Source organism: Castor canadensis, chromosome 1 (genome assembly GCF_047511655.1).
Source record: "Castor canadensis chromosome 1, mCasCan1.hap1v2, whole genome shotgun sequence".
Classification (NCBI taxonomy): domain Eukaryota; kingdom Metazoa; phylum Chordata; class Mammalia; order Rodentia; family Castoridae; genus Castor; species Castor canadensis.
The window spans coordinates 51,811,413-51,880,745 of record NC_133386.1 but is presented as its reverse complement, the minus strand read 5'-3'; the positions used below and the strand labels follow the sequence as shown (position 1 = coordinate 51,880,745).

Here is a 69,333-nt window from a genome sequence, read left to right as displayed (position 1 = left end):
AAAAAAAAGAAGGGCTAAGGCACTGCTCAAGGGGTGCCTGCCTAATAAGCAGTCTGAGTTCAAAGCACCCCAGTGCCACCAAAATAAATACAAAACAAAAGAAACAAACAAAATGAAAACAAGGGATAAATGAAAGTCATTTTCCAATTAAGTGTAAATCCAGAAAATTTGCCACCCAAAGATTCTCAAGACATTCTAGAGGATAAACTACACTAACAGAAACTACAAATAGATGTGAGATGCAAGCAGGAATAATGAACAAAGAAACTGCAAAATATGCATTAGCCAGACTTTTACTAAGCTATGCTACATACCAAACCATGCCAAGAATGCAATGGCTTACAGTAACAAGCATTTACTCTCTTGCTTTTTGGTCTGCAGGTCCTCTGTGGTTTAGCCGATCTAGCTTCAGGTTGCAGGATGGGTTCAAGTTTGTCTCAATTCAAGTACAAGGGCTGAAAAGGAAAAAGGTACTATTTACCTATACGTGTGTGTGTGTGTGTGTGTGTGTGTGTGTGTGTGTGTGACTAGACGGGAAACAGAAAAGAGCATACTTGATTCTCTATTGAATTTCTAGTAGCTACTACTTTGCCTAATAGTGGGAATTCAAGAAATAAGGACTGTGGCTTGTAGCTCAGTGCAAAAGTGAATGCCTAGCATGTGGAAGACCCTGGGTTCCATCCCCAGAACCCCACCCCAAAAGAAAGTGCTAGGTTCTTAGTAAGGGCTCACTGTTTTTAGCTGGCATTAAGAAAGGTAGGAAAGGGGAAGATGGTGAAAGTAGAAAAAAGGGAAGGAAAGAGCAAATAAATTTTAATAAACTTTTTTTTCTTTTTTGGTGGTAGTGGGGTTTGAACTCAGGGCCTCACACTTGCTAGGCAGGTTCTCTACCACTTGAGCCACTCTGCTAGCCCTTGATAGATTTTTTTTAAAGTAGATCTAAAATGAACTGTATTTCTTAAACCTTTCAATTCACTTGGCATGTGAATTACAGAATAATTATTTATTTTCATGACCTTGTGAAAATCGTTCTCCAAAATATAAGATGCATGTTTTTCATTCCTAAGTTATCCATCTTCTTTTATATTTAAATTCAAAATGTGTGTAGAAATTTTATGAGCTTGGTTTTACAATTTTGACATGTGACTATGCCTGACAGTTCTTTTGGCAGTAGTGGGGTTTGAACTCAGGGCCTTGTGCCTACTAGGCAGGCATACTACTTGAGCCACTCTTGCAGTCCCTGATAGAGAAAAACATTTGACAATCTTATTTTAATTTTCTTTAATTTGTTTTAAAGTTGATTTTATGGTGTCTAAATTAAAGCTACCTCATTCTTGTAGAATGAGGGGTAGAATGGTGCCTAGCAAGCGCTTGGCTCTGAGTTCAAACCCTGGTATTTTAAAAAAGTTACCTCATTCTCAAAGAATCACAGAACCTGAAGGTTTTCCCCTGTCTACTTCTGCACCCCAACCCCCAAGAAATCTACTACACTCCAAATTCCTTTTGAAAGTTGTTTCTTAGAAAACCCAATCTTCATAGACACTGACCAGATATTCCTTACTTGATAAACGGTTTCAAAAAGGGAGTGTGGGACTGAGGTTGCTTACCTAGTGAATGTGCCTATACCCACAGGGGCACAGGCAGTCCCCTTGGCAGATCCACACTGGAACCAAAATGGTGAGGAGGATGAATGGCGTCAATGCCACTTCATCTGTCTTATAGTGGAAGGGATAAAGAGGGCCAAAGTAAAACCTCTAAATTATTCCCAGGTGACTGTAATACAACAAGGCCCTGAAGAAAACCCCATTACCTTTCTATAGCATCTTAAGGATGCTATCAGAAAGCACACCACAGTGGACCCAGAGTCACAGGTGGGAGAGGTTCTCCTCAAAGATAAATTTCTAACTCAGTTAGCCTCAGATATCCATAGAAAACTCCAAAGTCTATGGCTGAAGGGGAAAAAAAAAAATCATTGGACCAACTAATGCAATTAGCCATGTCTGTATACTATAACTGGGACATTACTAAAAAGAAAGAAAAGGATAGAAGACACCCACCTGACTGGGGCCTACATCCCAAGCCTTCTACCATTGTGGACAGGAGGGGCACTTCCACAAAGAATGCCCTAAAGGGGGAACAGCCCGGGAGAAGGCAGGGTGCCACCTCCTATGGGTTGATGGGTTCCAGAGCCTCCTGTCCAGGCTCCACTTCTTAGCATCAATGTTGAGGTGCCTCATGTAGTCATAATGGTAGAGAAGTAAAAGGTCATTTTCCTCCTAGACAGTGGAGCCTGTTTCTCTGTCTCACCATTCTTTCCCGGTCCCTGGTCCAGTAACAAGGTTATTGTTCAGGCCATATCTGGCCAGCCCCTAGAGCACTATTTTGCCCAGCCTCTGGACTTCTCTTGGGGAGACCTCCACTTCTGTCACTCTTTCCTCATAATCCCTGAAACTCCAGTGCTCTTGCTGGGACAGGATTTACTATCTCAATTAAAGACTCAAATTCTACTCCCCCCAGGCGACTATCTTGCTGTCCGCTTCTTCAGGAACAAGTAGATCCCACAGTGTGGACTGATGGAATAACTGTAGGGTGAGCCAGAACAGCACCCCCAATTCAAATAAAACTCAAAGATCCCTCACAGTTTCCACATCAAAAACAGTATCCCCTCAAGCTTGAGGGAAGAAGAGGCCTCTTACCTATCATAAATTCCTTAAAAAAAACAAGGGCTACTAATTACTTGCTCTAGCCCCTATGATACTCCTATTCTTCCTGTCTGCAAGGGGCCAAACAAATGGAGGTTGGTTCAAGACTTCTGGCTCATTAATGAAGCAGTCATTTCCTTCCACCCAATTGTTCCCAATCCCTATACTCTATGGGCTCAAATACCCTCAAAAGCCCAATATTACTCTGTACTAGATCTAAAGGATGCTTTCTTTTCTATTCCTTTGCATCCTGACAGTCAGCTTCTGTTTGCCTTTGAAGACTCCACTAACCCTTCACAACAACTAACTTGGACAGTTCTGCTGCAAGGGTTTAAAGACAGCCCTCATCATTTTGAACAGGCCCTAACCAGAGACTTATTAGATTGGCACTACCCAGAAGCCACCCTTTTTCAACATGTGATGACTTACTTCTGTGTGGAGCCACAGAGCCCCTCATCTCCAGGGTAACTGAATCCCTTTTAACTTTCTGGCTTCCCAGGAATACAAAGTCTCTAAGGAAAAGGCTCAATTATGCCTCCCTCAAGTCACCTACCTAGGTGTGGGCTTAAAGGGACAGACTCGCTCCCTGAGTCATGAGCTAATCAACCCAATCCTCTGTTTCCCACTCCCACATATCATAAAGCAATTTAGCGCTTTCTTGGGAGTTACAGGATTTTGCAGAATCTGGATCCCTAGATATGCAGCCCTTGCCAGACCACTTTTTATGCTCCTACTAATATTCCTATTTGGGTCTTGCATAATAAATGCTCTCTCCAGATTCCTATCTCAACAGGTCCAATGAATCAAAGTCCAGCTCTTAGTCAAGGAATACTCACCTCTGGCTACACATGAGCCCTCTATCCCGTTCTATCTAGGGCCCCTGGAGAATACACAGGTCAACCCCTGAGACAAGTACCACCTTTCCTATTCCCCGTTGTCCCACTCTCAGCATGAAGCAGGTAGATGAGTCATCGCCCCTCTCCCCAACAGCAGTTGAGTGCTTGTCTCAGAGAGGGGACTTGTTGGGTCTGGAGACCTAAGGCAGATGAGTGAGAATCCCATCTCCCCCCATGGAGAGCACTATGATTCCTGCATCCTGAAGAGGAGATACAGGGTCTGATAGATCTGCCACAGGGCTGATGAGCAAAATGCTCTCAAGATTGTTTCCCCTCGCCCAATAAGGGGCAAACAGACCAGTTCACCTAAGAAAGCCGCGAATCCAAGGCCAATGAAAAGAGACCACAAAACCTACAGTTAAAATGTCTATAAAAGACCCAGCCTTCACCTGAGCAGCGAGCTACCGGTTTCCAGGCTCTGCTGCATGCTCTAGCTGTAGCCTTTCCTTTCTCTCTAATAAATCCTACTTTATATACCGGCTTTGGCTCATCAATCAGCTGCTTCACAAGTCAGTTCTCTGGCCTGTGAAGGCAAGGACTCTCGACACCGGCACGTAACACTTCACACCGGCATGTAACACTAGCATAGCGTACCCATGCTGAAATGAGCGTACTAGTAATCCATATGGTGATGACCTCACAGGCTTTCAGACTGAAGTATCTTAAGATTCATAACAAAGAATGGCACCTAGCTGGGTACTGGTGGCTCACACCTATAATCCTAGGTACTCAGGATGCAGAGATCAGGAAGATTATGGTTCGAGGCCATCCCAGGCAAATAGTTCAAGAGACTCTATCTTGAAAATACCCAACACAAAAAAGGGCTGGCAGAGTGGTTGAAATGGAAGAGTGTCTGCCTAGCAAACGTGAGGCCCTGAGATCAAACCTCAGTCCCACCAAAAAAAAAAAAGACTCCAGTCACTGGCTTAACTGACACCATTTTGCTCCTCTCCCTCTTTTTGCCTCTTTAACTTTTTTCCTCCTGAGTCTTTCTCTTCTGCAGTTATCTTAGACTTTAGGAATGGCAGGACTGATTGCTAAACACCTTTATAAAAGAGATGGAAACTGCCTCCAGCAACAGCAAGCCTCAAAGGACAGATCAGCTCCCAAATGAGAGCAATTACGCTTAATGGTGAGGCTACATGCTGGAGCAGGAGTAATCAACTCGCAGGAAGCAGATTGCTCTCCTCAAGTGATGACAGTGATAACAACTTTTCCAGAACCCCCTGCCGAACCAGAACTAAGATAATGATTTTTTTTTTTTTTTTGGTGGTGATACTGGGGTTTGAACTCAGGACCTTACACTTGCTAGGCAGGCGCTCTACCACTTGAGTCACTCTGCTAGCTCTGATTGATCTGACCATAGCTTAACCAAGATTACCTCCTCTGTCATCATCAATGCATACCTCAACTTCTTCCCTTGTTTCCCTTCTCTATAAATTCTTAAAATTCCTGTTAGTCCTTTTGAAGTCTGAACCTCTTTTTCATTCTTTCTGATATGGCCACATTGCTTAAATCTCCTTTCTCTGTCCTTCACCACTTTGTTTGGCAAATTGGGATGGGTGGCCCAGCATAGTGTTTGGAGACTCCTGGAGCTGGGACTTTTACCTTAAAACTCTGGTAACAATAACAATTTTATCTTTGAATTTGTGTTTTTTAGTGACTTCTGAAAGAACAAGCATGATTGTGAGCAGTAGAGATACACCAAAGAGAGGCAGCACGTGTGACGTTCAGACCCTTGGGCACGCAGGTAAGATGGCTACTGAGCAATTAGTCTGGTAGTCCAGCACACATGCCCAGTCTCAGATTGAAATTTGTGCTTATGGTAGCATCAGTAGACACTGCATAGGCCATGCCCATCAGCAAGAACAGGGGCTTTGCTTAGGGACAGCCTTGGACAGATGGAGGGAAACTAAGTTGCCATCTGTCAGTAGAGCCATCCCACAGCATCTGCAATGTACTGACACTCTGGCTAGAGTGCCTCACAAGGAGCTTCCAGCACTGTAGCAATAAACACTGTCCCTAAATTATTATCAAATAAAAATAGATACATGGGCATCGAAATAAAGCATATGAGATATTAAAATACTTTGCTGAGCTTAGATTCTACATTTTTGAAATAATGCTGCAGCAATGCAAAGCAAATATACACAGACTTACAAGTAAAAACTGAATTTAAAGATTTCTGAAAATGAAAAAATAAATAAAGATTGTCCCATTTGATAGAAAAGAACATTTTTTTTAGTCCCTTATAAAGGAAGGAACAAGAGATGGGAGGTGAGAGGAGAGGAGAAAAAGAAAAGAAAGGAGATAGGAAAGGAAGACCTTTTATAGGGGTGCTCGGGCTTGAACCCAGGGCTTCACACATGCTAATCATGTACCCTACCACTGAGCTACACTCCCAACTCTAAAAACACTATTTTCATGTGAAATTTCAGGTAAACAAATTACTAATGATTAAGACAATTCTAAAATAGCTGGGTGCCGATGGCTCACGCCAAAAACCCATCATAAAAAGGGCTGGTAGAATGGCTCAAGGTGTAGGCCCTGAGTTCAAACCCCAGTACTACAAAAAAAAAAAAAAAAAAAAAAAAAAGACAATTCTAAAATTGGAGTGGCTCAAGGTATAGGCCCTGAGTTCAAACCTAAAATCAATTTTTTGGGGCTGGTAGAGTGGCTCAAATAATAAGAGCACTTGCCTAGCAAGCGTGAGGCCCTGAATTCAAACCCCAGTGCCACCAAAAAAGAAAATCATGTTTAAAATCAATTTTTCTTTTAAACTGTATACACACAATGGAATATATAAACAGGCATCTTGAACTTTATATAAATCATGGAAGCACTTTCAATTTCTTATATGACCTCTACAAGTTACAGGAAATATCAGAGGTAACATTAAATGCCATTGTAAAAATTTACAATTAAATTCAAACTTACATGAAACCGATGGAAAAGTAGAATCAAACCTTTTAGAGAAATTATCCTTGGTGAATCATTAGCTCTAGATTTTATATATATAAATAAATACCAGAAATTTATCCTAATGTCAGTCTATAAAATACACTTGGTAGCTCCAGTAACAGTTCCATCAGCAGACAGATCCTTCTTAAAATTAAAAATTACCATTTGCAAGAATTGTTGATTTCAATTACATTGTTTGAAAATGAAGTTGCTAAAAGGACAATTTTGATGACCTCAGGAATGAACTTGCAGAAAAGCAAGCCAGAAAAATCTTGATTGAGGTAACACTAGTATATTATTGTTTTGTCATGTAAATTGATGTTACCAAAAATATTTTTGCAGTTAATGTTATTCCTCATGTGTCACTATTACCCCAATTATGTTTTATAAATATTAAATATTCTTAAAGGAAAGGCTTTATATTTTAGTACCTTTAGTAGTACTATTTCCTGCTTTTTTAAAGCAAGGATTTATTTTAGTGTAACAGGATAAAGTATGGGGGAGGGAGGAAGAAAAAGAGTGAAATGTTTCCTATTCCCCATGCAGGAAATGGGAGCAAAGACTTCCTATTTCCTGCATTTTTATTCTTCATTTTTTTTTTTTTTTTGAGAAAGGGTCTCCTTATGTAGCCCAGGCTGACCTAGAACTCAGGAGTCTCCTTGCTTCAACCTTCTAGGTACTGGGACTACTGGCGTGTACCCACAATGTCTTACAGGTCCCACATTTTCAGTTTGTGTTGTGCCAAGCAAATCTTGTAGCTCTTTCTGAATCCGTGGCATGTGTTATCAGTCAGAGTCATACTAGAGAAAAAGAACCATAATATATATATATATATTCCTCTACTTCCAGTGGGTCAACTTTTTTTTTTTTAGTGGTACTTGAATTTGAACTTGGAACCTTGTGCTTACTAGACAAGAGCTCTATCACTTGAACCACACCCCCAGCTCCTCAAGTTATGATTTTTTTCAACTTTATAATACTGCAAAAGTTGTATGCATTCAGTAAAAATGTACTGAGAATTTCTGAACTTTGAACTTTTCCTTGGCTAGAGATATGCAGTATGACAATTAGGTGTACAGTAAGTATTAAATGCATTTTATATGAGATGAAATAGCTATATATAAGTCCACCAGGATAATGGATGATAATATCCTTTATTTATTTTTTTATTGAGATAGGGATCTCTCTTATACCTCCCAGGCTGGTCTCAAACTCATGGGCTCAAGTGATTCTCCCACCTCAGTCTCCTGAGCAGCTGGGACTGCAGGGGTATGCAACTATACCAGCTCCTTTACTTTCAAAGTCAGTTTGGCAGAGCACCTACCTAGCAAGTGAGTTTAAAGTCTAGTACCACCCACATAAATCAATAGAATAAAAGTTAACTGATTAGATATGTTAATTGTATCTACAAAATTAATTCACAACACCTAGATTGGAGTTTGATTGAATAACTGGGTACTTAGCCCAGACAACAAAGAAAGTTAACCACTGCAGCAGGAAACAGCATCATGAGTCCTAAAAATATGATCTGTTTGTTTGGGATAGAGGGACTGAAAAAGGCAAGACTTTGAGAAATCAAGAACTTGCCTGGTATAATAATAAAAATGGTCAGAGGCGAGATGATTTCTAGAAGTACTAAAGAAGAGAATGTTTCAGTAAGAATAAGACTATGAATGCCAGGTGTGGCAGTACGTGCCTGTAATCCCCAGCACTCAGGAAGCTGAAGCAGGAGGATTGTGAATTCAAGGACTGCCTGAACTACAAAGTGAAAAAAGAGGGAGGGAGGAAGAAAGGAAGGAAGGAGGGAGTTAGAACTCCTTAGCTCAAAGACTAGGTAGAGACCCAGAGAAATGCTATGTCCTTAAAACCTTCCAAGAACCTCACATCATAATACATACAACTGTAAAAAGCCAATTTACAAAAAAATAAGGTATTTTAGTCAGGAGCCATTGGCTCACGCCTGTAATCCTAGCTACTCAGGAAGCAGAGATCAGGAGTTTCACGGTTTGAAGCCAGCCCAGGCAAATAGCTCATGAAACCCTATCTTGAAAAAACCCATCATAAAAAAGAGCTGGGATGTATCGTTCAATAGAGCCCTGGCCTGGCTGGCCTAGCATCAATAGGGTCCTGAGTTTGATCTTCAGCCAAGGGAGAAAAAAATAGGTGGGGAGGAGTGGGGACTGGCAGAGTGGCTTATAGACCGCCTGCCTACCAAGTGTGAGACCCTAAATTCAAACCCCAGCACTGCCAAAAAAAAAAAAAAAAAATTTGGTCTCTTCCAACTGTCTTTGCATACTTGCAGGCAAGGTCCCGAATTAATCTTTTTTTTTCAGATTACAGAGTTACAACAGAGCCTACAACCTTGCCAAGTCTTTTTTTTTTTTTCCCTCACACTCGTTAGGTAGGTGCTTTACCGCTTCAGCCACTCCTCCAGTCCCTGTCAAGTCTTTTATATTAAGATTAGGATATTGGTTTGAAAGGAGAGAAACTGAGACTTGAGTGAGGGATATTTGGGTGGTCTCAGAGAAAAGTGGAAATATTGTATCCCCAAACTCCCTTGCCAGCAAACAAAACAAAACAAAACCAAACCAACACCTCCTTCACTAAGATACTGAGTTCCCTGGTTTAAAGACGGCTGTAAACTCTAGTAAGTCAGCTATTTTGCAGGGAGGGCTATTCTCCTGAAGATCCACTCCCACCATTTCCTCCTATTTCCAAATACCAGTTGACTCCTAGTTTTGCCCTAGGGGGACAATTACTGCTGTGCTCCAAGGAACACAAGGAGCTATCGCATACCACAATAATTGCAGAATTTTTTTGCAAGTTAGTATTAGTAGGAACCAAGGAAAATTTAAGAATGGATTCTGGGAGTGTTCAATTAAGCAAAACTGAATTGGGCAAAATTTATCACTACAGAGCCTCTTGCTTGAGGTCCTGAATTTAATGTTCAACTTGGAGCGGCTGAAGATGGTTCTGGGAATTTGCTTGATTAGCTGACTGAAATCTGGACTAAGTGGTGGTGATTATTTGGAAGGAAAACAGCTTGGCTTTAGTTCTGTTTTGTAATTTAATGCTTTTTTTCGTGGCATTGTGATCAAACCAAAGACCGCAAAAATACTAAGTACACGCTTTACCACTGAGTTACACCCTGAACCCCTTGTAATTAATTTTTTAAATATTCAGAAGTAGTACAAGATCTCTGTAAAGTCATTTAACTAATAAAAGGCTATATATACAGAATTTAAATTCATCTCATCCCCCAGAAGTAACCACTGCTAACCATTATTAGATGTGTGTCAGCCAGATCTTTTTTGTATATGTATCTAAAAATAAAAACCATTACTTTTGAAAGTAAATTTTAATTAACAAAGAATATAAACATGAATGCTAAACATGTATTCTACCACTGTTACACCCTCAGCCCCCTGGTTTAATTTTTTTATTACTCAAAAAACTTTTTCTTTTAATGGTGCTGAGGATCGAACCCAGGGCCTATCATATGGTAGGCAAGGGCTCTACCACTGGAGCTACACCCCAGCAAAAAACTTCTATTTTTTAAATTTAGCTATGTGACTCTGTCCTTGTGCCTTCAACACTTTAACAAGGACTTTTGGTTCTGGCTGAGGAAAGCAGAATTGATCCTGACACAGACACCTACAGAATCATCACAGGCCCTGATGACATGTTTTTTCATTTTAGTCAGTACCTCCTAAGAACACGATGCTAGACCTACTAGAGCCAGGCTGGTTCAAGTCAACTTGGCCTCCATCTTGACAGCTGGTTGCTCTCCAGTTTCATTACATCTTGTAATGAATCCCCATAAGTAAATTTCCTGCCCGGCAACACCACTACAGTTTACAATTTTCTGTGATACCCTCCCCCTTTGGCAACTGGCCACACATGGTCAAGTGGGAAGGGGGAGTCAGAATGCTTAGAGATGTAGTGGTGCCTTTCTGGAAGAGACATAAATCTTATGCCCATTTATTAATCCACCTAGCCCTTCCCATCCTAAAACAGCATATAACCACACTTCTTTCACCTGATGGGGAACTGATTTGAGAGCTTCACATCTGTTTTTTTGTACTCCATTGGCCACTGGATAAAGTCTTATCTTTTCACTTAAAAGAGTTCTTGTGTGGCTCTGCTTCTGAGGGTTAAAGAACCAAGATTTGAATCAGCAACAATTGGGTAACACCCATGATAATAGGGAAGTTTGGGGAACCCTAGTGTTACCAGGCTTTAGGGAGGAGATGTCCAAAAGGCAGGAGACTTCTATCTGGCCCTTAAATAGCAGATTCATGGTGTTGTCACAAAAAAGAATTGTAGGACATATTGAGATAGAGACCAAGAGAGTTTATTAGTCAAGTAAAGCAAAGCAAGGGCAGTACACAACCCAGACATGGGTGAGGACACTTCTGATAATAGGCACAATTAGTTCTCTAACATCCGGGATATATATGGTGAGAAAGTAGATTAGGGATTTGGCTCAAATTTACCCTAGAATGAGTGCTCCCCTTTGTTCTGAACACCTGGTGGTATATTTAATCCTTCTTGCTGTTACACTGTTTTATCAACTAAACCCAGAGATATCAAGATTAGTCTGTTCATTAAATTTGGATCATTACCATACAGATGTTTGAGCATCCTTTTAAAAGAAGGATGGGTCCTGCCAGATGCTCCCTTCAACACAAGTGTCTATCCTTGAGATAAATATTCTCCTTTGCACACACTTACTGTGCTCTGAGGAGTCATCTTCCCTTTACCCAGGATAAATTATCTCTATTTAAGATATCCTTTCTCAGTTCCCAGTGTACACTAATTATTTGAGCAAGCAGGCAAGGTCAGAGGAAATAGCTGCCTTTTCTTTTTTTTTTTTTTCTTTTCCTTTACTTTTCACAATGTTGCAGCTCATTGAGGGAGTGTGAGGTTTAAAGCAAAGAAAATAATGCCTGTGTGTTTTTAGCCATGCTGTTCACTACAACAGTGTTTAATCTGTGAATTCCTGGCTATTTCCTGTGCCTTGTTTTCCCTAATCTACCCTGCCTTTCTAGCAGAGGGAAAATGTGCCCCTAAATCCCACTCACTCTTGGCTTTTCTTAAGATTCATGCTTTTTTCGGCTGGGGTGTAGCTCAGTGGTAGAGCACATATGCAAAAGGCACTAGGTTGAATTCTTAGCGCGCACACACACACACAAAGTTTCAACTCTTTTGATTATCCCTTTTCCAGAAATATGTAACCTTACCACTGCTTACAAATTTAAAACCTCTCAAGGTCCCGAGTTCATACTCCAGTACAGCCCCTTCCCCAATTTTTTAAAATCTCACCATTTTAATATGGTTTGTGGCAAAGAACTATTTAAACATAAAATGTTTTAGAAGCGACATTAAAAATATTAGATAATATACTGTTTAATATCAGTCAAACACATGTTCATGTTTGAAGGACCTCAATAAGTCTTACCCCTCTTCCCCAACTCAGTTCAGAACTAATTTTTAGAGATAAGAAAAAGAGTAGGTATACAAAGAACCAGGAGAGCTGGAGGCATGGCTCAAGCAGTTGAGTACCTGCCTCAAAATCCTGAAGCCCTGAGTTCAAACCCCAGTACCACCACAAATAAATAAAAAAAGCAAATAAGTAACTAGGCATGGTACCTTCTTTATTCATGACAAAAGCTACATTAAAGAACGTGGCTTACATCTGTAGGCCTGTGGGCTTCCAAAATCCACTCTGAAAGAAGGTATATTTGCCCACCTTGTCACAGGCTGGACTGGAACCCCACAAGCTTCCTGGGAAGGGACCGCAGGTTTCCTCAGAGGCAGTGTGGAGACCCTTCTGAGACAGTGGCTGCTCTCAGGAGGGAAGTGGATGGAACACACTAACCCAATTCCTTCCCCAACCCAGGTTCCTCCCCCAACCCACCCCAGAGTACTTGCCTTTGCTGGGAGGCACCAGAGAAGAGAGTTGGGATTGTTAGGTGGTCAAGTTTCTTTCACAAAAATAGAAACATTCCCTGTTTCACAAGAAACATATTCTGTTTAACTTACTTAAAATTCATTATGTTGGGGCCAAGGGAGCACCATTTCTTGTGTTATTAAAATCTTTGGAATGGTAGCTGGGGATGTAATTCAGTGGTTGAGTGTTTGCTTAGAATGCATGAAACTGTGGGTTCAAGCCCCAGTATCATTAAAAAATATATATTTGGTGAAGTTTTTTTTTTTTTAGGATAAAATGTATCCAAATTTGAATTGACACATTCAGGGCTTGCATCCCATGTCCTTCACACATGCAGAAGGACTCCATTCCAGGGCCCTAAAATCTTAACTCTTCCCAGCAACAACTCACAAGTCCAAAGTCCCGAGCCTCACTGAAATCGATATGAAATAAGTAAATGAATGAATAATCAATGATTGAATGAATGTATGAATGAATGAGATAGGGATGGAACTCAAAGCACTATTCACCTTGAGGCAAATTCCCTCCAACTGTGAGCCCGTGATATTAAACAAGTTCTCTACTTCCAAAATCCAATGGCTGGATACACATGGGTTAGACATTTCCTTTCAGAAAGGGAAAAATAGGAAAGAAGACAGGAATAACAGGTCCCAAGCAAGTTCTAAACCCAACAGGAGAAACAAAACTACATTCTAAGGCTCCAGAGTAATCTTTATGTCCATATCCCCACCCTGTGTGCACACTGGGATAAGGGGTTGGGTCCCTAAGACCTTGTGTGCCAGGCAAGCTATACACAATAGCTCTCATGGATTGAAGTGTCATATCTGCAGCTCTCCCAGGCTGGTATTGCATACAAGTAGAAGTCCTGAACTTCTGAAGTTTTGAGTGGCAGTCCTACCCCTGATACCCCGGTAGGTATTGCCTTACTGGGGACTCACTGTAGCAGCTCAATCCTGTGGCAGGCTTCTGCCCAGGCCCAGGCTATCTGATGCCTTTGAAATCTAGGTGGAGGTAGCTTTGTCTCAAGCTTCTGGACCCTGTGCAGATGCAGAATTATAACCACGTGGACACTGCAAAAGCTTAGGCCAGTGCCCTCCAGAGCAGTAGCCCAAGCCACACCTTGTGTCAGCCAAGGAGCACTGTGGTGGAATTCAGGGGCAGAATCTGAAGGTCCTAGGCAGCAAGTCCATGGAGGAATGCCCTAAGATATCCTATCTCCCTACAGCTCTGGTTTGTGCTAGGCTGGGAAACCTCAAAAGTCCCTTAAATGAGCCAGACATGGAAGTGAGTGCCTGTAGGTGTCCCAACTACATGGAAGGCTGAAACAGGAGGATCACTTGAGCCCAGGAGGACAACATAGCAAGACTCCGTCTCTGAAAAAGAAACAGACAGACAAGTAAAAAAACTCTGAAATGACTTTGGGGTCATTTTCCCATTGTCTGATGAGTAACACCTACCTGACTTTTCTCTTTATCAACTCCCTATTACTTGGCCACGAGCTTGGTTTTCTCTCCCAAAAATGTTCTCTAATTCTTTATCATCTGAGAGACATCAACTCCCTGAATTCTGGTTCCCTTTTAAATACGATTTCCATTGTTACATCATTTTTCTCTCTCTTACCTGTACAGTTTAAAGAATCATGCAGCCAAGTGTGGTGGTGCACACCTGTAATCCCAACACCCAGAAAGCAGAGACAAGAGAAGCACTAGTTGGAGATCAGCCTGGGCTACATGAAGGGTAACACTATTCCAACAAAACAAAAACAAACAAACAAATAATCCACATAGCTCCTTCAATATTTTGATTAGAAATGTCTCGTAAAATATCCTAGTTTATCACTCTTAAATTCTGCATGTCATAAAGCAGAATGGATATAATCCAGCCATGGATATAATTCAGACATATTTTTTGCTACTTTGTAGAAAGGATGGCCTTCATTCCAATTCCAACATCTTGTTCCGAATTTCTGTCTGAGACCTTATCAGAAGAGCCTTGACTGTCCATATGTCTACCATCATTCTGATCACAACCAAACACCTAAGAAGCGTCAGGCTTTCCCAAATTCTTCCCTTCCGAGTCCTCAACAGAATTGCCCTTCACCTGATCTAGGATTTTTCTAACCTGCTCCTCCAAATTCTTCCAACCTCTACCTATTTCTCAGTTCCAAAGGTGCTTCCACATTTTTCTGGTTTTGTTTTTTGTTTTTAACTAGTACTTGGATGGACAGACAAATTCAGGGTCTCACCGTTGCTAGGCAGGTGCTCTACTGCTTGAGCCATCCCCTAGCCCTTTCTCTGGATTTTTTTTAGAGCAAAACCCCACTCCTGCTATCAGTTTTCTATCCTACCCCATTTTGTACTACTATAACAAAATGCTATAGTCTGGGTAATTTATAATGAACAGAAATTTATTGGCTCATAATTTTGGAGGCTGGGCAGTTCAAGATTGAGGGGCTGGCATCTTGCCCCATCTCCTACAGTGAAAGGGAAGAGGGTGAAGAAAAGAGAGAACAGGGGGCTAAACTGTCCCTTCATAAGGAACCTCTTCCCACAATAATGCCATTGATCCACTCATGATGAAAACGCCCCCTTTACACAAACACCTTCCATTAGACCTCATGTCCTGACGTGGCCACACTGGGGACCAAGTTTCCATCACATGAACTTTGAGGGACACACTGAAAGCATATCTAAAATGTACACTGAAATTTAACTTAAAGTTGTGATGTATAAAATAGAATTTAAAACAGAGAGGGCTGGGATGTAGCTGAGTGTTAAGAATCCTTGCCTAGCATGAACAAGGCTCTAGGTTTGATTCCCAGCATTACAAAGAAAAAAAAGGGGAAGGGGTTGCTTGCTATTTTTTTTTTAAGTATTTATAGTGGCTAACACATTATAGAAATGGGTGGATTTTACTCCCAATAAGTAGAAAGTCAAACCATATTTATTTATTTAATTGTGTGTGTTTGTGTTGCTGACCAACAAACCCAGGGCCTTACTCATGTTAGGCCAGCACTCTATCACAAAGCTATATCCCATCCCCCCAACAATGTGTAAGTAGACACTATAGTTCTCTAGTTCTCTATTTTTAAGTGCCAGAGGCATCTTAGGGCATCATATCATCAGTGAATGCAACCATACACTTCCTGGGCCTCATGGAGAATAGTATAGCGTAGTGATTAATGGTGTAGTGTTCTGCAGTCACACTGCCCAACCTTGGTTCTACAGCTTCTAGCTGTACTATTTTGGCCAAGTTACTTAACCTCAGTTTTACTATCTGTAAATTGCAGATGACACTGTATTTCTGACAGCTTGAATGAGATAAAGCCTATAGTATTTGGTGGCTCATGCCTGTAATCCTAGATATTTGGGAGGCAGAGAGCAGGAGGACTGCAGTTTGAGGCCAGCCTGGGCAGATAATCTGTGGGACTCTATTTAAAAAAAAAAAAAAACATGAAAATAGGGCATGTAGTAGAGTGCCTGCCTAGCAAGCATGAAGCCCTGAGTTCAAACCCCAGTGCTGCCATAAAAAAAAAAAAAAAAGACTATAGCATTAACAACACCCCAAGATTGTATAAATTAAGTGTCTAATTAATGCAGTTCACTTTAGACAATAAAATTTTAAGGTATGTACAGGCTGGGAAGTATAGCAAGTGATAGAATGCTTGCCTAGCAGGCAGAAGGCACTGGGTTCAATCTCCAGTAATACAAAACAAGCAAGGAATAAATTTATAATTTGATTCTTTAAAGAAAAAAATCCAAGAACTTCTTAGGCTTCTCTTTTGTTTTTGAACTAGGGTTTCACTATGTAGCCCAGGCTGGCCTTGAACTCCCTTTCTGCCTCAGCCTGACAAGTGCTGGAATTACAGGCCTGTGCTACCATGCCTGGCTCAAAAAACCTAGTTCTTGTTGAAAAGAGAACTCTAACAAACTTTCCAACATAATGAATTTTCAATATATATTATGTTTAAACTTCTTTCCATCTCCTTCAACAATGGGAAAACATCTGTTTTGGAACCCATAGTTGTATCATATAAAGGTTCATTTTCTAGCCTTATCTTAAAAACAAACTGAAGCAATAAAAAATAATTCAAGCCAGGTGCCAGTGGCTCATGCCTGTAATCCTAGCCATTGGGGAGGCAGAGATCAGAAGGGATCTTAGTTTGAAGCCAGCCCAGGCAAAAGAGACCCTATCTTAAAAAAAAAAAAAAAAAATCACAAAAGGCTGGTGGAGTGGCTTGAGGTATAGACCCTGAGTTCAAACCCCAGTACCACAAAAAAAAAAAAAAAAAGAAAGAAAAAGAATTCAAACCAGGGGTGGTGGTTTGTAGCTATAATCCCAGCACTCAGAGGCTGAGGCAGGAGAAACAGGAGTTTGAGGCCAGCCTGGGCTTACATAGGGTAACCCTAAGGAAAAGAGGGAAGGACTGAGGGAGAAAGGAAAGAATTGGTGTTTTTTCTATATTTTTTCTGTTATTTTATTTTGTGTTCTTGTTTGTCTTGAAACAGGGTCTAAATACATAGCCGAAATTGAGATTCTTCTGCCTCAACCTCCTGAGTGCTGGGGTTACAGGATTGTGCCATCACACCATGCTGTGATGCTTTTTCTTTGTGTTTTTTGTTTTGGCAGTGGAGGGGTTTGAACTCAGAACTTTGCACTTGCTAAGCAGGTACTCTACCACTTGAGCCATGTCCCCAGTCCTTAAGACTTTGTATATTTTTTAGATATTTATGCCCAGTTGGCCTGGACTACATAGGTGGGATGACAGGCCCACAACACCAAGCCTACCTTTTATTGGTTGAGATGGAAGGGTCTCATAAACTTTTTGCCTAGGTTGGCTGCTAACCATGATCCTCCTGATCTGTGCCTCCCATGTAGCTAGGATTACAGGCATAAGCCACCACACCTGGCTTCATTTTTAAAATAAATTTCTTCCATCTTTTTTGGGGGGTACCTGGCTCATCTTTTGTGTGTGTGTGTGGTACTGGGCAGGCACTGTATTGGTTGAGTCATTCCCACCAGCTGCTTTAAGCAATTTTCTTATGGAAACAATTTTCAGTGTGCCTCTATTTATTTATCTACCTATCTATCCATCTATTGATCGATCACTTGTGGTGCTGGGGATCAAATCCAGGGCCTCAAGCATGCTTGCTAAGCAGTCCTACCTCTGAACTTCAGTCCTCACTGCAATGTCTCAATTTTAACACTTAGGATCTAACACAGTGCCATGTAAATACTTGATAAATAGTATCAATAGCAATCTCCCCCCAATTTTTTTCCCGTAAATAACAAACTTTTTTTTTTCCTGTGGTACTGGGGTTTGAATTCAGAACCTTGAACTTGCTAGACAGGCACCATACCACTTGCGCCACACCCCAGCCAATGAATGGTTAAATTAATTTGTGAATTAGTTAAACATGAATTCACTCATCAATTCATGAATTAGTTAGACATGAATTAACTTATTAATTCATGAACACATAAAAATTATCCCTAAGCATATTCTTGGGGTAGGGGTGAGGGGGTGAGGAAGACCGACATGAAAAGTTCAGAGTTACAAGTAACCATATCAGGGTGGTGTTTTTTATTTGTGTGTGTGTGTGTGTGTGTGTGTGTGTGAGACAGTGGGGTTTGAACTCAGGACCTACACCTTGAGCCACTCCACCAACCCTTTTCGTGTTAGGTATTTTAGAGAGAGGGTTTCGTGGCACTATTTGCCCGGGCAGGCTTTGAACTGTGATCCTCCTGATCTCTGCCTCCTGAGTAGCTAGGATTACAGCTGTGAGCCACGAGCACCCGGCTACCATATCAGTTTTAAACTTTCTAAAGTTTTGGAACTAACAACAGTGTGCCCTGTGGTGCCCACGGTCCTGCATCATACTGCAGCTCTTCCATTTTATGATGGAATGACTGTGAACAACACAAGGCTCACCATCAAGTTCATGGTGGGCCCACCACACAACTGTACTCAAGTTGTGCAGCAACATTTCCCTGCCTGGCTGTCACAGCTCCTGGTAGTTTCCTAAGAAAAATAATATTTTATATTATATTATTATATATTTTAATATTATTTTTATATAAATAATATATAAATATATCGTAAATTTATTTCTAGTAAATAATATTAAAAATAACACTTTGAGATTGCTCAAAGCCTGTTATGAGACTGTGGAACTTGGCAGAGACAAGGGAAAATCCAGGGACTGATATCTTATATTCTGCAATTTCTATCTACGACCTCTGGTTTTACATGGTGGCTTTTGTTTTACTTTCTTGCTTCCCTCCTTATTTAAAGATTAGAGCTTATATATTAGAGAGTTTACTGCACAGTGGAAGATGTGAACAGAAGCATGTTTGACTGGAATAATGTCCTTTTGCACTGGTGATACCACACCTTAATTGCTAAGGACACTCCTGCTGGGAAAAGTTGACAACTCCCGGTCTCACCCTTCAGGCTGCAGTCCTGTCAAGATAAGCAATACAGTGCTTTACACTGGAGACCTGGCTTTCAATGAGCTACTACTAACTTTATGTAGGTCAGCAAGGCGCATGGAAAGGAAGGTAAATGAGTTCAAGGTAAAAGGAATCACGCCTTTCTATGTACCTTCCTCAGGTACGACTGCAATTCTGAGCAAAGTAAATACATTAATACCAGGCCTTTGAGCTGAGCTAAAACTACTGCAACACTGTTCCTGTAATTGCTTTCCTTTAAAAAAAAAAGTAAGCTGAGCACCGGTGATTCACACGCTTAATCCCAGTTACTCAGGAGGCAGAGATCAGGAGGACTGAGGTTTGAAACCAGCCCAGACAAATAGTTCATGAGACCCTATCTTGAAAATACCCAAAACAAAAAAGGGCTGGTGGAGTGGCTTAAGCGGAAGAGAGCCTGCCCAGTAAGTGAGAGGCCCTGAGTTCAAACTCCAGTATCTCCAAAAAAAAAAAAAATTGAGTTCTGGAGAGGCTGCGGGTGTATCTCAGTACTACACTTCCCCAGCACATTTGAGTCCCTAGGTTCAATCCCCAGCACTGCCAAAGCAAACAAATCTACTGGTTAATTAATTACAGTAGTATTTAGACAAATTGAAGTGATTTCTTCTACCTTAAATATCATTTTTCTTCAGAAAAGTTCATATTCTTTTTAAGGTGAAGTGAAAATAATGTTAAATATGAAACAGCTTGTAGAAATACCAAAGTGAATGGAAAAAAGTTTTCACCTCTCAATCTGGGTGTGAAACTAAGTAAACAGTATTGTGACTTCACTATTCAGAGAAGATAAGAATTAGTCATACATAATTAAACTCATAAAATATTCTAATTTTTAATTACTCAAAGCAGAAATAGTTTATTTCCTGTCATACATAATGATGGTTTCAATTTGAATCTACCTATCTTTCATAAGTATTCAATAATTGCAACCAGTGTGACCAACATAATAAGCGTATGGTTTTTATGTCAAAATTCAATTGAAAGTCATTTAAAACAGAAGCCACCTTGGGGGCCAGATGTGGTGGCACACACCTTGATCCCAGCTTCTAGGGATGTCGAAATAGGAAGATCTGAGGCTGACCAGCCAAGAGAAGACCTTACCTGAAAAATAAAGTAAAGGAAAAAGGACTGGGGGTGTGGCTCAAGTGGTAGAACGCCTGCATAAGTGGTAGGTCCTAAGTTCAAACCTCAGTACCTCAAAAAAAAACAAAAAAGCTACTTTGAAAAGCATATTTGTTGTTAAAAGGCCAGATGCCAAAGTACATATAGTTATCTTTGTGCCGATAAGATTATCTACGAAACCCTAAGAATAGTATTGGTCTCTTCTTCATATGTTTGTAATTCTTACATTTTGTAGAAAAAAACTTGTTAGCCGAATTTATATTGAAATGTATAAATTCCTAGTTTCATACATTTTGTATGTGGACCTTTGAAAGGTCCTCTGCTGAGTTACTGGCTCAAAGTCTGGGTCTCTGGGTTCAAATTACCCAGCAAAAGAGTCTGATTGGGTGGTGGAGTGGCTCAAGCGTTAGAGGGCCTGCCTAGCAAGCATGAGACCCTTGAGTTATGGCCCAAATAAATAAATAAATAAATATGTGTGATTAAAAAAAAAAAGAATCTGACTGGAATAGGAGTCCTGGTATGATCCAATTAATTGGGGTTAGGGACATAAGAACTAAAAGTAGTAGGGCTTGCTCTCCCTTCCATGAACTTGGCAGAGAAGAAAATGTGGATTAGGATAAAACAACCAGTAACTCAATTTCCCAGAGAGGTTAAATTGCTTTTTTTTGATGATATTGGGGTTTGAACTCAGGGCCTCCCTCAGATTTGCTAGGCAGGGGTTCTACCAATTGAACAACTCCTCCAGCTCCTAAATTGGACTTTCTGAGTTGGATTTTCTCAGTCTTTCTTTTCCAAATTGGAAGATTAAGGATGTGAAGAAAGAAGGGTCTCCTTATCTTAAAAAAGAGAGGATTTGGGGTGGGCAAGTGTAGCTTGGTCTGTTAAAAAAATCGGAGTGCTAAGGCCATGAGTTCAAACCCCAGTACTGCCAAAAAAGAAAGAAAAAAAAAATGGATGCTAATCCCATTTGATCTCCAGTTACCAAGAACCCAATGTCTCTAGCTTCCAGAATGAGTGGGTTCTTCTCCTCCCTCCCCCACCCCCCACCTTGTGGTACTGGGGTTTGAACTCAGGGCTTTGCACTTAGGTGCTCTACCACTTCAGCCATACTTCCAGTTGAGTGGGAGTTTTGAATGATCAACTAAAACCTGTCTCCAGATGCCAGAATAGTTTTTGTTCTTTAGTCCTGAGTAAGGGTTTCTAACCCTATGAGAGATAGCATATTGATGGTAATAGTTTATGTTACAGGAAGTTTCGTTTGGTGTCTTTGGTTCTTGTGTTCCCACAAGAGAAGAGCTAGCAAGGATTTATTTTAGTAAAGCAGGATAAAGTAGGGAGAAATGGGGAGGGAAAAGAAGAAACATTTTCTGCTCCCCATGTAGGAAATGGAGCAGGTGGTCTCAGAAAGGAGATGGTTGGCATACCTCCCAGCTTTATTGGGATTTAAGGGAAAGTCTTTAGAGAACTTTTTATAAATTTATTAAGATAATATTTTTAATCAATTTTATCTTATCACACACCCTACTGTAATTATTTTATTCACATGCTTTTACCCTCCTGGTTTTGTCTTCATCTATTTCCATGTTGGAACAATCCTTTACTTTAAGACAAAGCTTTATTTTACCACCTAAAACCCTTTTAATACAGAGAATGTTTCTTATTTATAACTTTCTTATGTCTCCTCATGCCCTACCATATTCCATCAATCTCAACATAAACCCTAACACGGTCCTCCTGGGACGTGCTGTTTGCCTTCGAGTTTTGCCCCTATCTTCTGTTTCCATTTAGAACAACCCTTTCCTTTTAGGATAAAACCTTATTTATACACAAAATCCTTTCTATTTAAAAATGCCCTCCTTTTTATCACCTTTTTCATATCTCTTCATTTCCTCCTTGTTTCTTTTTACCTTAGTTTTTAATCTAAGCTGTATTTATAACAACATGAAACAAAATCATCTGTCCACACATGGCTGCAAGATGTGTAAACTTTGCTGCTGCTTGGATTTTTAACAGGGTGCCTTTACAGATTCCCAACCACTTAGGTCCTACCTGAATCTAAGAGTTACAGAATGTTGCATTCCATCTAGGGCTGGCTAAGATAACAAAACTTCCAAATGACCTTGAGCAGCAAAGTTACCCTCTTAGTACAAGCAGGAAAAAGGCATAGGAAGATAAAATACATGTTACTCATATAGCTACAGTTTAGGATACAAAAAGCAAATTGATGGGTAATTATTTGGTCTTTCCAGACACAGAGAGAGAAAGAGTAAATCTCATTGCTGTGCAAGTTTTGCAAGATAATTGTCCAGACTGAGAGTAAAACTGAAAAGACTGCCACCCCTTATCAGTAAGGAATCAAGTAGGCTTTTACCAAAATCAGAGGAGAATAAAGTCGCCTGCTCCTGAGAGGGGTCTCCTTGAGTTTCCTGGTTTGGCTTGATAAAATATGTCACAGGATTCAAGTTACTGGGTCTGAGGGCCAGAAGTTCTTAGTCTTCATCAGAGAAAGAATTCAAGGATTAATACAGAGATGACTTAAACACAAGCAGGTTAATTAATGCAAAACAAAGAGAAAGCAGAACAAACGTGCACTCTCCCAAGACAATTCCAAAATTCCAGTTGCTCATGCCTGAGCAAATAGTTTGTGATACCCTATTTCGAAAAAAATCCATCACAAAAAAGAGCTGCTGAAGTGATTCAAGGTGTAGGCCCTGAGTTCAAACCCCAGTCCCACAGTTTTTGTTTGTTTGTTTTTTGGGGGTCTTTTTTGGTGGCGCTAAGGTTTGAACTCAGGCCTTTGTGCTTGCAAAGCAGTTAACTCTATGACTTGAGCCACACCTCTAGTTCACTTTGCTCTGGTTACTTTTTTTTTTTTTTTTTTTTCTGGTTATTTTTAGATGAAGTCTCCCAAACTATTTGCCCAAGCTGACGTTGAATACAATCCTCCAGATCCCAGCCTCACAAATAGCTAGGATTACAGGTGTGAGCCACTGGCACCCAGCTGCTTTTAAGGTCCTTATGCAAAGCATTTTGTTTTGATAGATACTGTGTTTTCTCTTATCCCTGTGGAGGATGGATAATTATGCTGTTTTATTCTAGGAAGTTTACCTCTACTTCCTGTCTTATTTCTGTCCTCCAGTTTCCTTTTTGTTGTTGTTGTTGTTTACTTAATTTCTTTCTCTTTAATGTTGAAAGCTTTCTTCATATGTCTAAAACTTGTCTATTAGTGTTTAAGCTTGAAGCATTACAAAACAGATATAGCATCTGGGCCTGGGTTCTCACCCTAGGAAACCAAGGTTCTGTTCTGTTTGGTTTGGTTTGTTAATTAAAATAAGCCTCAAATGTAGATAGAGGTCTTTCACTTGAGCTACTCAGTTTCTGCGGAGTAGAGGTCTCTTAACTCTGATTCTACTTTTATAAATTAGATATTAGACTTTTGGGGTGAATAGGGCTGATTTTCTCTAGTAGTTTGTAGATTAAATCTTCTAAAGAACTTGCTTCCCATAATATTGTACTTTAAAATTTGCCATAAACAATACACATATTAACTGAATTTATAAATATTTATCCTCCCAAAACATGAGCTTTTAAATTTCAATTTGAAAACTTTTCTGAGACAGTGTTCCATGATTAAAAACCTCTACCAAAACTTCATGTCTACCAATATCGTAAGAAGACTAGAGAAGTGTTGGGAGTACTATACTTTAAACTACAGCTTAAAATAAAAACTGTTAGAAACTACAGTCAAGAAATAGCAACTTTGAAGCCGGGCACTGGTGGCTCACACCTGTAATCCTAGCTACTCAAGAGGCAGAGATCAGGAGGCTAGTGGTTGGAAGCCAGTCTGAGCAGATAGTTCTTGAGACCCTATCTGGAAATAACCCTTACAAAAAAAAAAAAGGGCTGGTAGAGTGTCTCAAGGTGTAGGCCCTGAGTTCAAACCCCAGTACCACCAAAATAATAAATAAATAAATAAATAAAAATAAAAAATAACCAGGCACCATGGCTCACACCTATAATCCTAGCTACTCAGGAAAATAGCCCAAGGCCTGAGGCCAGCCTGGGCAAAAGGTTCACAACACCCTATGGAAACCAATGGCTGGGTGCAGTGGCACACACCTGTCATCCCAGATGCATGGGGAAGCACAAATAGGAGGATGGAGATCAAGGCCTGCCAGGGCATAAAGTGATACTCTATCTCAAAAGTAACCAAAGCAAAAAGGGCTGGCAGAGTGGCTCAAGTGGCAGTGTGCCCACAGGCCTTGAGTTCAACCCCTATTCTGCCAAGAAGAATAAATAAATAAACAAAATTTAAAAATATAAAAAGCAAGGTAGCACATTTGGCATTTGGAATCCAGTACAGTTTTCTGACACAGCGTAACTTACAGATGTACATATCCACTTCTAGAAATCATACCAATTAAACCTCAGGGAAGCAATTCACATGTTGCCCCATGCCTTCCCAAAACAAAAGGCAACTGAATGCAAATTCCATAAACGTGGGTTTATGCTGTTGTTAAATTAAGAGAAAGATCTTGCTTTGGAATGTGAGGTTTTTGAATAGCAGGAACAGATAAGAGACAAGTAATTAACTTGTCAAATTCTTCCTCTCAGTCTGATTGCAGCAGATTTTGACCTTAATTATCTTTTTTTTTTAAAGTGGGAATGGGATCTGAGCTCAGGGCTTCATGCTTGCAAAGCAGGTGCTCTACTGCTTGAGCCACACCTCCAGCCCATTTTTTTTTTTTTTTTTTTTTTTGCGGTACTGGGGTTTGAACTCAGAGCCCACACTTTGAGCCACTCCACCAGCCCTTTTTTGTGTATGTGAAAGGTATTTTCAAGATAGGGTCTCTTGAACTATTTGTCCAGGCCTCAAACCATGAGCCTCCTGACCTCAGCCTCCCAAGTAGCTAGGATTATAGACGTCAGCCACCAGCAACCAGCTATGATGTATCTTTTCCTAGTATCAAGTATGCATTGTTTTTGTTTCTCTTAGGACACCAGAGATACTCATAAATTAGGGTAAATTTTGAAAAAGTTGAATACTTTATTCTCAAATACATGTATTTTTAAATCTTTGGCCTTATTAATTTTAATAGTTATTATTAATTATAGTTCATAAATTGATTGTTTTAAATTCTAATAGACAGTTGTAAATTTTGGGTGAAAAAATAGCTTTTTGAAGTATGTATTTGGAAATAATTTTCTCATTTTCTGTAAAATAATGTAAATGTACTTTCACTCATTTTATACACTTTCAAAACAATCATTTCTTTAATCTTTTAGATAGAATGAGTACAGTTTGAGATCATAGCAGAAAAATAATACAAGGACTGGTGGAGTGGCTCAAGTGGTAGAATGCCTGCCTGGCAAGCATGAGGTTGAGTTCAACCCCAGTACTGCCAAAAAGAAAAAATTAATAAATAAATACAAAAGTAAGGCTCAGGACCGGGGTTGCAGCTCAGTGGTAGAGCACTTGCATAACATATGCAAGGTCCTACGTCCAATCCCCAGTGCTGCAAAAACACCCCTAAAGCAAAATACAAACATAAAACAGTAAAACTCAAAAACAGTAAAAAAAAAAAAAAAAAAAGAAAGAAAGAAAGAAAATGCCAGGCAGGCAGGAGGATCAGGAGTGCTCAGCTAGCATGGATTATATAGTGAGACCTGATCTCAAAAAACAAAACAAAAAAACTTAAAAACCTCAAAAGAAAAAGTAAATTAAAAACCTACAAAGAGACTATCTGTTTAAATATTTTAAAACAGAAACAGTGAAAGTGTTCATGAATCATATAAAATTTGCAAAAAGTACATTAGAATTCTTTGCTGAATATTTGATTACTCATGGAAATGAATAAGAAAATTCTGTTAGCATATTTTGCCAGGCCTTGTCCATTTCCGTTAAATTGATTGTCTGGATTTTCTTTTGTTGTTGTTGTTTTTTTTTTAACTGGCTACTATAGCCCAGGCCGACCTTGAGCTCACGATCCTCCTGAGTGCTGGGATGAAAGGCGTGTGCCCCCGTTCTTATTTCTTGTATCTGCTGTTAAATATTTAATGCATCCTAGGAAATATTCTCCTTTGTTAGTTTCATTTTCTTGTGTTTCTTGCCTTTCTTCTGTGTCTGGTAAGTCGAAATACAATACAGAGCATTAAGGACAGTCATTCCAAAAGCATTCTCACTGAGGTAGCTGGGCTCCTGTGACTTTTGTCTGAATCCTAGCTACTCAGGAAGCAGACATCAGGATTGTGGCTTTGAAGCCAGCCTGGGCAAATAGTTCCTGAGACCCTAACTCCAAAATACCCAAAACAAATAAGGGCTGGTGGAATGTTCAAGTGGTAGAGTGCCTGCCTAGCAAGAGTGAGACCCTGAGTTCAAACCTCAGTGCCACAAAAGAAAGAAAAAGAAATCAAACAACTCTGGGGACAGATAATATCTGCAACTTTTATTTCTCAATTTTAAGTGAAATATCTCAGGCATGTCTGTATTGTTCCTTTCTTCATTAGTTTTCCTTCAGTTTCTTCTGTATTTTGCAGCAATACTACCAAATCTTATCTTTATATGGTGTTTTCACTATCCAAAAACACTTTTCTCTGTTGTGAAGCCCCACAAAAGCCCTTAATAGACGAATTCTCATTTGCAGTAGAGAAAACCATGTTTTCAATGCCATCAATGTAACAGATTTGTGACAAACAGCAGTATTCTAGTGAATGTTGAACAATTGCTTCACTGAGGATACCAAGAACTCTAATCACAGTTGGCAACTTCACTGAAGTAAATACTTCCACCATAGCCAGTTTTATGTTACCAATGTGATATCAACTGACTCCCAATTTTTCTGAAAATGTAGCACTTGGCTCTCACAAACAGGAAAAGGCCAGATCCAGCAATTGGTCACTTAAAATTCAATCTGAAAGTACTGTAAAGGGATAGGAGGAGAAGATCAATGGTAGAATACTTATTTCTAGCAATGGTTTTATTTCTAATAGTTTGAAAAATTAATAAAGTGTATGAAAATTTGTATGTGTGCCTTGTCTTGTGACAAGATTAAGCCAACAATGAAACTCTTAAATGTTAAACTTTCGGTATTTTTGTAAATACTTTCAGAGCTCCCAGAGGGTAGTGAGTGTGGTCAGTAGGTCCTAGGCTGGGTCTTGGTGATCTGGCTCCTGGTGCTCATGCCCCCTGACTCCATTATCCTTCAGTACAACTTGCATCTAACCTCCTTAACCAAAAGTATGTGGCAAGGGTGGTGGGATACCATTTCTGATTAAATTAGACTGTAACTTCTGTCATACTAGCAGACTCTTTTTCTGGCTTTGATGAAGCAAGTTATGTCCTGAGCTGACCTCTGGAGAAAGGTATATGGTAAGGAACTAAGGCCCTCTGTCCATTCAGCAAGGAATTGAATTCTGCCAACAATCATGGGTGTCTGGAAGCAGATCCTTTCCCAGTTGGATCTTCATATGAGACTGCAGCATGGGCTGTTATGGACTGAATGTTCTGTGCCCTCCACCCCCATCCCGCCTCCAAATTCATATGTTGAAATCCTACTTCTGATGTGATAGCATTATGATACAGAAGAGCCCAGAGTCAGGCAGAGATTAGGAGGATCACGGTTTGAAGCCAGCCTGAGCTAATAGTTCATGAGACCCTACCTCAAAAAAACCCTTCACATAAAAAAAAAGTACTGGTGGAATGGCTCAAGGTGAAGGTCCTGAGTTCAAGCACCAGTACTGCAAAAAAAAAAAAAAAAGTAAATAAATTTTAGTTTAAATGTTGCTTTTTTGGGGAAGTCACCTGTGGTAGGAAGACACAGATGGATTTATTATAACAAAGTGATCCCCAAATACAGTAACACAAAAAAGATTAAAGTTTCTTTCTCTCTCACATAACAGTCCAGAGGCAGGCAGGTAGTCCAGGGTCAATGGGCAACTCTGCTCCAAGAGATATGTAGGGGACCAGATTTGTTCTAACCTGTTCTTACCCAGGGGGTATTGGAGGAAAAAAAAAAAAAAGGTAATGATTCTGAAACCAGAGTGGTTTATTCCTAACCAACAGGAAAGACCATACCCCAGGAACACAAACTCAAGTTAACATTAGCGCTTGAAGTTCATGGTTCCCCAAGGGCATGGGTCCATCTATACAGGGACTAAGCAAGCCTTTTGGGGTTCCCAAAAGAAAGTTAATGAGGTCATCAGACAGGCAAACAACAAAAGGTGGGAAATCCTTCACAAGATACAGGTTTCTTCTTCTTCTCAGCCTTATGATTTAATAGAGGCCAGAAAGGTCAGTGGAGCACAAACATACGCGTCAAGACTCTATTAGTCCAGTAGTCACACAGAAAATGCTAAGGCAGACACAGAGGCCAATGATAAAGGACTGTCAAGGGAACCCAAATACTAAGTAGCCCAAAACAACCTGGGCTACTTAATTTACAGTGCTTCATCTAGCCACGAGGTCCAGTGCTCTTGTAAAAGGGAGGAGGACCAGAGGAGAAACAGACAAGTCTGTGTTCTGTTAATGTAGCAGGGGGAAGTGATGGCATAGCAGAGAGATAAAACTCAAAGAATCTAAACATAAAGTAGCCAGTAGAGTTGCATGCAACCATATATGGGTTAAACTTTTCTTTTTGCTTCTGTATCCTGCTTGCAAGGGTATATAAGGTAAGCCCCCTTTGTTCTTGGGGCTCAGCCTTTGGACTCAAGTCTGCTAAGTCTGTGCCAGCACAATAAAATGTTGCTTCCTGCTGAATTGCCTCAGTGTCCTATGTCTCTATTCGATAGTCCCATAACATTTGTGGGGCACTCATCCGGGATTGCAGAGATGGTAGGTTTTCACCTCCCTTGTCGCCAGGGTGCATCCCCCCAGAACCACCAAGAGAAGTGATCCTGCCAGGCGCCAATGGACAGTTTGATCTGGAGGAGGGGTCGTCCTTCCAGCAAGTAGGGGTAAAAGGGCCTCAGACATACAACAGAACCTGGTGAGGTGCAAGAACCAGCAAGGGGACACTGCCTGTCAGACTGGTAAGAACCCAGATTCAAATATTTGGCCTGCTCCTAAGTGGCAAAAAGGGAGCTTGATCACCTCCCAGAGTCACCTGAATAGTTTTGAGCAAAAGTGAAACTGATCCCTAGGCACTGGGGTGGGGCCGAGACATTGGATGCCTGCATGTGAATGTGTGTGAGTGAGACAGAACCTGACTATGAAGCAAGTGTGGAGTCCTGAGCTGTGGGTCCATGGTAAACTCATATGGTCTAGGGTGAGCCCTAACAGGGCCTCCAGTCCAGGGTTTATAAGGACTTACTGTGGCTAAGAGACACAAGGGGAGAAGCCAAAGATGGGCAAAGCAAGTAAAGACCATATGTAAGTGCAGTTCCTGGACGGGCGACCCTGTCAAGGTTACTGATAAGGAGTGCATGTTGCTCTTCCTTGTGTGTCAGAGAAGAGGGCACCCCTTTACCTCTCATCCAAACTCTCTACCTCTCTGTGTCTGTCTTGATGTCTGGTAACAGGAGGAATTGGGTAGAAATCAGAGTAAAAAACCTCCCTTGGAGTGTACAATTAAGAACTTTTTAAAAAGGGATTTAATGGAGACTATGGAGTTAAGGTAACTCCTAATAAGCTTAAGACCCTTTGTGAAGTAGATTGGCCTGCTTTTGGTGTACAGTGACCCCAGAAGGGTCACTAGATAAAACTGTGGTTAATGAAGTGTATAGGGTAATTGTAGGGAAGCCTGGGCACCCAGAACAGTTTCCCTCTATTGACTGCTGGCAGGATGCTGACCTCAGCTGACCCACATGGCTAAGGCCATGTCTAGAAGAGGCCTGTAGGATTATGGTAGCCAGAGTGGCCACACATTTCCAAGTATAGCGAGAAAACAAAGGAGCCTATACTGGATGAGGAGCCCAAGGAAATACTACCTCCCTATGTGCACTTTATCCGCCTCTGCCAGTTCCACACCCTCGCCTCTGACCTTGCATGGGGAAGCCCAAGGGACAGTCACACCTGTAAAATCTGGCTCAGAGCCCCTGGGGCTTCAAATCCCTTGATCCCCAAATTCTATGGATCCCATATCCACTCCAAGTCCTCCAGCTCTCACTCCACATCCCCCATTCAACTGGGGGCATCCAACCAGTCTCCCTGAGGACTCCTCCTCTCCTCAGACTCCCACTGCCCTGCAGATGCCCCTGAGGGAAGCCCAAGGCCCAATGGATTATGACCAGGATGGTCAAAAATCTTTGTGGCTACCTCCAGAAGCCGGCTAGTAGTGTTCATTCCAGAGAATCTCTCCAAGTTTGTGCAATTTTTGCCTTATGTCTCCCTGGCTCTGGCCAACAAAAGTGGCATTAATCATCTACTGGTTTTTAGTGGCTTCTGGGTCAAAGGGGGTGTATAAACAGAAGGCCTCACAAAAACACTCAAAACTGGCTGGGACTCTCATCCAGCTCTTGGAGGACCTCTGATGTTTTGCTCATGTTAAGGCCTTTTTCCCTCCTTCCTTCATGCCTCCCAATAATGCCTCCTGATACCATTAATTTTGCTGGTAATCTCAGTCATCACTGGGGTCCCTGTGGGGGTCTTCCTTGGGGAAATAACTTGAGCATATGCTTGGGCATTTAAGGTGCCCTCAGAGGCATGATTTTCTAACTGCTTTAGAGCTGCGAACATTATATGATGTCACTCTTCAGTATTAGTCAGAAGAGGCTATTGACAGTCTGTCCATGTGAGTTTGTGAGTCTGGATGCTAGACTGCATCAATCAGAGCTTGAGGCTTTTCCATGAAGGAGGTGGTATGATGTTTCTGGTTTAGGAGGTCTGTGGTGGTAAAGGTCTGGAAGACAAATATCCATCTTCCTCCACCTGTAGTCCTCGGGAGCAAGGTGGAAGGTCCAGAGATTTGACGGTGCCATCTGGAGGGAATTAGGAACTTCATTATCCGCATCCAGGTGTTCAATTCTGATAAGCCAGTGTTAGTATTTTTTGATGTATGTATGGCCATAGACCAGGGTGGATGTGGAGGACTAGCTTGGGAGAGAGCCTATATGTTAAAAGATAAATATATGTGCCCGGACCCACACAGAGGATCCTGTGGTTGGCACAGGTTGGCATTATGGTGCTTAGTGTAGTTGTGTCTCATGGGCTACTTGGCACACAGTAGGACACTCTGCTCTCCTCCACAGGGGAACACCTACACCCAACTGTACCCTTGGCAATTGTAATACTGTAAATTTTATGATACTTAAGCCCTCAGATTGGGAACAGGGATGTACAGTCGGTATAAAGATAAATAAAAAGAGGTATGATCTTAGGACCCTACTGCACCTCAAGTTAATAACTATCAACCGTAAGAGTTCCTCTTACCATGTCTTTCATTCCTTCTATGAGGAAGTGCAGAGTGAGTTCCCTATATCTGACAAGACCAAAAGCTTGTTCCTCTCATTGGCTGAGTCTATAGCCAATCAGAAGTGACACTGAATGTCATTTCATGCTGTTTGTGGAGGAACCAACATAGGAAACCACTGGCCATGGGAAGAAAGAGAGCTAGACCCACGGGTGCCCTTTAATGAGACTGCCTTCACCAATCACAGGAAAAATGTCTGGCTCCTAAAAACTTCTATCATTGGGAATTACTATATCTCCTCCCCAAAAGGCCAGTTCTCCACCCCAGTAGGGGATTTAGCTTGTTTAGGACAAAAGTTTTACAATGACAGTGCCAAAAGACCCAATGGTGGGGAGCTCCAAACCACACAGAATCCCAGCCCCACCCACTAGCCAACTTCTCTAATCTCTGGAAAGCTTGGAACAATCTTACTGCAAACATAGATTGGTGGGCGCCAAGGGGGCTATATTAGGTCTGTGGAAAGCAAGATTATATGGTGCTACCCAGCAGCTGGTTTGGGTCTTGCCTACTAGGGTCAGTCAGCCTGTCCTTGCTTTCCTCAGACAAGGTGAAAAACTGGGAGTCCCCATATATATATATATAAAAGACAAAAATGGGATGCCTTATAAATTGGCAATTGGAAAGCTAACAAATAGCCTCCCAAGCAAATTATCCAGTACTATGGTCCTGCCACTTGGGCAGAAGATGGGTCCTAGGGCTATCACACCCCAATTTATATGCTTAACTGCATCATCAGACTACAGCTGTTGTTGAAATTTTAACTAATAAAACCACAAGAGCTCTCAATTTGCTGGCAAAGCAAAGCACTAAAATGCACAAAGCTATCTATCAAAACCACTTAGCTCTAGATTACTTGCTTGCTTCTGGGGGAGGAGTTTATGGAAAATTTAACCTAAGCAACTGCTTACAGACTGGTGATAAAGGGAAGGTCATAGAAGAAATCACAAACAAAATGAAGAAGATTGCCATGTCCCTGTCTAGACTTGGAGAGGATGGAATCCTAATGACCTTTTTGAAGGATGGTTCTCTGCCTTGGGTGGATTCAAAGCCCTGACAGGGGAGATGGGCCTTGTCCTGGAAGCATGTTTAATATTACTCTGCCTGGTCCCCCTGGTATTGCAGCCTATCCGGACCATTATGGAGGCCACTGTAGAAAGAAAAATGGCTGCACATGTAGTGATGCTAAAGAAATACAACCCCCCCAGATCAAGATGATTCTTTTTGACCCTAGGTGGGTCTGAGCATCAAAGGGGAGAATGATGTAGCAGGGAGGAGGACCAGAGGAGAAACAGACAAGTCTGTGTTCTGATAATGTAGAAGGGGGAAGGGATGGCATAGCAGAGAGATAACACTTAAAGAATATAAATGTAAAGAAGTTCACCTAGCACTATGTGTGTGTGGGTGAAGTAGCCAATAGAGTTGCATGCAACCATATATGGGTTAAACTTTGCTTTTTGCTTCTGTAATCTGCTTGCAAGGGTAAATAAAATAAGCCCCCTTTGTTCTTGGGCCTCAGCCTTTAGACTCGAGTCTGCTGAGTCTGTGCTGGCACAATAAAATGTTGCTTCCTGCTGAATTGCCTCAGTGTCCCATGTCTCTGCTCAAGATTCCCGTAACACTCTAAGCAGTGAGCTTTAAACAATCTAGCTCAAATGTGGCCTCTTCAAAGAAAGTTCATTTCACAGGTACAATCTTCATTCTCATGATTGAAGCTTGCTCACGTCTATCCATATTCTAGCCTGGAAGAATAGGAAAATAAGAAAGTGGAGAAAAAGCAACTTCTCTATAAAAACAGGATTTGGAAATTGTGGTATTAGTTCTGTTTGTGCCATAGTTTAAACAAAATTGGTCCATTCCAAAAATCAGGTATCGCTAATATGATAGTATTTTAAGAGATGATTGGGCAACTGAGACTCCTCCCTTGTGAGTGGGATTATGTGCTTTCATAAGGGGCTTGACTGAGGAAGTTGTTTCTCTCTTGCCTGTCCACCTTTTTTTTTTTTTAACATTTTTATTAGTATCTAATAGTTATAAGGGGGGTTCATTGTGACATTTCCATATATACATGTACTGTGCACCAGTTGCCCTTCCACTTTTTCCTATGTGCAGTCAAAGAAAGAAGGCCCTCATCAGAAGCCAGCACTTTAGACTTCTCAGCCTCCAAAACTGTGAGACATTCTGCCTTTTACAAACAATAAGTCTCTCTCTCTCTCTCTCTCTCTCTCTCTCTCTCTGCAATAGCTGAGAAGACTTAATTTTAGTACTTGAGGAAGGGTGGTGGTAGAAATGAAGACAGAAAAAAGAGGAAAGAATTCTTGAAATTCTTTAGAAGTATGGACAAGACTAATGATAGACTGTGTGCAGGCAAATTCAGGAAAGGGTGGGATCAAGGATGATTTGGGTTTGTGCAACTACTATTTAATAAGATGATAGTTGTGTGTAGAGTAGATATAAAGAGACAAGAGTAGAGGCAGAGGGGTCAACCAGAGAGTTGGAATTGAGGACAGCAGAACTTAAGTTTGTTTGTTTGGGTTTTTTTGTTTTTGTGGAGAGGAGGCAGATGTTGCTATGAAAAGGGACAGTTCTCTTTGAGTCATGTTGGGTTCTACAGGCTCATTCAGCATTGAAGTAGTCAGGTAAGCAAGTATCCCCAAGGCCTGGAATTCAAGGGAAATGCCTGGGCTGGACATACAAACTTGAAATCATTGATAAATGGATGGGTCATAAATGCACTGAGGATGAGGTATTTCATCTAGGAAAACTAAACAGAGAAAAGATGGCAGAGAAGCCCAGGCCACTGTAACCCTGGGAAGAAAATCCAGATGTAGAAGGAAAGCCAAAGAGGAGAGAGATTACAAGAGCCTGAAGACAAGAAGAAAGATGAAGGACTGGGGGTGTAGTTCAGTGGTAGGGCACTTGCCCAGCATGTTTGAGATCCTGAGTCCAAACCCCAGCACTGGGGCAGGGGGCAAAGTAAGGTATAGGTAATTGCATCACAAGCTATTGAAAGATTGTATACAAAGACAGTTGCGAACACCCATTGAACCATTGGGTTTGGCAAGATGTGGACCTTGAGAAATGTCCTTTCCTTCAAGTCCTAGGAATTTGAAGGACTAGGGAGGAGGTAGAGTCCAAAAGTGTGAACTTGTCTTTACATCTTTTTTTTCAGTACTGGGGCTTGAACTCAGGGCCTTCATCTGAGTCACTCCACCAGCTCAATTTTTGTGAAGGGTTTTTCAGATAGTCTTGTAGATTATTTGCTCAGGCTGGCTTCGAACTGTAATCCTTCTGACCTCTGCCTCCTGAATAGCTGGGATTACAGGCATGAGCCGGCAGTTCCCAGCTTGTCTTTACTTCTTTTAGGGATATTTGCTGTTGGAGAGAAATTGGGGGATAGCTGAAGGGAGAGATGGAGTCAAATAAGGAATTTTAAATTTGAGGGTTGGACTATGGTTTTCATGACCTGCACACAGAGCAACAGCCTTTTGCAGTGTTTGTTTTCTTGTCTTGCCTTTATAAATGTCTATGGGAATCAAATGGAAAACATGTGCTATTTTTCTCTTTCTTTTTAAATTGCTTTTGTTTAAAATGTCATTGCCTTAACTACTGTAAGTATAGTCTGTTTTGTGCTTAAGATACTGAATGGAAAACTGCATGTATAGCGGGACTGTTTTGGAAATACTTGATCAAATGTCAATTTGTCTGTAATGGCATTAAAAGCAAATAACAAAAAGCTGTGAAAATGGCCTTGGAGCATTATATTCAGTTACTTGAAGAGTTCCTAGCTTTTAAATACAGTTCATGTTAAAATAACTTTTATTAATTTTGAAAAGACAATGTCTGTTAGAAAATAGACTTTCTTTTGTGGTCATTGTGAGGGATCATTTTTCCTTAGTTTCACATTTTTCCTTTGTTCTAAAACTTAACTGACATTTAGCTTTGACAATCATAGTGTATTTTATTTTCCTGAGGGGAGGGATAACTTATAATGCTATTTAGTTTTGTACTATTGGTATCTTGGTGAACTGTGTACTAAACTGCAATAAATTATATGAACCAAGAAAAAACATTGGAGTTGAAGTTGAGGCTGGGGTGTGTGTGGCTCAGTGGTAGAGCAAGTGCTTAGCATGTACAAGGCCCCGCGTTTAATCTTAGCATAGTAGAGTACACTTGTAATGCCAGGAGACTGAGGCAGGGATTTGCAAATTCAAGCCCAGCCTGGACTATGTACAGACCTTGTCTCAAAAAGAGGGAAGATAAGAGGAGAGATGGCTTGCCTCAGGAATCCTAGAGAATGGGAGTCTTATATGTGTAAAGTGCTTTGTGCACATAAACAATTTTTGGATGCCCTAGCGTTTGAACTCAGGATGTCATGCTTGTTGGACTGGTGCTCTTGACACTCCTGCAGACCTTTTTTTTTTTTGTGATGGTTTGTTTTTGAAATACAGTCTCAGGAACTATTTGCCTGGAACTGGCTTTGAACTGTGATCCTCCTGATCTCTGCCTCCTGAGTAGCTAGAATAACAGGTGTGAGCCACTGCACATGGCTCGTAAACATTTTTTAAAAACTGGCAAAGTGGGAAAAGATGATTACTCATAGAAAGAGGCTGATGAGAAGGACACCAGCTTAGGAAAGATAATAAATAAATATGATTTAGACATATTAAGTGAAATATTTAAGCAAAGATTAACTCACTGGCTCAGTAATAGTAAGTACAAGGGATTTTGAGCTTCAGTATAATAATGATGCTTAAGAAAAATGCCATATTTTACAAAGAAACAATTAGATCATGGACACTATGTAAGTTATACTATTTCAAATTAACAAGGATTTACCTTGCCAAGATTCTTGGCACTTTTATAGTAACTTAAATTGCATTGGGAAAAGGCATAATAGTAATTGAAAAGCAACTAATTATAAGCAATTATAAGCCAAATTATGTTTATACCACAATTAGTGTTTGAGGTGGTTTAGTAGGCAGATTCTTCATTTCAGTAAGCAGCCATCAAATAACTGAATAGCTTGTAAAACACATAAATACTCCTTTTATCTTTATTCCAAGTATAACAACCCCATCTTTTTTTATTATATAATAATAAAACAAGCAACATTTATTATCTTTTGTCCCAATTCCCATTTCAGCTGGATGCTTTTTAAAAACATGGTAAAAATACTGTATGTTATGTCACAACACAGTTTCTTTCAACAGGTTTCATGGACATATGTGAATCCCTATTCTTGTAAGACAAGAACTACCCTACAGGGAGGGTATCTACACCGGAAACTCCAACTATGCCTGGAAAAGTGGATTTTTTCTTGCTGATATGACCTTATTTCACTTTGAGGAAAGCTTTTCTCTATGAATAATAGGGAAGGGTTATTTTGTCTTGTGACAATGGCGGATTTTTTTTTTTTTTTTTTGTGGCACTGGGGCTTGAACTCAGGGCCCACATCTTGAGCCACTCCACCAGCCCTTTTTTGTGAAGGGTTTTCTGGAGTTAGGGTCTCTCGAAGTATTTGCCTGCGTTGGTTTAGGAGAGTGATCCTCCTGATCTCTGCCTCCTGAGTAGCTAGGATTACAGGCTGAGCCACCAGTGCCTGGCAACAATGGCAGTTTTTATTTTTATGTCCGACTGTTTTTTCCCTCCATTATTAACCAAGTCATAACTTTGTTACAGCTTTTTTGTCAACTCAGATTAAACTGTCTAGGATTTGACTTCCATTTTATACTTTATGTTCATCTGTGAAATGTGAGATTAAATTATCACTAGTGATAGCTCTTGGATTCCTGTTGCATTAATTAATTTCCATGTAAATTCTTAAATGTGTGAGATGATAGCACTGATCTTGGATGGGGTATGGGAGCACAGTTTAAAAAATCCCAAAGAAAAATATTATCAAATAACCTCGGGTTATATTTAACAAATTTCGTTTCTAGAAATAATTCTGCAGATTAAATTCCCACCAGTTGACCTAATGGAGCACAGGTTGCCAATGTTTTAGGGCGGCTGCTCCATTGCCAGCTCTGAAGCTTCCGCCAGGCACATGGTGGGCGGTGGGTAGAGCCGGAGCCCTCCAAAGCTGGGCGCCACGTTGCTTTTCCCTTTTGAAATAGGGAGACAACGCTTCTGGCTATTGTGTAAACGGGTCGAGAACTGCATTCATTCGCACATCAGATAAAGCGTGAGCAGAATTAAAAGCGCCTTCCAATTCGACCCCAGGCAACGCGTACGTCACCGACAAACATTGAGTTTTATTGCCGGACTGCGTTCCCCTCGAGGGAAACACACTTCAAAGAATGGCCAAGTACCTCAGCAGTCGCGAGGAAGTGCATGGGATGAAAACCACCACGCCAACCCAGCACTGGCCCCCGCCCCCGCCGAACCCCAACAGCACCCCTAGGGACGCACCCTTGCTCTCTGCTAACCAGTTCCTTTATGCAGCACTGAATAGCCTGTCCCTACTCCGTTCTCGCTCTCCCCACCCACTCGGCATTTAACCCTAGGTTCCTAGTCCCCAGCCGGACAACACAGGGCAGCCTCCCGCTCAGTGGACAGCGATAACTCCATCTGCAGCCCAGCGGGTAGTTCCCCTGCGCTCCCCTGGGCCATCCGCCAGCCAGTCGACACTCTGCAACGAGTGACTGACGTGGTCTTGCCCTATGAGCTGTGGGGGCGGGATGATTGCGCCACTTCCTGGCCTGTCGGTGCTGACGAGGTATATAAGGTCGGAGCTCACGCAGCGCTCTCGCTTACACAGTATGGCCGGCGACATTAGCTAGCGCTCGCTCTACTCTCTCTAACGGGAAAGCAGCGGAGTACAAGAGACTGAACTGTATCTGCCTCTATTTCCAACAGACTCACGTTCAACTTTCGCTCACAAAAAAAGCCGGGAAAATTTTATTAATCCTTTTTTTTTAAAAAAGATAATATAAAATTATAGCAAAAAAAAAAAAAAAAGGAACCTGAACTTTAGTAACACAGCTGGAACAATCCGCAGCGGCGGCGGCAGCGGCGGGAGAAGAGATTTAATTTAGTTGATTTTCTGTGGTTGTTGGTTGTTCGCTAGTCTCACGGTGATGGAAGCTGCACATTTTTTCGAAGGGACCGAGAAGCTGCTGGAGGTTTGGTTCTCTCGGCAGCAACCCGACGCAAACCAAGGATCTGGGGATCTCCGCACTATCCCAAGGTGGGTACCCCAGGCTCAGGCAGACAGGTCCGGGCCTGAGGGTCGTCCCCGCCTGCAAGGCACGGGACTCGGGCAGGGGCTGGGGCCCCACATCCTCCAGGTGGGGCCAGATCCCAGGGTGGGAGTCGGCTTCGGCGGCCGCAGAAGGCTCGGGGTCCTGGGGGGCGGGAGCCGCCTTATGCCCCCGCCGTTGCCTGGCGGGCACTGCCCTGGGGGAGGGGAGGAGGCCGGCGCGGCCGCGTGCTCAGGTAATGTCCTCGGCGGGGTGGCGGGCGGCGCCGTGCGACTGGGCTGGGCCGCCCGTGCCTCCCGATGCTGCCTTGGTGGTTGGCGGTCGGGGCCCTGAAAAGGGGCGCCGGGGTGGACTGGTTCCGTCCGTCCGGCAGGTGTGGCTGGGCGGTTTAGTCGGGCGTGCCCGCCTCGGGAAGGGCGGAGCAGCGGGCCGGGATCGGAGTGGGAGTCTTTTCTTGCCATGAGCGGACAGGCGGGGGCCTCCGGGCGGCGGCGGCGGCGGCGGAGGGGCCGCGAGCAGGCCTCCCGCCGCGGTTTGGGCGGGAGCGGCGGTGTCGCAGTGACTGGGCCCCACCACCGCCCTAACGCGCTCTGCACCATGGCGTTCCCGAGCGGTAGGCGGGCGGCACGATCCCCGGGGCGGACCCGCCGGGGGTTGCTCCTCGGGCTCTTGACCTTGGGTTGTGTAACCTGTTACCCTGCCGATGGGGTCTGGGAGAGCGCGGCCGAGTTGAAGGAAGGATTGCGGGCATTTACGGATGGAGGCCCGTGCACCAGCGCGCAATGCCTTAATGCCTTAAGCAGAAGCACCTGGGGCCCCCTGGCCGGCGGGCACTCCCGCGGGGGAGCCTTTTAGGGTCTTGCTGTAGAAATGAAAGCGCACCGAGGATGCCTGGGCTCTGTTCCCGTGGCGGTCACGCGCGGAGCCATCCTCTGCCGCCTTCCTAGGCCCTCCGCGGGGCTCCCCCCGGCCCCTCGGCGCACCAGTGCGGCGAGAGTGGCCCGCTTCATTGAGAGGCGGCAACCAATGAGCTTCTGGGCCCCTGCGAGAGCCCGGCCCAGGCTGTGGGCCAATGGGCGGCTTAGGAATGTTGGCTGCCTGCTGCCGACCGCTGACAAAAAGCAACTGGAGGAGAGAATCCAGGCGGCCACGTGCGGCCAGCACTTTAAGGCGCGTTGGGAAATGCATTTCCTTTTAGTGTGTTGAGCGCATCCACTGCAGAGAAAAAAACGGTGTCCTAGGCTTCACTTTTCAAGCTTAATGTGACAACCAAAATGTCTATAGCATACCCCTTACTGTGAGCCTAGCTCAGCTCTAAGCCCTTTACCTATGTATTATAGGAAGCACTTAACTTAGCTCATGATCACCATGGGGAGAGTTCGTATTTCCTCCTTTCCGCAGACTGGAAAACTTGTGATCGGGATTATTACCTAGAAAATCTTTGTAAGGAAGAACTGAGTAAGGACAGCTCTAGGAAAAAATAACAAAAAGTTAGGTTGTAGTTGTATTTGAAACCTTAGTTTGTAATAGGAAAGGGAAAAGGTTTTTTTTCTCCCCAACTTAGGCAAAAATGCCAGAATTTAAACTTGGACTTCTGGCTGGTGGTGTTTCCTTAGAAAAGAAGGGGGGCGGGGGGGGGGGGAGGAAAGGCAGCCTGCTTTTTTAAAATGTTTAAGAGCAACTTTTACTTTGTACTTGGTATCATTTGAAATGTTTACTGCTTAAGCGTGGCTCTAAAAGATGGCAAAAGTTAGACCTTGAAGGACTGGACTCTGTTGTAGACTTGGTGGTTTAGTGCCATAGTTTGTAGACACAGCTGCTTTATATAGAGCAAGTTATCCTGTCTACAATCTCCAAAATACTGGAATTAACTAAAAAGTACATTCTGTGGGAACATTGTTCAGTGACCAGTCAAGGATGCACTGGTTAGGCTATTTACTGTGAGGTTAAAAATATCTGAAAAACAGTAAGTGCTAGATAAATCAGAAAATCAATGGCTTAACAAGGGTTTAATTTGCAGGAGTCTGGGCTATGAAGAGGTAGGGTGCAGGCCCCAGAGACCTTATATTGGTCTTTTTCTTTTTTGTTGTTGTGGTTGTTGTACAGGGGATTGAACTCTATACGGGTCTTACAGAAGAACAGTCCATAATGAAACATTTAAGTGCATTGTCTCTGAAATAACAAGATTTCAATTTATTTTATTTTTTTAAAATGTGTAAACGGAGCCTGGCGCTGGTGGAGGATCTCGGTGGGCTGGCCCTATCTTGAAAAAACCCATCACCAAAAATGGGCTCCTGGAGTGGCTGGAGGTGTAGGTCCTGAGTTCAAGCCCAGTACCACCAAAAAAAAAAGTGTGAAGTGGGAATTTATTGAGACAGGAAAAAGTGGGAGAGAAGAGTTCCTAGAGTTGGGGGGCGGCTCTTGGGTTTGAACTCAGGGTCTTCACACAGTCGCTCTTACACATAAGCCACTTTGCTAACCCTAAGATTTGAATTTAAACAGCATTTAATAGCTGTGTGAGCCAGTAGCCTTATAGCATTTTTGCTGAATCTATTGTGAAGTGTTAACCTTTGTCTTTGATTCTTTGTTCTTTTTGTTTGTTTTTGCAGTGTTGTTTGCCACTCATTACCCTGATCTCTGCCTCCTAGGATTCTCTAGTAGCTAGGATTACAGATGTGAGCCACTGGGTGCCCAGCTGATTCTTTGTTCTTAAGGACAAAATCTGTCTCTTTTTCCTAAAAAGAATTAGAATCAAGGCTATAGAAAAAAGCATTAGATTCCAGTCTCAAGGCTACTTTTTAAAGATGTCCTAGCAATGTGATGTACATAAGTTGGTTATATTCAGAGAGGAAATGTGGTCATTGTAGAGTTTTAGATTGTTTCAGTACATTCACCCCCCTACAAAATAATCTTAGCTTTAATGGTGAAATGTTGAAAATCAAAGCGTTCCTCACGTTGGGTCCTCAGTATCCATTAACATGTGGATAGACTTAAAAGGTTGTGGTTAAGAAATGAACAGACTGGATTTTTTAAAAAGGTAAATCTGTTTTGAAGCATATTAAACATAAGGATGCAGGAAGGATTAAGAAAGTGAGAAGGCGCAAATATCCAAAGAGGGTATTATAACAGATGCCAGACACTAAAAAAGGTAAGGCTATTAGGAGAAGTTCATAGAGAAATACTTTTCCTAAACTGATGCAAGAAGAACCTAAAGTTGAAGTGTGCCTGCCTAGCAACTATGAGGCTCTGAGTTCAAACTCCAGTACCACCAAAAAGAAAAAAGAAAACCTAAAGTTGAAGTAGTCATTAATCATCTCACAAAGAAAACCCTATACCCAGATGATTTCACTGGAGTGTTCTAACATTCAAGGAAGAAATTATTATAAACTTGGCAGACATGGTGGCATGCTGGCCTGGACTACATAGCAAGACCCTACTTCAAAAAAAAATTATTAAACTTTTACATACTCCTAGATAATTTTTGGTTAGCATAATTTTCTATCAAAGCTTGACAATGTAAAAGACTAGGACTATCCTAATTCTGCTGACAGTTGTAAAAATGTACAGCCAAATTGAACCCAGGACCTTGCATATGCTAAGGACTCTTCTACCATTAAGCTACACCCAAGTCCTCACAACTTCTTAAAAAGTTAAACACCTGTCTTGATCCAGTCAATCAGTTTGTTTTTACCAAAGAAAACAATGAATATCTCCATACAGACCCACAGTGAAATTTTCTAGCAGCTGTGTAATGGCTCCCAAACTGAAAACAAATCTCTGAAGAGGCAAGTGGATAACAAATTATGTGTCCATACAGTAGAATACTATCCAGTAATAAAGAGAAATGAAACTGTCTTGATTTTTGCAAGGACATAAAGTGATATAAACAGTAATATGCTAAGTGAAGGAAGCCAGATTTCATTTCTATGACACTATAGACAGTACAAACTGATAGGACAGATTATAAAAGGGTTGTGAGGGACTTCTATGGGGTGTGTTGCATCTTTTAGGTAGATAAATAGATAGAAATGTTCCTTCAAGTCTATTTTCCTACTTTTTGATTGGGGTTGGCTTTTTGGAGATGGGGGGTCTCGTGTAGCCCAGGCTGGCCTGGAACTTCTGCTTCAGTATCCCAAGTTAGTTCATGCTCTTACAACGTATCTTTTTCAGTACTAGGGTTTGAACTCAGGGTTTTCCACTTGGTAGCAGGCACTGTACCTCTTCAGCTACATCTCCAGGGTCACCTTTTCATGGCAACTGTAAGAAAGTCCAATTTATTAATTTCTCTTTAATGGATAACTATTCTTATATTCTATTTAAGACATTGCCCATCCCAAGGTTTAGAAGCTGTTTTTTTTTTCCCCTGAAGGTTATTGTTTTACCTTTCAATCTGTAACCCATCTGGAATTGATATTCGTATGTGGTATGAGGGAATAGAAAGCCCTTTATGCAAAATTGGCCCGTCTTTCCAAGCTTTAATGCCAAGTCAAGCTGGAAACTACTTCCTGAATTTTCACCTTTTCAACTAAATTTCACTCTCTCAGAAATTCATCTTGAGTGTGATCTTAATACATTAGCATAATACTGAGGATTATTTTTGCTAATTTCTCAAGTGAGGAGCATCTGTAGACTTTGTTTTCTTTTTTATTGTAGTCTCTTAAAGGAAAGTCTTGACTAGTAAAGAACATAATTTAAGGAGCTAGCCGAATGGCTTGAATGGTAAGAGTACCTAGCAAGTGCAAGGCCCTGAGAAGAGCAGCAATCTAGGTATATTAGCATGAGTAAGGGAATGGATGACCTGGATTTCTAGAACTCACTTCACATAGTATTTGAAGTATTTAAAAAAGGAAGCACAGTTTACCATTAACCCGCACATTTCTCTAGTCTTCCAGATCTAAGTTTGTTGAGGTGCTGAGTGAGTATGTAGCTCAGTGGTAGAGCTCTTAACCTAGTATGTGCAAAGCTCTGAGTTAAATCCCTGCCACCATATGTGAAGAAGTAAATTGAATAAAAAAAAATCAGTGACCATATAGAAAAATGCCTTCGAGTTTGGTACTCAAATGATGTACCAAATAAGCCTTTTTCTAGGAAGTGGCATCGAGGGAGGAAGTATGTTAGGAGATGAAGACTTCTGGTGAGAAAAGGTGCTTAATCTGACAATAAAATCCTCTTGCAGCCAGGCACCTATACAGGCTCACACCTGTAATGCTAGGCACAGAAAACAGGGCTGGTGGTGTGAGACTCAATTAGTAGAGTGCCTGCATAGCAAACCTGAGGGCCCCTGAGCTCAATCCCTAATACATCCCTGACAAAAAAAAAAAAGAAAAATGTTTGGTTTAGAATTTAATAAACCTTGAACTAGTCTTAGTAATGAATGAGGTGGGGTTATCTGGTGAATTATAAGTGGGGTGCCTGAGGCTCACACTTGTAATCCTAGCTATTCAGGAGGCAGAGATCTGGAGGATTCAGGTTTGAAGCCAGCCTGGGAGAGACCCTATCTCAAAAAGTGGGCTGGTGGAGCCCTGAGTTCAAGCCCCAGTGTCACAAAAAAAAAAATTCTAGAGGAGTAAAGAGGACAAATGCTTTGGGTTTGGGAATATTAACCGTATTTTTGTTATATGAAAACTAAAATCTGTGATGTAGAGGTGATATTCTGCTATTACCATGCTTTACAAATTTTGTAAAGTAAAGGATTGGAGTAGTTGCAAAGGTAGTAAATCACACCTCAGCATTAACGTTCTCTAAACTCATGCCTTATTTGACTGTATCATTGCACAATACTGCAGTTTTTGTCATTTACACTGAAGGAATTTACAATGCATTGCCAAAAAACCTTTTAGTGTAAATGTTTTGGAGTAGAAAATCTTCCTACTGAATTAAGCTTCTCATTGCATTCCTCACAGCAATTTTCAAAGTTTGAACTGCTGCTTCCAAACCACCAGTCTTTAAGAGGCACACATTGAAAATAGTAATAAATGGTGTAGTAGTCACTATACTGAAAGGCTTAAGTTTGAGACCAAAATTTAAGGCAGAGAAATAATATTGTGATTATAATTAGCAGTGTTGCATTCTGAGTTGGTTGCCTTGAACAAAAGAGGAGAGACTTACTGCTTTGGATATGTGAATTAACTGCCCTTTAAGAAGATACCATTCAGAATTAAACTTCTGACCAGTGTAAGCTTTTTGCTCGAGAATGATGTTTTAGTATACTTTTGGCCAAAGACTACATACAGCCTTGGGTGAGGTTTAGTGGTTTAGTGGCGGCCTAAATGTAATGAGTCTCTGAAACATAGACCCCCCAAGTCTTGCTGCGAGTTAAGGTCAGAATTGGGCCACTTCCAGCAAACCTTTAACAAGGATTGGGTAAACAAAACTCTGAAACCAGACATTTTTACTTTAGGAAGGCATCTGATTCACTTGGCAATAGAATTCATGAACCTACATTTTGACCAGCTTAGGTGATTACATATAAAGTAATTTTGTGGTACCAGGGCTTGAAGTCGGGGCCTACACCTTTGAGCCACTTCACCAGCCCTTTTTGTGTGTATGTGTTAGGTATTTTCGAGATAGGGTCTCTCTTAACTACTTCCTTGGGCTGGTTTCAAACTGTGATCCTCTTAATCTCTGCCTCCTGAGTAGCTAGGATTACAGGCGTGAGCCACTGGTGCCCAGAGCTATAACTCTCTCTTGATCTGAAGAGTTTCTTCTGTCTGCCAACAATGTTCTGTTCTGTTTTTTTTAATTGTGTTTTTTTTAAAAATCATAAAAGTTTTCCATCTTAACCATTTTAAGTAGTAATTAAATTCACTGTTGTACAACAGGTCTCTAGCACTGTATTTTTTCTGGTAAAACTAGAATTCTATAAAATCATCTCTGTCCCAGGGCACTGATTCCAGGGCACCCTACCAAAATCCAGAGTTCATTATATAAAAGTCCTTATGAGATGGCATAGTATTTACATATAACCTGTGCACATCCTCCCAGATACTTTAAATGATAATCTGTGATTACTTAGACCTAATACAAAATAAATGCAACAAATAGTTACATTTTTATGGCAAAACAATAAAGGTCTGTTCAATGGAGAGATGATCACAATTTTTTACAAATACAGTTTCAGTACTCAGATGTAGAGAGCTAGATGGATTCATTAAACACTAATTAGCTTTCCTTCATGCCTGTTAACCAACTTTACGCTTTGTTTCTAAGATGTGGCCATTCTTAGCACCTCCTTTGGGTGGAATCCTACAGTGTTCTTTTGTGACTGGCTATGTTAGCATTAATAACCTTGTTTCATCTGTTTTGTAGCATGTGACAGAATTTTCTTTTTTAAGACTGTAGGATCCATTGTGTACATATACCATATTTGGACATTTAGGTTGCTTTGGCCTCCTGTCTATTGTGAGTAATACTGCTGTGAACATGGGAGTACAACTATTTCTTCTAGACCCATTCAGCTTTTTGAGTAACATCTATACTGTTTTCTGTAAGGGCTACACCCATTTTATATTTCTAACAACAGTACACATGGGTACCAATTCCTCTGCATTCTTACACTTGACTATTTTCTGTTCTTTTGATAGTGGTCACCACAATGATGAATTTAAGGCAGTCTCATTGTGGTTTATTTGATTTATTTTGGCTTTTTTTTTTTCTTTTCTCAGTCAAACTTGGTAGGCGGGTGCTCTGCCTCTTAAGCCATTCTGCAGCCATTTTTTGTGTTGCTTTTTTTTTTCTTTTCTCAAGATAGGATCTCAAAACTATTTGCCCAGGCTGGCCTGAAACTGTGATTCTCCTGATGTGAGACAAAATGTTACTATGTAGCCCAGGCACATGCTACCATACAACATAGTGTGCTTTCTCCTCTTTGGAAAACCAAGATGTTGACTCAGTTTGAGTCATCTTTTTTGCTTTATGTTTCAGATAGGGTGTCCTTGATCTCTGTCTCCCATGTAGCTGGGGTTAGAGGTGTCAGCCACCATTCCTTTCTCCTGTTCACTCATTTCTCATTAGTTAAAATTTTTTTCTCATCAAGGGGAGGCAGGAGGGATAAAGGAGAATGGTGAAGGGGTCAAGTGTGATATGTTTGATATACTGTAAGACCTTTTGTAAATGCTGCAATGTTCCCCATCCAGCACAATAAAAAATTAATTTAAAATTTTTTTGCATCAAAACCTTTCTCATTTAATTGTAATTCCTAAGTAGTCAGTGCTTTTTCAGCCATAGTGTGAAAGAAAGCAGTTACTTTAACAGCAGGATATAACGTCTATGGTTATTTTCTCCCCACAAAGGTAGACTGAGTAGATAAAAACAACTGTCTGCCTTGCAAAATTTAAAATTTACTCTCTAGCCTTTTACAAAAAGTTTGTTGACTCCTCTGAGAGAAAGGTTTTACTGCCCTGCTTTCTATGGACATAAATGATGTGAAAGAAGTGTTCCACACAGTTGTCTGATGCATTTTCTAAATTATATTTCTGTGATTAGACTATCCTTTCATGAGACTGAGTAATGATGGTGGAAGGTGCCTTACTTTGTACCTAAACATAGTGTACTGAGATTGAGAATCACTCAGTCTGTATTATAATTTCACCAATCTGATCTGTTTGGTAACTCTTGCTATTATAAATTTCAAAAAGTTAAATGAGTCAAACTGGTATCTACATAACTGAATACAGACAAGTTTGAAATGCATTTATATTACAGGATTACACACTGATTTAGTGATTGGAAATTGAGCTGTTCAGGCTTGGTAAAATATTTCCTAATCTGAGTTTTCTGTTTTGAAATGCCACTTACTTGTTGACTTGGTTTACTGTTTAACAGTTGGGAATGGTTTTTCCACTAAGGAGACATTTGGCAACATATTTAGAGGCACTTTTGTCACAGCTGGGGTGGTGGTGATGGTGCTGCTACTGCTACCATGGCTAGAGATCAAAGATAATACTTTTTTTTTTTCTTTTGCAGCACTGGGGTTTGAACTCAGCTTCATGCTAGCTAGGCAGGCACTCTTACTTGCTTGAGCCACTCCTCCAACCCTTTATTGTGATGGATTTTTTTTGAGATTTAAAGAGAAGTTTTCAACAATGCCCAGGGCTGAGGGCTGGCTGTCCAGGCCCAATGGTGTGCCCTGGCTCATCGAGAGATCTGAGCAGCTGGACAGAAAGGTTTGAGTCCTAGAGAATGGTAGTTTGACACCTTTTTTTGTTTTTGGGAGGGGTGATGACAACTTAAGATCAAAGAGGGAAAGTGATCTCTTTAATATTATAGAATAATTAGTAAGGCTGGAGAAGAACTCTGAAGAGACCAGAGTTCTTTCTACTATACTTTATGAAAGAGAGCCTAAGATCTTTGCAAATTATCTTCTTGTGGGGATACCTAAAGCTGCCCTTGCCCTCCTCCTCCCACCCCCTTGACAGAGCCAACAGTGGGTCAGTTGGATCAGAAGATGAGAAACATGGAAACAACTTTGTAAGGGAAAGAGAAATGTATAGTCTCTGACCCATCTTCAGGATCCACCACCTTAAATCTCATTGTATATATCTTTGATTTCTTTTACAGGTGGAAAGCCTTAAGTAGAGAACTCAGTGAATATTGCATCAAAGAAGGCTGTGTAGACAATACTGATTGCAAAGTGGAAAAAGCAAGAGTAGCTGGGCGCCAGTGGCTAATACCTGTAATCTTAGCTACTCCAGGAGGCACAGATGAATGATCAAGAGGATCAAAGTTCAAAGCCAGTCTCGGCAGTCAGTTTTCGAGACCCTATCTTGAAAAAAAAAACCATCACAACAAGAAAGGCTGATAGGGTGGCTCAAGGTGTAGGCTCCAAGTTCAAACCCCAGTACCCCCCCACCCCAAAAAAAAAAAAAGCAAGAGTATGAGAACTTGTGATGCTGCCTGCACTGCATTTAAACTCAGGGTACCAATTTTGGGATGAACTACAATACATTCCCCTGTTTCTTAAAAACAAGCTGGAAGTGGGCCCCATCATCCAGTGCAACACTGTCCCTGCTGCAGTTGCTCTGGCTGATGTCCTCAGGCCAGACCCCATCCCCATCCTGGACTTTAGACCTTGTGGGTTCCTGCCTTCCATGCCATTCTTCTCAGAGCAGTGCCCCAACCCCAAATTGGAGTGTGATCACTACAAGTGAAAGTTTTGGTGTTCACCAACTGTGATTTGTAAAAAGAAAACTTTGAAACCTCTTGTGGGGACAAAGTCTTCTTAAATAGAATATGAGAGCTAATAAAAATGAATCTTGGCTTGCTTATGAAGGACAAGATGCAATTAAAAGGAGAACGTCTATGCTTGTTCAATAAAACTTGAAATGCCCAACATTTTTTTTTTCCATGTTAAAAAATAAAAATAACTGCCCAGTCCCAACTGATGGTGCACATCTGAAGCATTTGTCACGCAAAAGCAGGAGGATCAAGAATTAGAGGTCAGCCTGTGCTACATAATGAGATCCTGGGAATAACCACACACACGCGCACACACACCAAAATGTTCAACTCACTTAGGTAAAATGGCAGAATTAGCACGTATAGTTTGTGCAGCACATGCTCCTAAATTGTTTATCCTTTTTATTTTTTGAGAGGTCTTTCCTGTATTGCTCAGGCTGGCCTCAAGCAGTAGTCTTACAGTTTATTTAGTGGTGCCAGGGATTGAATTGAGGGCTTTGTGCATGCTAGGTAAGTGCTCCATCACGTCAGTTATGCCCCAGCCATTTTGATTTTATTTTGGTGTTCATTTTTGTGGGGTTTTTTTTGGTGGGGGGGGGGGCAGTGCTGGGGTTTGAACTCATGGATTCAAGCTTGTTAGGCAAGCTTGAGCCATCCACCAGCCCTGGTTTTTTTTTTTTTGGTATTTTTGAGATAGGGTCTCTCACACTTTACCCAGGGCTGGTTCACCTTCAGTCCTCCAGAGTAACTAGGATCATAGGCGTGAGCCACTGGTGTCTGGCTTGGTGTTTTTGTTCTTGTTTTTTGTGGTAATCATGGTTGAACTCAGGGCCTTGTTCTGGGTAGACAGGCGCTGTACTGCTTGAGCTATGCTTCCAACCACCTTTATTTTGTTTTTGAGATAGTCTCAAGGCTACCGTTTCCCAGCCTGGCCTGGAATTCACAATCTTCCTGAGTAGTTGAAATTACAGGTGTGTACCACCATGCCAAGAGCATACAGTATAATTTTTTATGGTGGTACTGGGGTTTGAACTCAGGACCTATACCATGAGACACTCCACCAGCTCTATTTTGGAGATATGGTCTGGTAAAGTATTTCCTCGGGTTGGCTTCAAATCACAATCCCTGTAATCTCTGCCTCCTGAGTAGCTAGGATCTTAGGCGGGAGCCACTGGCACCTGGCTGGTTGTTCACATTCTTGATAGTTTTCCCTTCAGTGACTTAAAAATGCAAAAGTATAATTTCCCCTTTTATTCATATACCAAAGTATCTATCTGTTGTCTGTTAATCTTAAAGTGTGAGAGCCATGTAATTTTCATGAGTAGGCAAGTGCTGTTAATTATATTTTTGTTGTTAAATAATAGATCTGAGTGGGATGTACTTTTGAAGGATGTGCAATGTTCAATCATAAGTGTGACAAAAACTGACAAGCAGGAAGCTTATGTACTCAGGTAAGTCCTATAAAACAAGTGCTTTCAGTGCTAATCATAATTTAATGTGAAATTGAATTATTCCTCTCAAAAATATTTTTCTGTGGTTTTAAGAATATGGTATAAAATGAAATGTTAGTAACCTCAGTATTCGTAGCCAGCTTTATAGGTGCCAAGTTAATTTATTCAATAAATATTTTGAATGCTTAGTTGTTGTGATAAGCTTTCCATTAAACAAGGTCTCTACTTTTTACTGTGCTTGTGTTTGGCATATGCCATCGTATATTAAAATGCTACTGTGTGCTGTGCTGCAGAAGTACAGCAGTAAATAAAAAATTCCTTTCCTCCTGATGCTATCTAGTGAAAGAAATGATGAGAGATGGTTGCAAAAACAGCATGTGAGAATAGGTGGTGCAAGATAGTAAATAATGTTAGTTTATACAAAAGATAGTTTGTTAGGCTATTTTACATAGCCATCTGGGGGCTTTTATATCCCACATATGTGGATATTTGATCCAAAAAAGATGCATCTTCTAGTACTGTTTGATGTGTGTGTCCTTAGAACACCGATGAATGCAGGAGGAAAGAGTCAAGGAGCTAAATACTTTTCCATTTAATAGAAGAAAAGAATACTGCAGCACATCATTTGCTTCTTTGATGGAACTGGGGTTTGAACTCAGGGCCTCCACCTCGAGCCACTCCATCAGCACTTTTTTTATGATGGGTTTGCTCGAGGTAGGTGTAGGTAGGATTTCTTTAACTGTTTCCCTGGGATGGCTTCAAACCACAGTTCTCTGATATTTGCTTCCTGAGTAGCTAGGATTCAGGCATGAGCTACCGGGGGCCCAGCTGCATTACTAACATTTGTTTGGTTTTTGGTGGTGGTGGAATTTGAACTCCAATCCCCTTGAGCCATGTCCTCAGCTTGAGATCTAGTATTTAAAAGTACCTAGTGAAGCTGGGTATGGTGGACATGCCTAGAATCCCAGTCCTTGGCAGGTTGAGGCAGGAGAATCATGAGGTCCAGGCCCAGCCTGGGCTACATAGTAATATTCTGTCTCAAGTGAGTGGAGACTGAATGACCCAAAATTATAAATGATAATCTAGTAATAGGTTAAATGTATTCTCAGGAGTACATAAATACCATAATAATCTTGTAACTTTTCAATTGCAGTGAGAGTAGCATGTTTGTCTCCAAGAGACGTTTCATTTTGAAGACATGTGGTACCACCCTCTTACTGAAAGCACTGGTTCCCCTGTTGAAGCTTGCTAGGGATTACAGTGGGTTCGACTCTATTCAAGTAAGTAATTAGAAGCATTATTTAACCCTTATTGGGGGGACATAACTAACTGTTGGGATGCTTTTCCGGTGGTGTGTGTAGTAAGTCTGTATATTTTTTGCTTCAGTTTATAATGCACAAGAACACATGGCAAAATGGTCATCATAATAGAGAACTAAAATATCCAGCCTGTTGGTTGAGAACAGCAGAAAAAATGGAGGAAGCAAAGTGAGAGAGTTGAGGTGAAATTCAAATGGGAGAAAGAAATGAACAAGACGTAACTTCCACAGTTCTAGTCATAATCAATATGAATGTGGAGAGATGGGAGCCAAGGATGTAGCTCAGTAGTTGTGCTTCGGAAGTGTGAGAGCCTGGGTTAGATCCCCAGCACCACACCTCCCCACCCCACTAAAAAAAAAAAAAAAAAAAAAGCTAAAGAAAAGATAGGAAAGTAAAAATAATTTCAATATGGAAATTATCCAGTCTTCATTATGAAGGGCTATGATAAAGAGCAACAGTCAATATTAAGTTAAGTCCTGATATTTATTTATTTTGCAGTACTAGGGCTTGAACTCAGAACTTTTACCTTGAGCCACTCTACCATCCTCTCCCCACCCCCCTGCTTTTTTTTTTTTAAAGATAGGGTCTCATGAACTATTTGCCTAGGCCGGTTTCAAACCACGATCTTCCTGGTTTCTGCCTCCCGAATAGCTAGAATTACAGGCATGAGCCGCCAGCACCTGGCCTGATTGTTTTTAAGAACAGAGATTTTTCTACTTAAAAGTGAATTTTCTGATGAGCAGTTGTTTGTTTTTGTTGTTGTTTCTTTAGTTGAATTTTAGTATTTTTTACTTCATAAGGAAAGGGTAGATTATTGTTATTAGGAACTAATAGTGGGTGCTCCCCACCCGCATCCTGGTGCTAGGAATTGAACCCAGCATTTCACATATGCTAGACACATGGTCTATCACTGAGCTACACCCCTCAGCCCTACCAATGTAATTTTCATTGTTACTATTGATCCTTGTAAGAAATAAAAAGTATTGTGCTTAAGCTGGCTCATTGACTAAAAACCAGATGTCTTCCTACAAGATTTTTCCTTACCTGACTAAAAAGCTCTGATTAGAAACCACTGCTTTAAAGCCAGGCGTTGTGGTACACATCTGTAATCCTAGCCCTTGGGGTTGGGAGGCTGAGGCAGGAAGAATATGACTCTTAAGCCATGCTACTTAGTGAGATGCTACTTAAATTAAAAAAATATATATCACTGCTCTAGGAAGAAATGTATTTTTCTCTGTGGTTATGACCCATCCTCAGTGGATTTGGTATTGTTATATTTTCTTTTCCAGAACAAAACATTGCAATATTGTAAAGGTACATTATTATATGACCATAGTAGCTATCATTTAAGATAGCTAATTTGTGTATTTCACAAGTGCAACACTGGGGAAAATATTTCTAGAGTTTTGATTGCTGACTTTGGAAGTGTATAAAATAATTTTAAAAATATATCTTAAAAAGTCATCTTTTTCCCCCCCCACAAGAGCTTCTTTTATTCTCGTAAGAATTTTATGAAGCCTTCTCATCAAGGATACCCACACCGGAATTTCCAGGAAGAAATAGAGTTTCTTAATGCAATTTTCCCAAGTAAGTTTAAATAGAATTTAAACATACTTCCTTCTTAAAGTTAGAGGGTTTAAAAACTATAAAAAGGTAATTTTCTGTTAAGATATGTGAATACTTTATTAAATTATGTTGTATGTGCACATGTACTTTTTTTGTTATTCATTTATTCACATGTACATACATTGTTTGGGTCATTTCTCCACCCTTGCCCCATCCCCCACCCTCGCACATGCACTTGTAAAAAATAATTGTGCATCTCAAGCCAGTGCTGTGTAAGTAGAATCATTATATCATGGAAACTGGGCACTGGTGTTCATGCCTGTAGTGGCAGCTACTCAGGAGGATTGCTTGAGTTTAGGAGAGAGGCTGGGCTAGGCCTGGCTAGACAACATAGCAAGACCCCTGTATGTAAAAACAAAAGAAAAAGAAAATCATGCCGTTGGATGGTTTTTCATATAGCAGAGACATTTCATCTTCACCTAGCCGGTACCTCCAATTTGTATTTAATTCAGTGGCTTTTCACATCAGATCATACGGCCTTTGACATAGGAAGGTTATAATCCCTTCCACAAGTGTGATCATAAATCTCTGTTAAAAAAATCCAGTCTAGAACTTTATACTTTATTGAACTGGCTCAACCACTTAAAATTAGCTTTTTTTTTCCCTTTCATCCCTTTCCCAAGTTTATTTATAGAGGTTACAGGACAGGAAGTTATCTAATTCAGCATCATTACTAGATGAGACTGTAAGTCTAGGATAATTTAATGACTTTCCACAGCCACTCACAGGTATGATTATAAAAAATAAAATCCTGGGAGCTGGAGTTATAGCCAGTGGTGAGTCCCTGTTTAACCTGTGTGAAGCTCTGGGTTTGATCCTAACCAACATACATAAAAAATCAACTGACTTTCCAGTAACTTAACCACATCAACTGTGAAACCATAGGCTATAGGAGAGTAGTGAATATTTGGTGCAAGTAGCTTACAAGTGTTGATTTACTGTGTTGAGTGAAACCTTGAAGCAAAATGTGAAGGAATGTAACATAAACTGACTTGGATTTAATTAGATGAATAAACAGGTAACAGGAAATTCCTTTTTCCTGTGGGTGTCGAAGGGAAAGTAAGCTATAGTTTTCTCAATCATTCAGACCAACCCACTAATTGAAACATATCTTTCAGTGTCGGCCAGGAAAAGAGGCAAGGGAGGAGATCCTACCCATCTTGGAATTAACCCCTTAATTTCAATTTCTCTTCATTGATGACATTCCTAGTATGTCCCAAATAGTATAACACACTCCAGCTTTTTGGATGGGTGGTAATAGCCATCCTGTTAAGTGGATGTTAAATTCATTTTACATTCTTGTTCCTTCAACAGATGGAGCAGCATATTGTATGGGACGTATGAATTCTGACTGTTGGTATGTTTGATAGAGTTTTGTGGATATTTTTGTTGTCCATATAAGATTTATTTTAGGCTATCAGTTGTCATTTTTAGAAACTTTTTAAATTTTTATATAGGTACTTGTATACTTTGGATTTCCCAGAGAGTCGGGTAATCAGTCAGCCAGATCAAACCCTGGAAATTCTGATGAGTGAGCTTGACCCAGCAGTTATGGACCAGTTCTACATGAAAGATGGTGTTACTGCAAAGGATGTCACTCGTGTAAGAATTTTCAAGAAAAAATTGTTGCTAGAATCTACTGCATTAGGACTACATTTAAAAAAAATCTTTCTCAGTTTATTTTTCAAATGTGTGTTTAATTTTGTCTTTCATCTTTTCCCCAGGAGAGTGGAATTCGTGACCTGATACCAGGTTCTGTCATTGATGCCACACTGTTCAATCCTTGTGGGTATTCGATGAATGGGATGAAATCGGATGTAAGTAACTACATCACTTTTCAGTAATTTTTTTATATTTAAACATTCCTTTTCTATTACTAACAAAAAAACTGTTTCTCTAAGGGAACTTATTGGACTATTCACATCACTCCAGAACCAGAATTTTCTTATGTTAGCTTTGAAACAAATTTAAGTCAGACCTCCTATGATGACCTGATCAGGAAAGTTGTGGAAGTCTTCAAGCCAGGAAAATTTGTGACCACCTTGTTTGTTAATCAGGTGATTTTCTTTTTTTTTTCCTTTTTTCTTGGGATGTTAGAGATTAAACCCAGGGGGCTTTTCATATACTTGTCAAGTGCTCTACATCTCATCTGTCTTCCTTCTCCCCCTTCCCCCCATAATTTGATTCTCATTGACAAAATCTGAAAGGAAATGAGGATAGTGAGAGGCCTATGCCAGTGGCTCACATTTGTCATCCTAGCTACTTGGGAGGCGGAGATCAGGAGAATCTCAGTTCAGAGCCAGCCCTAGGCAAATAATTTATATCTGGCCAAATTGATGGCTCCTTCTGTCCTGTTCATTTTCTCTGACAGGCTTGGTGGGGGACAATAAAATGGCAGTTCTGCTAAGAGATCTATTTGTTGCATAACTTGTTTAAAAATACTCTGCAGATTAGAGGCACTAAGGGTTATTTTGTTTTTCTTTGTCCCAGAGTTCTAAATGTCGCACAGTGCTTTCTTCACCCCAGAAGATTGAAGGCTTTAAACGTCTTGATTGCCAGAGTGCTATGTTCAATGATTACAATTTTGTTTTTACCAGTTTTGCTAAGAAGCAGCAACAACAGCAGAGTTGATTAAGAAAAATGAAGAAAAAACGCAAAAAGAGAAGATGCATAGGAGGTGGTGGCTGCTTTCTAGATGTTGATACTGGGGGTCATGCTTTACATTATCACCACCTTATAGTTGCAGAAAGCCCTAGATGTAATGATAGTGTAATCATTTTGAAGTGTATGCATTATTATATCAAGGAGTTAGATATCTTGCATGAATGCTCTCTTCTGTCTTTAGATATTCTATGCCACTCTTGCTGTGAAATTGAAGTGCATGTAGAAAAAGCCTTTTACTATATGAAACTTTACAACACTTGTGAAAATAATTCAATTTGGTTTATGCACAGTATAATATTTCTCCAGGTATCATCCAAAATTCCCCACAGACAAGGCTTTCGTCCTCATTAGGTGTTGGCCTCAGCCTAACCATCTGGGACTGTTCTATTAAATTGCTGCCAGAATTTTGCATCCAGTTACCTCCACTTTTTACAACATGTTCTCTACTAATGTTATTGAAACCAATTTCTACTTCATATAGATGTTTTTTGCAACAGCAATTAAAGTTTTTCTTCCACAAGTTGGATCCTCTTTAAGATTATTCCAGTTATCATTCGTGTATTACTATTTTAATAATTGTTCTTGCATTTGTAGTCTTTAAATTGGTTTCTTCCCTCACCATGGTGTCTTCTCCCAGCCCCCCAAATAAAGCAATACACTATAATACTGTGGGTTTATGTACTCATCTTAGAGCCCAGATAGGAGTAGGGGGGGGATGGTTCCTGGGCTTAGTTTCCTTTCAACAGCATAAGAACATTAACCTCCTTTTCACTGGCCATGGCTTGTGTTGGAAGATGAGCGACAAAATTGAATGTATCCAAAAAAATTTTTTTGAAACTTGTCCAGTGTTGATTAGCAGGGTGGACCTAAAGAGAATTGTACATCAAGAACTCTATGGAAACCATCAGCTATGTGGTACTCTTCGGATGGAGCACCATGCCTTTACTGACTTGCTAAGAAGTGGTATAAAAGGATTTTCATCAGTATTGAACAGAGAAAATTTATCATAAAGGTTGTCCTGGATTCACTAAGTCTAGGCAGCTTAGATCATTCACCTAAACTAATACTTTTAGCAGCCATTACCACTAATTTCCATTAATGGTTCAAAGCAGAATCAGTGGCTTTTCCATCTTGTGACTTAGTTCTGTGATTTTTTTTTTTTTTTTTTTTTTCCCTGTGATTTTTTGATGCATGTAAGTTCTGTACCTGTATGGTCTTTCTTTTACCATGGCATTCACGGGATCAAATAAATAACTGTCCAGGTCATTCAGATAGCTGTGTAGCAGAATATATGAAATACAGAATTTCAAAAATATTAAACAGGAAATGACTAGAAAAAATGCTTTGAAGAGTTGGCTTTTTTTATTTTTTTAAGCTATGTCTACAAATACTGTGGCATTTAAGCAATTGAGAAGAACAAAGTTTGCTAAGTTTTGTATTGTCCTCACAATATTAATTTCTGGATTGATGCAGTGATGTCTTATTCCTTCCGTATATATAAATGAAACACCTTTTTTTAGTGTTTCTAAACAAAATCTACTTGGTTTGAAATCAAGTGGTTGAAACACTGTTTTGACTTCTGTTTTAGCATGCTGTTGATCAAATGTTTAAGGAAGCTTTCAATCAACCTTACCAATTTGATTCTGTAATGAGCACAGCCCCTAGTGTTTTGACTTGTGTTGAGAGGATCAATTCTCAAGGTGGATTTTGTTCTTGAACAGCATCCCAGTAGATTTGATGACGTTTTGTTGGCTTGAGGTCTGATTTTTTTTTTTCTTCTAATAGAATTAAGAATTCTAATGTTAAAAACTTGCACAAGTATGTGTGGAGAAAAAGCCTAGAAAAAACGAGAACTGTAGATTGAATAGTAATCTATCCCTAGTGTGTTTTAGAGGAGGGAAAATTTTGGTGCCATAATTTCTCTCTTCATTGGTGTTGGACTTTAATCAGTTGAAATGTACTTCTGTACCACAATGTAAGCTTCAATAAAAGTTTGCTTAATTAATTGTCAAGTGACATTCAGAAAGTTTTCTGTTGACTTTTATGTCTTCCTGACTAAATACTGTAGAGAAGTCAAAAGTTTTAAAAGGAAGGATCCAACCTTTATAGATTAGGCTCTTAATCCATGGGGGTATGGAGGATTTCATTTGTGATACTTCTGTCCAATGAGAACAGATTTATAGCTTGGTCAGACAAGTACATATGTCATGATTTTTGGGGGCAGGCAAGCACTCCCACCCTGAGGCCTGATCTAATTATTTGGTGGTATTGGGGTTTGATCTCAGGGCCTTGCATTTATGCAGACATACTAACCACTTCAGCTCCCAGTCCTCTTTTGCTTTCATTTCTTGAATATAGGGTCTCATAGTACTGGCCTGGGTGGCAGTTCTTTGGACATTTCCCACAAAGCTGATGACACGCCTGCCATGCCCAACTTTTTATTGATTGAGATTGGGTCAAATGTTTTTTTCTTGGACTGGCCTCATCCAATTAATTCAACTAATGATCATTTTCATGAATTGACAAAATTTCATTTTGTCTCCTGTCTCTTCTGAAGATAATTTTATGCAAATGTATATTCCAATCTTTCATAAATAAGCTTAAGTGAGAAAATACTTGGCCAGATTTCTGCTAAAAACAAAGACCTGGCAGGGCATACCTGTAGATCAGCTATCCCAGGAGTTCCAGGCCACCCTGAGCAACATATGGCCTGTCTTGGTGGATCCCTTCCTGATCTGAGGCCAGCCCCAGGCAAAAACTGAAGACCCTCCACCCAGAAGTGTAAAAGCAAAAAAAGGGCTGGAGGTGTAGCTCAAGTAATGTCCTTACCCAACAAGCAGAAGGTGGTAAGTCCATATACCACCAATTAAAAAGGTAATGCTAAAAACCCAGTACTACATTTGAATGCAGTGCCTCCTAAACAAAGATAAGTGAGTTTTGGTAAGTCACTAGTGACCAGTCATTGTGTTAAAAGGATCAGTGAGCTTTCATCCCAAGCACAAAGGTGGTAAATGTGACATTTAATAATCCCCATCAAACACCACAACCCCATCCACCTTTATCTTGTCATGCAAGAGGTGCTGCTATTTTTGGTTCCATTCCTTCCTGCCTTCAAAAACTATTAATGAATTTGCAGTGTATTTCAGTCTCTGATACGGTTAACTGTAGATATTCTGTTGATCGCTTTCTTCAAACATTGCCATTTGTTTTACTCCCCTGGCTTTCCTCCCACTTTCCTTTGCTCCTTCTCAGCCCTTTTTACTAGTCTCTCGAATGACAAGTATCTAAATCTTTATTTCAAAACTGAACTTAAGATGTTTTTGTAACTTAAGCCACCTGGAGAATGCTCAGAACTTAATCCTATGTTGAAATTGATGCTGAGTCAAAGCTAGAGGTTTGTGACTTCTAGATGGTCAGAAAACCATTGAAGAGACTTGCCAAGGGATATCCAACAAATTTGCATATTTGTCTTAGAGCCCAGAAAAATAGATTGAGGTTTGTAAATAACATTAATTTAAACTGGGCACTGGTGGCTCACAACTACTTAGCTACTCAGGAGGCAGAGATCAGGAGGATCCAGGTTGGAAGCCAGCCCTGGGCAAATAGTTTGCCAGACCCCATCTCCAAAATAACCAAAGCAAAATGGACTGGAAGCACGGCTTGAGTGGTAGAGTGCCTGCTTTGTAGGTGCAAAGCCCTGAGTTCAAGACCCAATCCAGAGCAATGATTCAAGGCCAGACTATTTCTGTTTTTGCCTGAAAGTGAATATAGCTCAGTGGAAGAGCTGGTAGAGCCCTTCCTGCTGTAGTGAGGCGCTCAGTTCCATCTCCAGTGGAAAGTGGAGAATGCTATTTCTGTCCTTGTGTATGGTGGAACATTAGGACTGAAACAGTCCCCCCCGTACATTCTAATAAAAATGGAAGGGAAAAAAGACTGAAACAGGCAGGCAAACTTTGAGAACAAGAAGGAAAGTATAAATTGTTTAAAGAAACTGTCCAAGTTACACAACTAGAAAGTATAGATCCCAGATTGAAACTAGCAGTCTGACTTTAGCTCATTGTTTGAATCACTACATTGTTTCTCAGCTAAATCTTTTTTTTTTTTCCCCAAGTCTTCCGTTTACACCTACTTAGAATTTAGGAATTCAGTTACTTACAATTCAGAAATTGTAAATATAATCTCCATAATTTGTAGCATATCTGTTTCTGGTGGCTTCAGCCTTACCTTTCAGCATTTTAATGATTGTAAAAAAACATTGAGATACAGGATAAATGCAACCCAGTTGCTCAGATTTGATGCTGATGGTCTGTAAATAGTTCCTAGGGAGGACAATGTGGCATTTCCAGCTTCTCAGAGTTTCTCAAAACTTCCCAAAGTTTCTCAAAACATGCATATGCATATATAACTATACAAAGTTGCATATAGAAACACCAAAAACTTCTCAGTTAATGTGCTCATAAGGTCTACGCAATTACATACAAGAATAAAACTACATGAGTGTTCAGTCAAAAATACTGATAGAGACAGGTACCCCGTGGCTTATCCTGTAATGAGGCAGAGATCAGGAGAATTGTGGATCAAAGCCAGCACAGGCAAATAGCTCAAGAGACCCTATCTCGAAAATACCCAACACAAAAAAGGGCAGTCGGAATGGCTTAAGTAGTGGAGCACCTGCCCAGCAAGCATGAGTCCCAGAGTTCAAGCACTGCAAAACAAAAACTAAGTATGAGTTAAATGCTGGCCATAGGGCTGGGTGTGAAGAATATTAAAAATGAGCCATAATCTGCCCATTGGATCTGAGACTAGTAGATGAGCCAGAATGTTAAAATAACGTGCTATAAGGCTGTGACATTCTTGAGGCAGATCTTTTCAGAGACCAGGGTGAATTGCCTGCTATTGGTGTGGTAAGGGAAGTGGAAGGGGAAGCGGGTTCTGGTGGGATGGAAAGACTGGTGGGTGCTATCGTGCCCAAGCCATGGCAGAGGCATTTTTCCTTTAGTTACCAGGAGTATTGTGTACTCATAGCTCACAGCTGTGTCCCTTTCTAGAAATTGTTCTCAACAAATTGTATAAAAAACTACTTGAAAAAATTTCAAGTGTTTGAAGTCATTTGCGTGGGAGGTTAGGCAAAAAAGATAACCCTGATGGCAGCTTTAAAAGAGACTGCAGAAAGTTCGGTTGGATATCAGACCAATTAGACTAGAAACATCTGAAATTTTCTGACATGAAGTGTCAGAAACAGAAAAGGCTAATAGGCTAAGGAGATGAAAAGTAGTTCTAAAGAGTTTTCTGATTTTGTTCTACTGACAGCTCAGGAGAAAAAGGAAGATTGAGATAGAAGGTAGATTTGCTTTTGGATATCTTGAGTTCAATGAGGCAAAATGCATATAAAGAAACTAGAGTGGCTATGCTAGGATTGTTGGATTATGGGCACTTCCAAAAAAAAAAAAAAACCACTAAATACTTTCTCAAAGTATTACTACTTAAATTTGAAAGAAATGCAGTAAGCTTGGGTGACGGTGGCTCACACCTATGATGCGAGCTACTTGAGAGCTTGAGATCATGAGGATCACAGTTCGAGACCACCCTAGGCAAACAGTTCATAAGACCCCCCCCCACCTCCAGGACAAAATGGACTGGAGTTGTGGCTCAAGTGGTAGAGCACCTGCTTTGTAAGCATGAAGCCCTGAGTTCAGACCTCAGTCCCACTGGGGTGGGGGGTGGGGGAACCACACATTGAAGTAAAACAAGCCTGTGTATCTCTTGCTCACGGGTTAAATAATCATACTTTGAAGTATGGTGATGCTGTCAATATTCCAAATATATTTATGTTGGCTGTTAGTCTTTAATAACAAGTAAGGACAGGCAAGATGGAGAAATAGTAAATGATAACCTTTTGTTTTAAACACATCTAACTGGCATTTCTAGGCATGTACAGAAATGTGGAATTATTGATGTGAGAGGTTTTGAAGGGTCATCTTGATGATGGGGTTATAGGTGTGCTTTTGTTTGTCTATTTCTACAATGTATATTAATTATTCGAGTAGTAAATAAAAGTATCTTAACAAAAAAGTGCTCCTAGCTAGGTGTAGTGGAACATGCCTATAATCCTAGACTCTGGTTCATGCCTATATATCAAATCCCAGTACTCGGGAGGCTGATCCAAGGAAGATCATCAGTTTGAGGCCAGCCTGAACTACACAGGGAGACCTGCCTCAAAAAATAAACAAGTACAAAACGTGTTCCTGCTGCTCCCTTGAGCAACACCTTAATCTAGCCTGTGCAGGGACAGAATTTGTCAAACAGATTGCTCTGGACAGATACAGCCCCATGACATGTGGGGGCATGGCAAGCAGGGCTGAACATGTGCTGGACCTGAGCCCTGGTCTAAAAATGGACCTTTGTGCAATGCAGATTGTTTTACCATAACTGCCCCAATTGCAGAGATAGAGTGGAGGCCAAACTTAAGGTAAGACCAGGATGAGTCAGAGACATTCAAAAAGACAAAGCTGACCCCAGTGTGGTGATTCAGACCTGCCCGGGCTCAAGAGGCTGAAGCTGGAGGATCACAAGCTCCAGGCCAGTCTGGGCTCTGCACCGGGACTCTATTAGAACAATCCCAAAAGAGCCAGGCGCCGGTGGCTCACACTTGTAATGCTAGTTACTCAGGAGGCAGAGATCAGGAGGTTCATGGTTCAAAGCCAACCCTAGCAAAATATTTTGGGAGACCATAACTCAAAAAAAACCTACACAAAAAAGGGCTGGTGGAGTGACTCAAGGTATAGGCCCTGAGTTTGAATCCCAGTACCACAAAAAAAAAAAAAAGGTTTTCTTAAATGTTTGGTGTGAAAGTTTTTATATTTCCAATTTCCCACACAATGGTGTTCTTGTAAACTACAATAAAAGTCAACTTACTAAAATATTTTTAAAAGGTACCACAAATAACAGCCTGAGTTTCTAAAACATTCCGATAAAATTACTCTGTCTAAAATTTATGAAAACTAAACATCTACCAATCTAGAGCTGTACGCACTTCAAATTGTAGAGAGGCTGGAAAACTGGAGAGGGGACGTGCTGTGAGGGTCATTTTCTGCCTTGTCCTGGCCATGTCTCCCTAAGAAAGAAGCAGGGATAAGTTCAAAAAATGGACTACCAGCTCTGCCTGTCCTAAGGAGAGAAATGGCTAGAACAGAAAGATTCCAGATAATTTCTTTTTTTTTCCCCAACAGTACTGGGATTTGAATTCAGGGCTTTTGAGCTTGCTAAGTACAAGTTCTACCACTTGAACCATGTCCCCAGCCTGATTCTGGATAATTTAAAAGAAGTTCTTATTAAACATTTACCAAAAATGATATTAAAATACATATGAAATGAAAAGTGATCCAGGCGCCTGTGGTTCATGCCTGTAGTCCTAGCTACTCAGGAGGCAGAGATCAAGAAGATCAAAGTTCAAAGCAAGCCGGACAAATAGTTGGAGAGATCCTAACTCAAATACACACTTCACAAAAAAGGGCTGGTAGAGTGTCTCAAGCTGTAGGCCCTGAGTTCAAGGCCCAGTACTGGGAAAAAAAAAAAAATGTGACAATTCCCTATCTCCAAAAGAAAGTACTTTTGGTTTCTTGGAACTGATGCATAGAGCATAGACCATCCAATTTATTTATTTATATATTTATTATTACTTTTTTTTTTGTGGTACTGGGACTTGAACTCAGGGCATACACCTTGAGCCACTCCACCAGCCCTTTTTTGTGATGGGCTTTTATCAAGATAAAGTCTCTCCAACTATTTGCCTGGATTGGCTTTGAGCCTCAATCCTCCTGATCTCTGTCTCCTGAGTAGCTAGGATTACAGACATGAGCCATTGACACCTGGCTAGACTATCCAATTTAAAATAATCATTTTAGCTGGGTATGGTGGTTCATGCCTGTAATTTCAGCACTCTTGAGGTGGAGACAGAAGAGTGGTGAGTGAGCCCAAGGTGGGCCTGGACAAGATCCTCTCTCAAACCTCAAAACAAAAAGTCTGGAAGAGTGACTCAAGTGGTGGAGTGCCTGCTTTGCAAATTTTAATTTTTGAGTTCAAACCTCAGTACCACCAGAAAAAAAAAAAAAACCTCGAAAAAATAAATGATAAAATAATTATTTTGGATATGTGACTCAGTGTATTTTTCCTATTATATGTAAATTCCTGGATTCAATCCCCAGCACCACACACACACAAAAATTATAATCATTGTTATTATACTAGAGTAAGACTTCTCAAGGATATTATAGAGCCTCAGTAATTAGTCACCTCACAATGTAACCTTTCTTGTACCAGGCAATTAGGCTGTTAAATCCCTAATCTAGTAACTAAGTGTTGTGGCTCTGTAAGGAAACTACCTAATTTCTTTTCTTAGTAAGATAACAGATGTTAACACTCCAATTCTTTTATGACAGGTACTGCATTGTGACTAAATGATGCTGCGTGTTTGTGATGTAGTGCTTATTGTGTGGTCACAACAAAAAAAGCTCTCAAGTGTTATCAGTAAACACTGGAAGGCTCCTTGTATTTCCCTACAAAAGAATGAGCAAGGAGGCAGGACTGGAGACTTCTATTTTTAAGTACTGGAGGCAGCTTGTGATGATAAGAGTCATGGCTGCTAAAGCTTGCTGTCAAAATTAAAGTCACTACAAATTTTTCCCAAGTATACTTTGCAAGTGTTCTTAGTGGTATTTCTCAGCTGTGTTTAGCTATGTGGTACAGTCTGAAGGTTCCACTATGTTTTGCCAGCCTCACAGCCTCTCTGCTCTTGCTGCCCTGGAACTACCAACACTTGTCACTGTTAGTGTATACATACAGCATATACATATAACATTGAGTTGCAGTATTTTCACATAGGGCTCCCACTGAAATCAATTCACAAATATTCAGTGAATATCAGACATAGTAAGAAAGGATGAAAAAGCTAGTAAACCTCTGCTCCAAATCCAACAACAGTGGCCCATTTCACTCAATTTCAGGGCCAAAAAGGCCCTGTACATCCTGTCTCCTCCCACCTCTAACCATTATACTTGCTCGAGCCTCTGTGGGAATACTGTCTTCTCTTTGTAGAAAACATTAGGTATGATTCTGTCTCTGGACCTTCATGTAAGCTGTTCTCTTAAATGGTCTTCCTTAAGATACCTACACTTCTCACTTCCTTAAGAACCTGTCTTTGCTCAAAATTTCAGTTAAGACCTAACCATCCTATTTTAAATTGCAATCTGACCTCCAGATAAGCCCAATCCCCCTTAATCTTTGTTTTTTTCAATTAGATACTATTATGTTTGTAATTGTCGGCAACACCCTTTACTAGACTGTAAACTTTATGAGGGAAGGGATTTAGATCTTTTTTGTTTCTTGATATTTCCAAGTGTGGAGGCCAGTTTCTAAGATGGCCCCAATGAGCTGGTGGAGTGGCTCAAGTGGTAAGAGTGCCTGCCTAGCAAGCATGAGGGCCTGAGTTCAAGTCCCAGTGCCACCAAAAAAAACAAAAAAACAACTAATTCGGCTCCAGCGATTCCCACCTGCTGTATCCCATTCACACTCTTCTGTTGTCTTCACATGACCAGTAGGATACTGCAGAAATTATGGAGAATTACTCCCAAAAATAGGTCATAAGGCATCCTAGAAGCCCCAGTCAAGCCTTTAGATGACTGTAGACCCCGTTAACCTCTTGGCTAACTTCATGATATCTATGAAGCACAAATACCCAAACTACTCCCAAATTCCTGACTCAAAAATTGTGAGACATAGCTCGCGTCTGTAATCCTAGCTACTCAGGAGGCAGAAATCAGGAGGACACAGTTCAAAGCCAACCCAGGCAAACAGTTCAGAGACCCTATCTCGAATAACCCCATCACAAAAAAAAAGGAGAGGGGGCAGTAGCTCAAGGGGTAGGCCCTGAGTTCAAGCCCCAATACTGCAAAAAGAAAAAGAAAGGGGGACAAGGGAGAAAAGAAATTGTGAGCCTGGTGCTGGTGGCTCAAGCTTATAATCCTAGCTACTTAGGAGGCAGAGATCAGGAAGATCAAGGTTTGAAGCCAGCCCCTGGCAAATAGTTTTTGAGACCCTATGTTGAAAATACCCATCACAAAAAAGAGCCAGTGGAGTGGCTCAAGTAGTAGAGCACCTGACTAGAAAATGTGAGGCCCTGAGTTCAAACTCCAGTACTACCAAAAAAGAAAGAAAGAAAGAAGTTGAGAGATATAAATGGTTATTATTTTAAGATGTTAAATTTTGGAACAATTTGTTATCTAGTAAGAAATAACTAACATACCAAATATCTAGAAATGTATATCTGGCACATAGCAGACATTTAATATTAGGGAAGGGACAAAGTATCCAGAAGTAACATGATTTTCATCTATATTAGCCTGGATTACTGTCATATAGAAAAAAATCAAGGGGGTAAAAAAGGGTGAATATGGTTAAAGTACTTTCTATACATGCATGGATATGGAACTTTGAAACCTGTTGGAGTTATTTTAGAATGGGGTGTGGGGAAAGAGAGAATAATGGAGGGGATGAACCAAGCCAGGGTACCATACATGTATATATGGAAATTTCACAGTGAAATCCCCTGTATAACTATCATACACTAGTTAAATTTTTTAAAAAATAATAAAACATCTCTAAAATATTAGTGACAAATTAAAAAAAAAGCCAACATAGGCTTTGAGACAATTGGATACAGCATAAAGTTTAATAAGAGAAGTTGAGATGGAATGGGGCATGAAGTATTGCTTGGTGAAGGGAAAGTTATTCTCCCTTAGAATGTCCTCACATCTTTCATTTTCAGTCATGTCTTTAATTCAAGAAGGATTTTTGGGGTAGGAAGACTTATATTTGAATCTGCTTAACTGAAGTTGCCACCTTTGGCATTTTGTCTGTATAAATTATAAGTAAAATAGGCATGTAATGTTTCTTTCTTAAAAGCACTAAAATAATCTGAAGGCATGGCTCAACTGGTAGAGCACTTGCTTAGCAAGTACCAGGTCCTGAGTTCAAATTCAATACTGCCAAAGCAGTAAAATAAGCTGTTTCTGGCTAAGATGGAATAATACAAGAAATATTTACCTCCCACCTGAAATAACTAAAAAACAGCAGACTATATGAAACAACACTGTGTCCAGTAAGCATTAGGATGAAAGCTAGCAAACTCCAAGAGAAAGGAAATAAACAATGTAAGCCTTACAGACTTAAAGAGCTTTTAGGTTGTGACAGGGAAAAGTGACCCAGGTAGATTTCTGGCAGTGCCCCTGAGTTGAGAAGTTGGAAGTATGTGCTCAGGGAAGCTAATAAAGCTAGAATTCACAGGATGAAGTAGTATTTTAGAGGCAAGAAATACATGAAGATAATACAAGGGTCTACAGAAGACTCTTGAATGTGCAGTTAAGTATCAATCAAAGGACGTGTGTGATGCGAGTACCAGAGACTGAGGAAAGAACCACCTGAAAGGATTAAAGGAACAATCCTTGGAGCTTCCACAGGGTTGGGAATAGTTCCCAATAGCCAGGCCAAACACCTTCATGATTCATAGGACATTGGAAGAGTACAAATACTTTTCCTCTTATGATGGGGCTATGTCCAAATAACCCATTTTAATCTGAAAATGTATGCATTTAAGGGTTGGGGATGTAGCTCACTGGCCCAGCTCTGGCCTAGCATACATGAGGCCCTGGGTTCAATCTTTAGCACTGCAAGAAATAGTAAGGTTTAATTTTTTAACCTACCAAATATCATAATTTAGCCCAGCCGACCTTTAACATGCAGAGAACACTTGTATTATCCTATAGGTGGGCAAAATCATCTAACATGAAACCTTATTCTTTTGGTGGTGCTTCAGTTTGAACTCAGGGCCTTGTACTTGCCAAGCAAGGACTCTACCAGTTGAGCAATGTCTCTAGCCTACAAAGCCTTTTTTGTAATAAAAAATATCTCATGCACACAGATGGGCACTTTGTAGATATGCAGGGATGCAAAAATAAGAAACAATATTCAAAACACTGGTGACCCTGCATACTATAGCATACCAGTCAAAATCAAGTGACTGACTGGGAGCTGCAGCTGGCCACTGCTGTCCAGAAGGTTGCACATTGCTAGCCCAGGAAAAGATAAAATTATAAATTTGAATACAGCTGCTACTGATGCATATCACTCTTTTACCATTGTAAAGTTGAAACACTAAATTGAATCATTGAAAGTTGGGGACCATCTGTTCTCTAAAGGTTTTTAATTCAATGGACAGGTAATATTAACCCTAAACCAAATGTTTTCTTGCTCTTGCAAAGCAAGACCCAAAAGAACAAAATTATTTCTAAGTAATTTAACTGCATCCCAGAACGAAGTTGAAGACATTGACAAGGGGGAAGGGGACAGAGCCCAAGTGGTAGGTGATTGCTTGGCAAATACTATTCCTACTTTCAACTGCAAACACCATGGGTGGCAGGAGGGGTGGGGAAGGCATGGGGAAAAAGATAACTATAGAGGAACAAAGATAAACATTACAGTCTTGTCAGAAACCATGCAAAGCAGAAGACACTGGAACAACTTTTTTGGCAGCACTGGCATGAGCCACCAGCATCCAATGCTATTTTGATGTCTCGATTGTGGTGATAGCTGTATACACACACCAAAATGAATGAAGTTATACACCTTTTAGTATCAGTGATTTATTTTACATATGTCAGTTATATCTCAATGAAACTGTGTTTAAAACCTTTGTTGGGTCTGAGGGATCAGAAGACAAAATAAGCCAGTGCCATGAGAGCACTGTGAGCTCTACATCCTATAAAGGGGCAGGTGGCTTCACAAGTTATGGCCCCTGGGGATGCCTCAAAAATGCCACATGGCCCAAATATCCTTTAGGGGATCAAGATAGGTGGCCCCCTGAGGGCACTACACATTATAATACCATCCTACAATTAGATCTTTTCTGAAGAAGGGAGAAAAAAATGGACCAAAATTCCCTATGCTAGCTTTCCTTTTCCCTCTGAGACCATCCACAATGGCTCAACAAGTGCCATTTGGACACCTGGATCATGGCTATGGTCTGCAGCCCCCAGACCCTTAAGGAAACTCAAGGCCAAAACCCTTGCAAACACCCCAGAGCCAAAATGAGGGATTAAAAGATCCTTCCCAATTAACAGCCACAGCCCCTCCCTTGCCACCGAGTTATCCTGGGCCTCCACATGGGTGCTATCCCTTACAACAGGGAGCGGCAGGGAGCGGTAGGATCTATGTTTCATTCCAACTGTCAGACCTAAAACAAATGAAAAAGGACCTGGGCAACTATACAGACAATCCTGATGAATATATCCAGGACTTTATCACTATAATCCAAATCT

General features: G+C 40.7%; 1 protein-coding gene and 1 non-coding gene across 3 annotated transcripts; both read left to right on the top strand.

Moving 5' to 3' along the window:
* Window positions 1-38,259: 38,259 nt before the first annotated feature.
* Window positions 38,260-57,975, top strand: Amd1 (adenosylmethionine decarboxylase 1). Of its 2 annotated transcripts, none has more exons than XM_020169035.2 (9): window positions 38,260-38,714; window positions 50,268-50,354; window positions 51,508-51,634; window positions 53,158-53,260; window positions 54,614-54,656; window positions 54,757-54,901; window positions 55,024-55,116; window positions 55,201-55,356; window positions 55,790-57,975. In XM_020169035.2, the coding sequence occupies exons 1-9, from the start codon at window positions 38,605-38,607 to the stop codon at window positions 55,928-55,930; spliced, it is 1,005 nt and encodes a 334-aa protein (XP_020024624.1). In that variant the 5' UTR covers window positions 38,260-38,604; the 3' UTR covers window positions 55,931-57,975. The 2 variants fall into 2 exon arrangements, with proteins under 2 accessions (XP_020024624.1, XP_073932859.1); XM_074076758.1 differs by lacking the exon at window positions 38,260-38,714 and adding an exon at window positions 39,322-39,340.
* A 7,419-nt stretch (window positions 57,976-65,394) lies between these two features.
* Window positions 65,395-65,468, top strand: Trnaa-agc (transfer RNA alanine (anticodon AGC)). Its single transcript has one exon. It is a non-coding gene; the product is annotated as a tRNA-Ala (tRNA).
* The last annotated feature ends 3,865 nt before the right edge of the window (window positions 65,469-69,333 follow it).

Coding starts and splice junctions, on each gene's coding strand:
- Amd1 (XM_020169035.2), top strand. CDS start 38,605: ATGGAAGCTGCACATTTTTTCGAAGGGACCGAGAAGCTGCTGGAGGTT. Junction 53,261..54,613: donor TCTTAATGCAATTTTCCCAA/GTAAGTTTAAAT, acceptor TTCCTTCAACAG/ATGGAGCAGCATATTGTATG. Junction 54,657..54,756: donor CGTATGAATTCTGACTGTTG/GTATGTTTGATA, acceptor ATTTTTATATAG/GTACTTGTATACTTTGGATT.